Raw genomic sequence first — 72,089 nt, forward strand, 5'->3', positions numbered from 1 at the left:
TATAGAAAAAGAGTTATTTTCTAAAGAACTAGCGGGCCCGGCCACGCATTGCTGTGGCTCAGTCTGGTGAAGTGGAAAAGAAAGAAAAGGGGAAACAAATGGTTCGAACATGGGTCATTGCACAATGCTTGCAAGGGAGGGGAGGGGCAAGGGGCCCCTCACTTCCCTCCCTCTGTCCCGTTCCCTTGTATGGCACCCTGCCCTGTCCCTCCCTAACGTTCCCCTTCCTCTGCTAGGGTGGATGGGCCATGTACAGGTGGCGGACCCTGTCTCTTTCACTCCCTTCCCTTGCAGGCGAATTACCTAGCTTAAAACATGCTGGGAGGCATGAGCTACGTTGCTAGTTCATAAATTTCCAGAGCGTTTGCCATCCAGCGAAAACCCTGACCCTCCCTCACGCTTCCCCCCTTCCTCACGGGCTTAGGGTGGGTGGGCCATGTCCAGATGGCGGGCTCCATCTTTTTCACTCCAGATGGCAGAGGTTTTCAAGGAAGGCATGGTTGTTTCCCTTGTATCAGAGGGTGTTGCTTTGACGGCCAGCAGATGGCGCTGTTGTGGAACAGAACTGTGGTCCTAACTGTCACAGGTGTGGCATGTACACAATAACTGGCACAGTTGTGACATTTACACAACAGGAGGTGTGGAAACAGTATGGAAACCTGACCGCACGCGAATGCGATGTTGTGTGAAAAGTTCAAAGCAATCGGTCCAGTAGTTTGGGAGATTACCTGTCAGCAGAAAAACGCACTGATAGATTTTTATATATATAGAAGATGGAACTTAACTTCTGGGAATTCACTAGAAAATTAAAAACTTACATGCTTGATCAGACCAATGGCATATGTAGTCAAGCATCTTATTTCCAAAAGGGGTCAAGTTCTTTGCTCACCAGCCCACTGATGGCCAACAGAAGAAATCTTTACAGTATTGTGTTGGTAGAACAACATCACTTTCAGCGAATATCTGAACGTGACATCACATTACTGAAGTGACATCAGTGTAACGCTTTAGGATCAATGTGACATAACATCAGTGATGTGACATCACTTCCAGTATTTGCTGAAAATGACATTGAGCCACCCACATGGCACCATTTCCTTAGCCTTGCATCTCTTTCTGCTGGCAACCGTATCTGTAAGTGACATCATGTCATCCAAATCTTCACCTGGAAGTGATATCTGCCCCCTGAAACTCCACCCTCCTCAGACACCACCCCCCAATTCTCCCAGCATTTGAAAGGATAAGGCTGGCAACTGTAGCTGATGAACTCAAAGATGCCACCTGGACTTTCCTCCACCTCAGTGAAGCATCAGATGGTTCTCAAGAAGCAGCAGTTTATGTCTTCAGGAGCACCAGTTCAGAAACAAATACCTTCATCATAGCAGCAAGCTTGGTTTGCAACCTCTTCGTAACATATTTTAATTAACACCAGCACCTGATGACAGCCATTTTGTGATTGGCTCCAGGACCAATGGCAGCCATTTTGCAGTTACTTTCATTCCTCGTTCTCAGAAGTGCCTGAAGGTCAGTGGTTTTCAAAGTTGATTTTACTGCCCCCCAGGGGGCGATAAGATTATCGGGAAGGGGCACTAAGAGGCAGGGTTGGCAGGAAGTGGAAGTGGCCCTTTCAATTGTGCTGTTCTCTTATTTACAATAGATCAAGCTATGGAATCATGCTGGCAAATCTGGTGGAAACTCAGATTTTTTTTCTGGCTTTGCTAGTATTACTGGGTGAAATTCATCAATTTTGTTGAATAAATTAAACTAAGAAGTTTTAATTGGATTTTGAATAATGTGCAATTAATTGTTACGGTTTTTAATTTCATTGTTGTTATCCTCCTTAGTGAGTCATGCAAACCACTATTTTGAATAATGCTTTTTATAGGGTAGGGGGCACTAGGAATGAGTTTATGGAACCAAGGGGGCAGCAGTTTAGGAACCACTGCTCTAGGCTCAACAAGGTTAGGAGCATCTGCCCTCAACTCTATCTGTTTCATTGTTTTATTGTTCGGGGCAATCCCACCAACCACACCCTGAATTCTAGGCTTCCAACTTGATCAGTCAGAGTTTGCGGCTGCTTCAGGCTTGGTTTTATCTCCACCAGTCACTCTTAGACTGTACATGCAAGGCCAATAATTTATCTGATTTTACTGTCACTGCCAACACAGTCCAGCCACGGAGGTACTTAGTGTGGTTTTGTTTGTCTCAAAACTTCTTTTTAAAGAACAATATTAAGGGCAAACATGCCCCCAAAACGTTGGCACATAAACAGTGTGGAGCAAATGACATAAAAACAAGGGCCCAGCTGTAAAATATATTTGCAGTTTGGAATGAAGCTGCTTGAGAGAAGTCTCGTTCTTGTCACCTCGAAACTAATCCAAGTTTCCACAACATTTATTTTTGGGGCAGAAGCCACTCCACCAAGCGGGGGAAACCCTTTTTGTTCCCCTTTGTTTTCGGATGGATGGAAAATGCGGGCTCAGAACTGCACCGTTTGCAACGCCCTGTGTTTCATGCTTCTAGCCAGAGCCACGGGAGCGCCTCGTGATCAGAGACGATTGGGGCTTCTCAGTTGAATCAGAAAAGCATACACGCACGTACCCAACTTCGGTAAAAGTATTTATATACTTATATATATATGATTTTTTTTGTCCTGACTGTGTCAAAAGCTGACCCAAAATCAATAAAGAGTCCCTCGTCGCTGGATCCTTCCATGTGCGCGCGCGTGTGTACTTTTATGGTTGCTGCGGCCAAGCAGTTTCCAAAAAGCGGGGGAGGCAGTTGGGATAGCCCAAGCGCGTCCTTCGCCTGTGCGTTCACCCTACCCTGCTGCTGCTCACAGTATCTTGGGGATGTGCCTAGAGACCCACCCGCTCTCTTCTCCAAGCCGGCAGCGTGCAGAACAAACCGCTGGCGCCCAGCCAGCCGAGCAAGTCCCAGTTACCTCCCACTCGGCAGCAGCTCTTAAAAAAAACAAAACAGGATCTTCCTCCTTCGGATCCTTTAAATTATAATTCAGAGAACCCCTCTGCAGAGCCTCCAGTGAACCCAGGGCACCATGTCTGGGAGCAAATACGTAGACTCAGAGGTAGGAGGACTTTGCTTTGCAGTTTTTTTTTCTTCTTCAAACTGCCTTGCGTTCCTGGCATTGCGTACCTGCCCCAGCCATCTCAGGGAGCACTCTTGGCTCGTCCCTTATCTTGTTCTCAGCGAAAAGGCTTTTTTGCAGAGTTGGAGACAGACTGTTTCTACAGGGCAATCGGGGGTGATTGGTCTGTTGTTGCGAGTAATCTGATCTTCTGGCTTGGGCACTTGTTTGCTCCCTCACCCCCCCCCCCCCCCCCCCCCCCGCGCACTCCACTTCACGCCGTTCAGAGGCTGCAGTGGAGTCTACGCGGACTTCAGCCGGACCTTCGGTGAAATTACGCTTAGAGTAAGTGGTTGGGAGGATCGCTTTGAAGATGTTTTCCCGCTACCCGTGCAAAAGCATATAAGCAAGTTGCCCAAAGGGAGATAATTTAATTCTTATAAAAGCAAATGAAAGTGTTCCTCAAGTCAAAATTCGGCTGTATTAGGAGGAGCTCCAGGAAGTTGGGATTTTTTTCAGATGAAGTATTCTGTCAACTCCCAGTCGAATTAGATCAAAGTCTTTAGGTCCTGTAAAGGGAGTTATTTGCCTCCCGCGGGCAAAAGCCGGTTAGTTCGGTTTCAGTGGATGGTAATTCAGGGCTAGGGGCAAAATATTTTGCATCGCCTTTCGGGAGGGCTTCTGCAAGAAAAAGAAGGCGCTGCTGGCAGTTTCGTGAATTGGTGGCCCTTTGAATAAATGCCCCTTTCATCGCCCCTGGGCATTTAACAGAGGGCTTGAAAAGGGAAGCTTTTCCAGCCTTTCGCTCCATACATGTATTTGGGTGGTCGGGATCCCTAACCGGAGGATGGTAGTGATTCCGCACAGGGAACGAATTAGTATCCAAGGACTGGTTCAAAGCGACGTCTTAGGAGTCAGATCATATGACCCTCCTTTCCCAAGGAGCGTGTCTTGTTTTTGAAACTTTGGAAAAGTCTATTTAATTCCGTAAAAGTCATTCTCTCCTTTGCCTTTTTTGGGAGGATAGCCATAGAGATACCCTGCCGTCGCCACCAGGAGCTGCCTGGCTAAACCAGGTGTCCAGGCCTGCCGCTGAAGAAGGGACAGAGAGGTGAGCACTAAGGGTGCCAGGGAACTGTCTCTCAAATAAGGTCGCGATCCTCAAACGGCGCGAGTTTGCAAGGGACCTGAACTTAACGGGGCCCGCTGCTTCCCAAGAAACAGGCAGCGAATCGGGGCGATGCGTCGGCGCGCTTGCCCGGGCCAAGCCGAGGCGCACGGAAAGAAGACGGGAGGGGTCATGTAGGATCCCGTGGGTTTGTCGCTGGAGAAGGGCCCTGGAGGGTAGGGGAGCCCGATAAACGAGGCGATTTGGGGGATGGTGTGATGCCAAGGTGCCCGCGCCCTGCCCGCTGGGGAGTTCCCTGGGTGTTGCGCGCACCCGGAGAGGACCCCTGGCGGCTGGCGTGGGAGTCGCGGCTCCGGCTGGTCCCGAGGGGTGTGGTGTAGGTATTTTGTGTCTATTTAAAAAGCCAGCCTTGGGGCATTCCCTGGACGAACCTTCTCTTGCCTCCTGCCCGCTCCAGCTGCTCCGCGGACGTCCGATGAGACGGTGAAACTTTGGGACGCGCCCCTTTCCGCGCCGTCTATAGTGCGGCGGGCTGATCGCTGCCCCCTCCTTTTCCAGGGCTTTTTGTACACAGCGCCCATCAGGGAGCACGGCAATATCTACAAGCCCAACAACAAGGCCATGGCAGATGAAATGAACGAGAAGGAGTTCCACGACGTGCATACGAAAGAAATCGACCTGGTCAATCGGGACCCCAAGCATCTCAACGACGACGTGGTCAAGGTAGGAAGTCGCATCCTCCTCCCACCCCCAAGCAAATAATCCCTAATAGCCTCCAAAAATGAGTCTGTGAGCGAAGGGGGAAGGGAGGAGGAGGATGCCAGGGTGTAGCGCGTGGCTCGCGAGGAGGGGGGGGGGAGGGGAAGTATTGGTTCAGTTTGGAAAATCAAGGGAGAAAGCACAGGGACACTCCCAGGAGACTGTGGGATCACAGTGGTAGCTGGTTCTTTAACCATGAGTAATCACACTCTGCAAAAATGTTTGTTGCCTGTACCGTGCCCTTTTGAAAGAGATGGGTGGAGTATTGTAATGCAGAAGATGCATCAACTTGCATATGAGTATTAATGGCATTAGTGGCATAGGATTGTGTACGTTTATCTGTGTTTTAAGCTTCCAACAAATAAGCAGCATGTTCAAGAAAGTTCCCACAAAGGAAGTATATCCTGTTACAGGAATAAAATTTCTTCCTATTTATTTTCTGCTTGAAGCTGTTTGACCTAAAGTTATCTATTGATATCTGCCCACTGGATAATTATTTATTTGGAAGAATATGTCTCTTACCTCTATAATCCCTTGGAACAGCTAGTATTTCTTAACCAAAGGTGCTCCTCTGTGAATGAGAGTGACCCAGCCTCACAGGTTGTTGTGAACAGGAACATTTTTAAAAATTATAACTGGCTCATTCCGCATGGGCCAAAAACAGCGGTGTGAAAACAGTGTGAAAATGGTGTAAAAGGGTCTAAAATGGTGTGAAAGGGTTTATACCATTTTCACACCACTGTTTTTGGCCCATGCGGAATCAGCCACACACATTCACAAATGAAATAAAGTAGCTGTTCTAGCACAAAGGCACCTTATTTGTGGCCTCCATCAGGGAATGCTGTTTTAAGCAATTCTGTGTTGGCTTCTGAGGATGGCAGTTAACATTAATGCATATTAAAAGCATTTCACTCTTGCCAAACAGCCAATAGAAGCATGTCCCAATAACTGGAACAATATTTGCCAATTCACTGTCTTTAAATAAAACTTTGTCTAACTAAATAGAAAAAAATGCATTGCATGAAGAAAAATACAAGATATCAAGATGTTCTCAGAAGCCATGACTAGATGGTTTCTTTTTTTGAAAGTGAGACTGTAATTCTCTTTGGAATATGAAAGAAAATGAGAAAAGCATATAGTTGCAGTGCTTTTGATTAGTAGAAAGATGCCAGCAGTAGATTTTATAAAGTTTGCTGCCCAGTTAGTCGGCTGGCACTTGTCTACTAATCAAAAGCTAACCTAACATTACATTCAGAGGTATTAAGTAGCATCTTAAAATCTTTTCCCGGGAGGGAATGCCCCTTCTAGTGTGGTGCTTGTTAGAACATGTTTAAAAACTAGACTTTTTATTTTCTGAAGGACAATTGTTTACTCCTGTGCACATTCTGGACAGTTTTAATCAAATTAAAACTGGTGGAATTAAACTGGCATGACTACAATTTTATGGGCATGCTTGGGAGGGAGACGTTTCTTATAAGTAAATGTGCATAAGATCAGTTCACATGATTTCTTTAATTGTATGACAGACTTAGGAAAACAGAGAAGGCTTAACTGAATACAATAATTTGCTGCTCATGAACTGGGAAGAAATCCTGCACAAATTTCATTATGTGAACCTAGTTTTATTCACAGAGCTGGATACACACAGATACTCTGCCTGAGCCAAATGAAGACAAAGGTAGTGGTGGTGTGTGTGTGTCTTTTTTTCCAACCTAAAAATGCTAAAAGAAGGGGAAAAGAAACCATTAACTGGCTTGGCATAAGGCCCTTCTGGATCTCTTGATGGTGCAAATGTTGAACTTTGGCCATTCCAAATCTGGGTCAGTGGAAATTGTTATCAGGGCCCATCTGGATCAGAAAAATAATCTGTTCTTGGCAGAACCTGCATCCGATTGCAAATTTGACAGCCAGAGATGGTTATAAAGCAGTGCAACCCTGTGCAGAGCTGCTCCATTTCAATAGACCTAGATTGGAGTTAGGTTTCCTAAGATTGCACTATTAAGCAGCAGGATGATACAGTTCCCAGTTCTGTTGTTGTACTTTGGGGAAAATCCATTCGTTCTGTTGGCATAGAACGATGAAGCATGGGTGGTAGGGGATGTTTGTTTGGGCAGGATTTCTGCAAATGAATGAATAGCAGGATGTTTGCCATATCTGGTTGTCCAAGATTATAAAGTACCATGGCTGAATTTGATGATTGTGGGATCAGTTCTAGAAATTATTTTTGTTATCAATTTTTAAAACCAGTCAGACAGTTAGGAATAAAGAGGAGAGTGTGTCCAAATCTGTGTAGAGAATAACTCCATTACTACTGAGTAATCAAAAGTTGCCCCTGCATATCTTGGATTAGGGAGAACATGCCTTTCGGGCTGGTTTGAAATCTGGCTGTCTACTTGGAGTGACTTGCACTGATATTTGAGTGTACAGGATCTTGGATCTTAAAAACCTTTGGTTCTGTCATTGCAAAGAAGGTTCATCATGCCTATTATTTTCTGACATTTAGGTTCTAGTTGAAGGTAAATCTTTTCCAAAGTACTTCTGAGGCCTAGAGAATCTTCAGATACGTGTTGCTGCTGGTTATGTTTCCAAGCCTATCTTAGTTTTAAAATAGCTTTGTATAAAACTGTGATTTTTATATTGCTTTTGCTTTGTTGTGAATTTAGTATTGATGTAAAAAGTAAAAACACAGGCAGATTATAACTGAATGTTTTCCCCTATCAAATAGTGCCTGCTTTTTGAAGGCTAGCACATCAGGATTAATTCTAGAACCCTTTTTCCTAAAGTGCTAGTGTGGAGATTTTGATAGGCAGAAACAATCCAAACGGCCACACCAGCATTCTAAAATGGAACTACTCTCCCTGAACCTTAGTTCCTAAGGAAAGATGGGCATAGAGAAGAGCATATTTTCAAGCTCATTATTTAGCAGTTCCCAAAGCAACAAAATCATCTGAGGATTAATCATATGTCCAAAGCTCAGTGGAATCCAGATAACTCCAGACAACATTACTCAACAGAGAAAGATAGATTCTACTAGGGAAAGGAGGCCTTTTGCCATGGTGGCGGGGGAGGAACCTCTCCCAAGGGAAATATTAAAAAAATGGCAATACATCATTGTGTTCCAAAGGAAATGGGACAATTAAGAATGACTTCAAACAGTGTTCCAAAACTCTCAGGACATTACTTTTGACATATATGTATGTATAAAGTGCCATGGAAGTTACCACTAAAGGAACATTTTATCATCCTGAATGTTGTTTTGGAATTGTTTTTATAATTATGTGTAGCATTTTCTTCTGCAGATCTGCATTCAGAGTGTTTCTGTAAGGAAAGCAACAATAGGTTGTCCAACTTCAAGAAGGCAAATAAGTGTTTTTGCCTGCTGCCCTTTTTGTTTGAGTCAAGGCCAAACGGCAGGCATTAGGTGGGAATACCACTGAAGTGTGACATTCAACAGGAACTTCTTTAAAATTCTTGTGATTATGGAATCATTCTGAAATTCTGTGCTGGCTTCTAATATAAACTGAAGACCCATCTGCACAAACAGCGTAGAAGATGGTACTCCTGTACTGTGCCACTTCCAAATGCAAGTGAAAAGACCATGTCTGCCCCCTGCTTGGGAAAAAAAAGCACTGAACATATAGAACAGGGGTAGGGAACCTGCGGCTCTCCAGATGTTCAGGAACTACAATTCCCATCAGCCTCTGTCAGCATGGCCAATTGGCCATGCTGGTAGGGGCTGATGGGAATTGTAGTTCCTGAACATCTGGAGAGCCGCAGGTTCCCTACCCCTGATATAGAACAACATATAGAAGAATAATTCTATATAGTAATCTAATATAGTAATATAGTACCTCTATATAGTATATAGTCTAAAACATTCCTAATAGATTGCTGTACATACTGTGCTTGAAAACCTCCACTAAGACTCAGTCTTCTCTCACCAGTGTCAAAATCATTTGGGAGTTCTCAAATTCAGCTGAGATACCTTATTGAAGACCATTAGATCTTGACACTCCGGAACATCAGAAAACAAGTCTGCCTTTTATTTGTCAGCCTCTCAGGTATTTGAAGAGCAGAGTTATCTCTAGACATTCCCAGCTCATTCAAACTTTCCATCTAGGACTTGTTTTCAGGCCACCACCATCACCACTATTCTTCCACATCCTTTGACTACATCCTTCTTATAGCCTGTGACCCAGAACTGTGTATGATACTCCAGATGAGATCCGATTAGTGCAGAGCGGAATAGAACATGGAAAACTAGAAAGCCAGGATGCAGGATAGGCTAGAATTTACCTGACAGGATTGTTGTCGGGATAAGTGCAGTAGAAAATAACAACGTAAACTGCCCTGAGATTCATGGAGAAGAAGGCAGAATAGAAAATGATACGATGGATACATGGGATTTTTTTAGCTTCATAGGCCCATCGGTTTTTTGGAATTGTGAGAAATATCCACATTTAACAAACACATGACTCATTCTTTGTGCCTGTGGTACTTCATGGAGAGCTGCTTCAGGCTACAGTTTCCTCATTCGGCTGGAGACAACTGTTTATGTATGTCTAATGAGTAAAATCTCTATTCTCATACCAGAAAGTACGGAAGGTAGTTTTAGTAATGTTTCTGGATTGATTAAATACATGGTGCAGCTCAAGGCCATAAAATGAAAGCTTGTTAGATGCTAGAGGGTTGCATGTGTTGCAGTTCTGCTGACTGTTGAATATTTGAGGCTCACCTCCAGTTCCAGAGTTCTGAGCATTTTACCTATTTGCTCAGCAGTTTTGCATTCCTTGTTGCTTACTCCATGGCAAAACCTGTACAGTCACATAAAAGCCTAAACCAGAAGACAAATTATCTGGCAAAAGACTTCATAATTTTTTAAAAAATTCTCATAACTTAGGAAAAGCCAGGAATGTTCTTCCCCCATGAACAACAGAAGTTGCTACACAGTTTTCCAGAACCCCAGATAAATAAACTTTTGAGTTTCAGCAAGCAGTGCATAAGATGCCAACAAGCAGAAGCCTTACAAACCTTGGTAATTTTTGCCTCTTGGGTTGTGTCGTCAAAACCTGGTTGAGCTTTACTGGCCTACAAAACTCTTTTCCCTTTCCACAATTAAAAGAAGTGGAATGTAATATCAATCAGTCAGTGTTTATTGCTGTAACCAAAGGCCAAGGCAAAACAGGTTGAAATCACTAGTAAGTATCAAGAACTTCCCATACAGACAAGTTAAACTCACAAATAAAATGGAGAAATTGTGTTGAAGGAGTTTGCTTTTCTTTGTTCACAAGTTTTGTTTGCCTTCCAGTGCAAGATCTGCACCTATTAGAGTATTGCTTGCAGTGCTACATATATATTAAATGCTTACCTCGGGGTTTTCCACTGCACAGTGCGCTTGTAGTGGATTTCTTCACATTTCTCTGTTTACACACAAGAAGGCACGCACTTCTGCCATGCAGTTTTTGTACACAGAACTCCTCCAGGCCTGCTGAGAACTCTTCTGGCCCTGCTTTTCCTGGTTCTCAACTCTGCCCATCTAGTCGTTTCTTAAGGCACAGATCTCATCACACCCACTAGCCTCAAGATTTCTGGCTTTGACAATTGCTATTCTATTGGTACCATAGCCTTTTCCAAAAATAATCTCTCCCCTAAATGAAAGAGGCAAAGCAGCTCCCTGAACCACATACTACTGAAAAGGAGATAATGTATAGAGCTGATATTCCCTCTCCCTTGTCTCCCCTCCACACTCACACACATACACTTCTGTTGCCGCAGGAGAAGAAAGAGGCTTATTTTAAAATAAAGCCATGTTGGAATATTTTTTTTTCAAGCCCCCTCGATCATCAGGGAGGGCAGAAGTAGAGTGGGGGAAGTGGGGTAGAGCCAAAAAGAGATCCTGCTCCTACTGTTCCTTAGAAAACCCAACTCTCTGTTGTTATTATATTGAGATATCAATAGAGAAGCAGGAAAAAAGCTGGCAAAATGGAAGTGGGGGAGGACATAGATACAGTGCAAGGGAGTGGGAAGGGTGAAGCTAGGTAGGTTGACTGGGGGTGGAGGGAACATGTCCTGGGCAAAGTTGTGCTCACTGGCAAATCTGCTTGCTCTGGCAGTGAAGCAAATTAAAAGACACACTAGAAGTGGTCTTGTTTGTCGCAGAGAGGATGGAAAGTAAAAGCAGGGTTTGAGAAAATACGTCCATACAAGAAATCTTCCCATGACAGACATTCACTCCCATAGTATACCAGATGCCTTGTGCATAATTGGCCCATTACGGTTCAAGTACAGATCAACAGTGCAGCAAGATCTCATAGAGATGTGTATTTAAAACTACAAAATAGCTGAAGCATTATGAGGTTTTTGAGTTGCATAGAACACTTCATCTGAGCATGTTATATATGGTTGCACACTTTGGAGCCAGGTTTTTTAAGACATCAAGTTTATCAAAATTTGGGAGGGAGAGAAAAGTGGTTAGGTAAAGGAAGGAGTAGCAGAAGACGGAAAGAGACTTACAGTTCAGTCCTTTACACAGTTTTACCATTCTCACAGTGTAATCCTGAGTTATGCCAGCAAAGAAGGCAACTGGGAGTGGCTAAACCCAGAAGAGAGCTGGATTTCCAGACCTGTGTTGGTATCCTCCTGGACACCAGTGTGGCTGGGGGCATTCTGGAGACATTCTTGGGGTTGAAGCTGACATTAGTCAGCTTCCATAAGAGTTTCACACCGGAATGGTTCTGGCATGGCTGTTAAAAACAGTGGCATAAGTCTGTTTCTTCCATGGGTCTCTATGGGCGATAAGAGGGATTTTGAATTTCCCTCCTGCCTGCACTGCCTGGAGTGCCTTTGGAGACAACACAGTGCCACATTTGCCACACTGCATCCAGTTGCTGCAGCTCTCTCCCCACATCTGGATTGCATTATAAGCCCATTGAAAATAGGCCAAAAAGGATATAACTGCTTATGATTGTTCATTCAAGGACTCACTGTTTCTCCATTGAGAGCCATCCCCTCATGAAGCTGCTTTTTCCTAAGAAATTATCATTGGGATTTTGTTAAACATGTGTCTCAAAATTATTTTTTTTAAATCATCGAACATATGTCTGTGAACATATATGACCTCTAATAGCTGAATGAAATATCCAGATCCATGTGCTTAACCTCTGAAATCAGAATGTTGAGGATGGCTGGCCTCTGTTATTATCAGTATGCTGAATGAGATGCAACATTGGTCCCAACCTATCAGGGAGCTCCTTACGTTCCTAACCTACACCCAACTCTGGACATGACTCACATAGGGAGTAGATTGATTTATGTGTTGCCTGCTCCTACATTCTGCTCTTCTCTGTAGTCACTTTTCTTACCCAAAGCAACTTTACTGTGATTCCTTTCTACCCCTCTCTGATCACAGCATGACTGGAGAAAAGTTAGTGGAAGAGGTGGAGAGGAATGAAGCACTGTCCTAAGAGAATCTTGTTGCTGAAAGAATCTGGCTTTGAAGCATAAACATGAACAAAAAGTCTACTGACATCTCTGGAGTTTATACAGAAATGTATACATCAGTGTTTTAGACCTTTCAATGCTTTTAGCATTTGTTCCAGTGCAGTGCAATGCAGCCTCTCCCTACTCCCACACATGGCCTTTCAAAATCAAGAAATATTGCCAGGGACGCAGCTAACTGGTCTTTGCCTTTTGGTACCCCTGATTGTAGCCAGTCAGACTATGCTTGCATTCTAAGAGGGTGGGGCAGAGAGAAAGAGACCCTTGTATCTGTTCTCTTTGGCAACTCCCACACAGGGTAGCCCATAATTTTGTGCTGAGCTTTGTTTCTGTTTCTTTTAAAAACAAAAACAAAGGCTGCAATTCTGTGCAAGGGAGTAAATCTCTGTTGGAATCAGAGGCTTTTACTTCCTGAGCCAATATTGTGCTGCAAAATTCAGATAGGCCTTTACAATTCTGTCTGATTACAGAAGCCAGCCTTTCCACCAGTGCAGTTAGTAATTGAAATCATCCACTTAAGCAGTTCTGTCAGCTGGCTGGAGTTCAGCTAGCATCAGAATTAAACATATTCCAGATTCTTGGCATGAAGATTAACAAACTCTTACCCACCCACCAGGTATACTAGTTTCTGAGTGTCTTATTTACACACCTGCGTCAATCTGAAATTTCTGTTTATGGTTTTTTTTAAATTACCACTGGGCAGTTTTAAAAACAGAGGGTGCCCAAACCAAAATAATACTTAGAGTATGCATGCAAATAATGAATATAATGAACCATTTAAAATACTTTAAGAAGTGATTTTGTACTGATAGTTGAGTACCAGATTATCATCATTATTACTACTGTGATCTTGGAACTACTTCTGGTTGTTCCTCTGCAGTTTTTTACTTGAATCACTTGTTTTTGGTTTTGTTGAATAACTGCTACGGAATTCAGTAGCAGTTCACTTTAATTTCTTCAGGCATGGTTGAGAACTACAGTCAAAATGACTCAAGTTCAGAGCACAAGTAGCTTTTCAGAATATACAGTCTAAATAAGTCAGAAACAAAACTTCAGAACTCAACTTCAATATCTTTATTTTAAAGAATCTAACTTTTTAAAAAAGGGAAAAACCTTTAGAAAAGGTTGCCGGTATTCCAGTGTCTTGGATCATTTCTGCACTGCGGTAGAAGCAGAGCCACGGGACCATCCACACAGTCCTGTGCGGGTGGCCCTGAAGCTGCTGCAAACCGCAAAGGTGGCTCGCATGTAGCTGCCTCAGGTCTGCGTGGTTTGTTTACCTTTTCTTCCCGCCAGAGCGGGGAAGTGACACGCCCACACTGCCCTCTGCCCCACAGGGATTGGAGGGCAGCGTGGGTGTGTCCCTTCTACCTCCAGAGCCTTGGAGGGAAGACAAGATAAACAAACCATGCAGACCCAGGCAGTACCTGAAAGTGGCGCCCTCACACCAGTGCCCTTCAGACGGCGCCGGCGGGAAGATGCGGCTTTCCAAAAAACTTTCTCATTGAGCAAGTTTTGAAAGCATAGTTTTCCCATTGTTTGGGGGTGGGTGGGCGTGGTGCTGCTGCACTGCAGCAACGGCAGCTGTGCAAACAGCACCCCAGGGACCATCCCTAGGGCTCTGTTTTTGGCCCATGCAGAAACGGCCTTGATGTTGCTGTTTCACAATTCAGTGAGGACAGGAAAGAGGGGAGAAAGTGACAGAAACATTGTCCAACTTACAGAATGTAATCATCTGCACCACAATAGAAAGTTAGGAGCAAATAAGAGACTGCATGAGCTTATTATTTCTGCAGATGGTACAAAAGTGAAGTTCTTTACCCGTGAATTTAATGTAGGATATAAACAACAGTCTTGTGAGTGTTTGCCATCTTTCTTGATTTGTGGACAAGAATCTGAGTCTGAGCTCAGCTGTCATTTCCCCCAATGTTTAACTCTCAGCAATTGATCAAGCGTGAAGGGCTGATTCAAAATTGACTCCTTAAGGCCAACCTTGTGGGTGGGCAGGGTGTGTGTGAGTGGATGGCTGTGTAATGTTACCTTTTTTTAAAAGGTATTTTTTCAGGAGTTAGAAGGAAGAAGCAGGTAGAGGCAATGCTGCTCTCAATCGAGGCCACTTTTCTGTTTCAAAATGTCTCCTACACTTGAAGTTCCTTTTGCTCTGTTAAAAAGATTGTTGGGTACACTATCTATGTATACATTTTAGTTTGACCCATAGAAGAAGTAAGAGAGAGATTGGCAAAACTTTTCATGTTGCTGGAGTCTTGTATGAAAAGGGAAGTTTGTGCCATGGAGAAATGCATGTCCTCCCAACATGCTACAGGTTCTTCATATCCCACCTCACCCACCCATAGGGGAGAGACATGAGTTTCCTTTTCACACTTATACCAAAAAGCATGGGAAGATGATGCCTATTTGTGTATTCTTTGTTAGTGTTTCTGCATCACACTCAAACTTATGACTGATCTGCAGATTGTTTTTAGCTTGTACTGATATTGGTTTTCCTGGATTGAATTCACATGTTGTAAAGTGACAGCATGAGCACTGTGCCCTGAGCCAGTTCCCAACTTTTAGGCTATTCAAATAGGAAGAGTGCTCCCAGAAACTAACAAATCCAGACAGCCTTTCAAATACATCCATACTGGCTGCGAGTAAACAGTTTCTTTTCCTGGACATCCTATGTTAGCCATGCCTTATTGATGGTCAAACATTTATTCTGGCTACAAAGGCCAAGATGTCCTTGGTAGCCACTGTTATACACTGTGAGGGACTTCTTACAAGCCTGACTGAAGACTTTGCCTTTTTGAAAGTTCTGCTCTATAAAAATGTTTTTGCCTGTCTCAGGAAAGTCTTAAAAATACAGATTTAGTGATGTGTTCACTTAGAATAGTTCTGGAGGCCACCTTTGACAGCACAGTGGGGTTTATTGCTTTTTTTTGTCTTTAGCCCTCTTGTATGTAATGAATCTCAAAGGTTAACTAGGCAGATTGTGATGAGCAAATTGCTTCAGAGGCCAATCAGATTCTACTTTGCAGTCTGCTTGTTTACGCTGGTACACTTGGATCTAAAAATACCAATTTTTGTCTCAGTTGGGCTTCAAAAATTCTTCTATAGAGTGTGTAGGAAGTAGGCATTCACTAGCTTTCTTCCTGTTACAGAAAGCATTTTGAACACTTGTGAGAATCTCAGTGGTTAACCCGTAATTGAGTTTATTCAGATCTAAGGTTCATTTTGTTTACACTTCAGAGTTTTTTCCCCAGCATAATTGAACCCTTATGTACTGGTTTTCACTTTAATGCCAGTGCCCATGATTCATAATCCCACAGGAAAATGTTTGCTTTTTGTATGACAGGGTGCCTGTGCACAATCCATGTGCATATAGATCAAAACAGCAGTTCCTAAACAAGATTGATGGCCCATACAAGCCAGTATCTGGGCTTGAAAATGGCCTTGTGGATGGCAGCTATCTCAGCAAATGGGAATCAAGCGGAATTATGGAAGCAACTACTGAGGGTGATGATGAGGTACTCCTTGATGGAGGCTGGACAACCATCTGGTGGAAATGCTCAAGCTTTGGATTTTCTGCTTTGAGCAGAGGAATTGGTCTAGATAACCTATAAGATCCTTCCAACCCTTTTATTAATAATATGCACAATTCCTTGGGATGTCACATCAGAATCAATGAGTTTAGGGTGGAGGAACTCTGCATAGAATTGCACCAAAAATCACTTGGCTCTTCTGCTTTTCCTGCTTCAGCCTGCCATCTACATCTTCCCTCAGCAGAAATTAGAAATCAACCGTTTGGACTATGCCTTTAATTCCAGTAGCAACCCCCTTATTGACAGTAGCAGTAAAATTGAGACAACCCTCTTCCTTTAACCTTGTACTCGTTAACTTTGTACTGTAAGCATGTATGAGAGAACAGATCAAATGCAGAAAATATACCAAATTAATGAGCTGATTGTACTTTGAGACAGCTGGGAAGGTAAAAAACATTGCCTGGAGAAGTTATAATTCTCCTAAAAAAGATCACAGTCTGGTACATTTAAAACAGAATTTTCTACTTATGTAGGCGTACCAGCTCTCTGTCTTTCCACTTCATAAATGTTTCCTGAATGAAACAGACATGCAAATAATATACACATTGAAGGAAGCAGACATGGTGTGCGTCCAAAAATACTTGGACTTCACATGTTCATTGTTATACAAGAACTCATAATCACCAGGTTTGTCTCAGTTCAGGAATAGGTCTGCTAACTTGAACATGTCAGACCTCTTATTCTTAGCCATAGTTTCAGTTCCTTGTACCTTCATGTGCTTTTCTGCTAATAACTTTGAAGTCTCAAGTGGAGGTCAAATTTATCTAGGATGTAGAGTTCATTTGGTTTGGGAAGAATTACATGAGGGACAAATGTAGTATTTTGCTTTGTTTGTATCTGGTATTTTTGCTGCGTTTTGAACTATGCGATTACTGATAGGTTTAGCTCTTCAAATAGGAAAGGAAAAAGATTCCATCACAGCTGAAGGTGAAAGTGCTGCATTCCTTCAGTCAGCCTGTTGCTGATAAGTACTTACGTTGAAGTTTTTAAAGGACAGTTAAGGATGATCTAAATTCAGGGGCATAGCTCTAGAAAATGGTACCTGGGGCAAGCAGTTGCCCCCTCTAAAAACTCCATCAGGGTTTTTCCAATGCTGAACTAAATATTGCTACTTGTCCACCCAACCCTCTTCTCTCTATCTAGTCAGTTAAACTTCCTGGATGCCTTTAGGTTTTAAAAGTTGTCAGGATGAGACCTGCACTGGGTCCCAGCTGGATTCTGCTATCTCTGGTGCAAATTGTGAGGAGACAGAGAAGGGGGGAGGACAAACAAATGTGACCTAGCTTGTGTCAGTAGCAAAAACAAACACACAAACACCCCCAGTGTAGGTGATACTAAATATCTCTAAAGCAGGAAAGAATAAGAACAGGCAGAAGTGGTACAGACACCAACGTTTTCAGCTGGTTAGTATATGAAAGGAAGAAGGGGAGAAAGACACCACCCTGCTTTCAAAATCAGTCAGTGAGCAGTTTGGGCTACAGTTCCACTCAAAATTGGGACAGATATTTGGGAGTCAAACCATCAAACTCAGAGGGGCTTACTTCAGAGTAAACTTGCATGGGCTGTACAGCTGGAAACTGATGCACAGCTGGAAACCAAGTGCTTGTCAGTCAGTATAGATAAGACTGACCTTGATGCACACACAGTCTCACTCTGGCAAAGGTAGCTTCATGTGGGGCTGTCAAGGGCTTTGTAGACAGTCCTCAAAGTGACATAATAATCATATGCAAAAGTCACAACTGTAAAATCCCAAGTCCACTCTGTTATTCGAAGTGATGGGGGACTCTCCCTTTTAGAGTGGGGAATTAACAAGAGCAGATCTTTGGCTTATTGAGCTGTCGGGCAAGCTCAAGAACTTTGTTGCCTATATATAAAATGCGCCCCCTGCAGCCCAAAAACCGAAAAAGCACTTTAAAATACAAAAAAAAAACACAAACGGGGGGCGGAGCTTCGGACATGCAATGTGGGGGTTTGAACCCAAGAACACCCCCCCCCCATTACCTACATCCTTGATATATACCAAGATCAGCTTTTGCGTGAAGTTCCCAGGAAACAAAATAAAGGCTAACAAAGTTATTTAGAGATAACGGGTGCACACAATAATCAAAGCAGCAGAACACACACACAGTCCTAGAATATAAGTAGTGTTGAGGGGAGAGGTTTGGAATAGATGAAGGGAATTGGGAAATAGGGGTTGGAGCAAAACAGTCTGATGAACAGAAACTGTAGCTCTGTTAGAAGAAGGAACAATGCATTGGGGACAATTATCAACAGACAAAGAGGTGTCCAGCAATATTGAACATTGACTACTGGGAGAAGAGACTACTTAAAGGGGAAAGGGACCCTCAGGGCTATACAGAATCACCCTTAGTCTCCTAGGACAAACGAGAGTCCTGCCTTTCCAGGAAAAGACTAGAGGCAGACATCAAATTAAGTGCTGAGTTGTTAATCTAATGGTTTCAGTACTAGCCTGATGCACTAAGTTGGGAGTGCCTGGAGGTGGGCAGAGAGCTGAATCAATCACAGCTGTAAAACTAGGGCAATGTAAATAAGGTGATCTTTAGAGAGAGATTAGCCAGAGAAAGAAGTTTTGAATTAGTGCAATATCGACAGAACCACTTGGGGCAAATACGTTAACAAGTCTTTTGTCTTCGCAGGGCGAATAGTCCAGGGCTGGAGTTGGGAAGTGAAAACTTCCAAAGCAGAGGCATTGTTTTTTCTTAACCCCTTTAGGAAGGGTGTGATGCAGGTATTTTGCCAGGTAGAGAGCAAGTTCAGACAAGCTTTTACAGTCTTTGTGGGTACACTAGCCAATGCAGAGAATGGGCTGCTCATCTTGGCAAGGCACTGCTAGGCACCCCAAAGGTTGGCAGGATGGGTAGAGACACTGTTGTCCTAAAATAGAGGGCACCCACCCACCCTCCATGGGTCAGTCTGGTAACAACTGCTGTTTCTTTAAATATATACTCATAGACATCAAGGTTATTTAAACAATTTATGCTTCAGAGTTCAAGGTATTTAGAATTCATAGTATGGCTTTGAAGGAAGATAGAACTGGGAAAAAATCCCAAACCAGTTGCCAAATGTCTAAAATTACCTTCTACCAGGGCAAAGAATTATCCTGTTCCACCCCATAGTAAGTATTTAAAAGTTTTGATCTCGGTATCCAGGAATTTGCGCTATTTTCCTGCTGCAAGAGTGAGCTAGTCTACAATGGAGAGCAGTATTATTTTTCTTGGTGGAAAGCTGTGGACAGGTGGGGCGTGGTGGTGGTGGAAAATAACCAAATGAGTCTGCCTGGTTTCCAAACAAGCTCTTGTTTACAAGCCTAAATGCTGGCATACATCCTGGTCTCTGTTCCCTGATGCCAGAGGGTAAGGACTTCCCAGTCCCTTGAATTCCTGCATGCTGTAGGAAGGTTCAGCCTGTTTCTGTCAGTCATGGGCTTTCCAATAAGCATCATCATCATCATGGAGTAATTCTGAACACCCAAGAGAAAGATCTAGTCCTGCTCTGGTTGTTTAATTCTACAGGTCTTCCATGTGTAATTATATTTTTCACCAAAAAAAGAGCATTTGCATCACCATAATTGTTTCTTTCATTCTTTCATTTGTTTATACTTTTATATTTTTGTTTTTTCATTCTTCCATTTTTTCAACCTTTTGTTCCTTTATACTTTTGCACTCTCTTTTGTTCTTTTATGTGTTCGTTCCTTTCTATTTTTGTTCTTTTTTCATTCTTTTGTTCCTTGGTACTTTCTTTCATAAGTTCATTCTTTCTTTAGTCCTTTTTCTCCCTTCTTCCCAATGTTCCTAAATGCTTGCCTTCTCTGGGATGCTAGCCACCCTTTCAGTCACTGAAAAAGGGTGTCTTGCCAGGGAGTCCTAAAGTTTCAGCAAAGCAATATCCAGGTTGGGGAGGAGGAGAAGTGTAGATGACAAGCATGACCCATTTTCCATATCCTCTCATTCTGTTTCCCTGCATTCATGGCACATCTGTCTGTCCCAGGGCCTGTTGGTACCACTGGAATCTATTCCAGAGGTGACCATGGTAGGCTGGGTGGGCACTTCAGGGAGCAGTGCTAGGTGGTCCCCCACCAGCCCTGCAGCTGCAGTGTGACTTCTTGAGACTGGCTGGCACCAGACTCATGACACTGCCTGGAGGTGGCCTAGGTCTTCCTGCCTACACCTCGGGCTGCCAACCACCACCAAAGTGCCCCCTAGTACACCTGCCTGCCTTCTTGCACAGCGAGCTGAGCAGGTAGCTCTGGGAGCTGTGCTGGGTGTCCTGAACCAGAAGACTTGCTCCCTTGGCAGCCCTACAGTGTGGCTTCTTGGGATAGGCCAGCACTGGGCTTGAGCTGGCCATTTCACAAAGGGGTGATCTGCCCACTTGCACAGAGGTGCTCCACTACTTTCGCCTTTTGACCTGGGGCAAGCTGCAGCCTAGTGGCAGCCGCCCCAACTTCTCACTCTTGGGGAGGCAAGGGGACAGGTGGCATTAAGCGTCTGCTTAATGCCTCTAATTAAAGTGATCTAAACATCTCTAGCAAGTCAATATAAAATGATACAATGAAAACCAAACAGGTATGTAGACTCATTAGTCAGATGATACACACATGCACACACTCCTCCACAAGATTACAAGATCTTTATTTTCAAAAGAAAACAAGTAAATAAAATCTCAGCTGTCTAGCTCTCTCCATCAGGCAGCATGGTAGAGTGTCAGTCATGGAATTAACTCCAGTTAATGTGCTACAGATCTGGGCTAATATAGGGCGTTTACTGATAATTCAATTATGAAGTGGTTACAGCCATGTTCCATGTGACTGTCATTGACATAGCAGTACCTGGTGACAGCAGGGTTGTTGAAAAAGAACATGAGAAAGTCACTAAATACTACAATTTGGAAATCGAGATTCAGCAACTATGGCACAAACCAGCTGAGGTCATCCCAGTGGTAATCGACACCCTGGGCACCATTTTGAAAACACTAGGGCGGCACTTGAAATATCTCCAAATCGACAAAATCAACATCAGTCAGATTCAGAAGACAGCCCTGCTGGGATCTGCATGAAAACGACGTCAATTCATTACAACATCCTAGGCCTCTGGGTTGGGCTCGAATTGTAATGAAAGGCCAACAACCAGCTAAAAAACTGGCAGCTGTGAAATTAAATAAAATTTAATAGTAAGAAGCAGAAGGAGATAAAGAAGAAGGCATCTCAAGCCAGATTACATAACATAAATCAAGTATAATCAACAGGATGGGACATCCAATGAACAGTACAATAGGGTTTAGACTACGGAAATGTGAAAGCAAACATCTCAAACAGAGCTGAAACAAAGCGTGAGCTTTGTATATGATAGTCAGTACCTTGAATTGAGTCCGGAAATTGATGGGCAGCTGCATTAACTTGCTCCTCCACCAGTAATGTTGGATCCACTATAACCCTAAGGCTTCTAACTGAGTCAACAAGTATTAGCTGATCCCCATCAGAAGTGGAAAGCATAATGTCCTTCAAAACATCCACCTTCCTGATCAGCATCCATCTTGTCTGGGTTTAGTTTCAATTTATTTGCCTTCAGTCATTTAACCAGAAAAATCAGGCACCTCTGCTGCATCACCACTTGATAGGGAGATGTAAAGCTGAGTGTCATCCAAATATCTATAACATCTGCTTCCAACCCTATGAATTATTTATCCTAAAGGCTTTACATAGAGGTTGAATAACATGGGGATAATAATTTTTACACTTTGTGAAATTCCACAACATAACTCCCAAACTGAACATTGCAGGTCTCCAATGACAACGGTTTTAGTCCAATGCATTAGGAAACCAGTCCAAGGGACATCCCAGTACCTACTACTTCTGCTTCCAGCCACCTCAATAGGGCAGTATGTTCTACAGCATCAAAGGCTTCATATGGATCCAGAAGGAGCAAAAGAGAAATATGACCTTTGTGTACATTCAGGTGGAGGCAATCAACTACAGCAATCTCTGTCCTGAAACCGACTGGAATGGGTATAGATTTTGTGAGCTATTCAGGAAGGCCTGTAGTTGATCCAGTACTGTTCTCACAATCACTTTGCCTTAAAATTAAAGACTGGGTAATAACTAGCAACATCATTTTTGTATATGGATAGTTTTTTTGAAGTGGATGCATGACCACCTATTTGAGTCCTTGAGGGAAAATGACCAACATTTATTTGTAATAGTCATCAAAATGTTGTTGATGTGGTTCTTACATGATTTTAGCAGCCAGGATGTGCAAGGGTCCAGTGTATACGTGGTGGCCTTTACTGGTCATAGGATCTCATCAATATCCATCACAGTAACTGGGTTAAAATGGTTAGACCAGATGACATATTAAGCAGTTCTTCTGCCAGATATCTTACTAGTGACATCCAGATCAGAGTGTATTTGTGTAATTTTATCAGCAAATAATCTTGCGAAAGTGTCATAGCTAATTGTCAGTTCCTGAGACAGTAAAGGTTCAGTTTTAGTAGTCAGCAACTGACAGGACACCTGAAATGGTTGGGAAGGTTGTGAACTAGCTGATGGAACAGTTGTAGAGAAATAGCATTCCTTTGCTGGTATCAAGGCCTTTTTTGTGGGCTGTCAGTGCTAAATTCAACCTTGATTTCGGTAGATGATGGTCAGACCACGAACTGAATATCCAACCCTGAAATCAGACCTTCCCTCAAGAGTAGGGTAGCCAGCTCTTGATTGGGAAATACTTGGAATTGGGGGGGGGGGGGAAACCTGGGTAGGGGAGCAACCTCAGGTGGGTATACTACCATAGAGTACATACTCCAAAGCAGCTGTTTTTTCCAGAGGATCTGATCTCCGTAACCTGGGAAATCTCCAACTACTACCTCAAAACAGGGAACCCTACTTCAGAGGCTCAGTACAAAAATTAAGACCAAGGCGTGGCCTGTTCCATATGTTGGGCCCATCACAATTTGAGAGAGGCCCATGAAGTCAAAGAGGCTATAAAGTCTTGGGCCTGCTGGAAAATGACACAGGGCTGCTTTCCAAACTTTGTGCTCTGTGGTTCTGATTCATATCAGGTGCCCAGACACCAGAGAAGCATGGAGCTCCTGGAACATATCTATGATCCAGCGTGGGGACCTGCCCAAGAAAACTATAACATGTTAAAACCAGATTCAGTTCTGAAAAATATATAAATCAAAAATACATAATTCAAATAGAGCCTTGACTCTGTTTCACCATTGGTGAACCCCTACTTTTCAAGGCTAGTCTAAGCATCTGGATTTTGTCTACAGCCTTATAAAGGGGAAAAAATCTATTAAAAGATGCAAGGATAGAAGAGGTTTTGAAGGAGGATTTCCACCATTAAAATCCATCTTCTAAACTAGATCTCTGGCTATGTGGTCACTATAGACATTTGATGTCCCAAATCAGGCCGTCAGTCTTCTCCTGTACTTTATATCTTGCTACAATAAGCATCAAGCCCTATTGTGATGTTTTTCCTCAGACATCAATGTTTCTTTGATAAGTTGGCACAAAAACACAAAAGTCTGTTGGTTGCGTGTTTATTCCAAAGGAAATGGGAAAGTGCTGATTTAAAAAAAAACAACTTCCCTGTTCCAGGACTTTCTCCACAGTTCATTTGTAGTTTTGGTGAAAACTACTGCAAACATTTTCGCTAGTTAAGGCTAATTGGCAGTATTCTTCAGATGGTTGCTGATTGCCAAATAATAGCCAAAGGGATGTTCAGAGCCTGAAAACAAAATACACTGGTCCACCCATATAAGTAGCCTGCCTGTCACAGCAAAGCTATGATCTAGTTTTATGAAGGCTCTGCTTCCCCCAACTGAGATTTCTGTGAGTCATAGCTGTGGATATTTTATGAGCAATGCACATTTGCTCCAAGTGAATTGTTTCAAAAAGGAAACTGAGCTGTATGGGAACATTGGTGTGATAAAATCTCTCCCCCACTGAGCTAATCTTATCTGTTTTCTGCTGTACGTATTGGGTCATTCAGCATGGAAAGACATACTATTCACTTTGGAAAATGACAGATTTTTGTGATTTGCAAAAACTCCGCCTTGACTGTTCTTTTGATAATTAAAATAATGACAATGGTAGTAGTGTCAACTTCGAGCCAATTGTGTATTGATGCTTTTTGGATCCTGGGGCAAGGAACAGTATTTAGCTCATATACACTCTCCTACTCATTCTTTGAGCACATGTCAAGCAAATAAAGGCTTTTGAAATTATATCCATATTTAACTGCATCCTGAATCAAAAACATTACAAGTACCAAAAGCTCGGCTGACTTCTCCACCACATAGTTTACTTACTATACACTACCTAGAACAGGGGTCTGCAACCCGCAGCTCAGGAGCCGCATGTGACTCTTTCAGCCCTATACTGCGGCTCCGCGTGGCCTGGAGGTCAGAGGGTAGCATGGGCGTGTCCCTCCAGGAAAGGTGAGTGGAGGGGCTAAACTGGAGATGGCACCGTGTGGAGCCGCCTTTCCAGCTCGGTAGATCTTCAGGGCCGTGGAAAACGGGTCCAAATGGCTCTTTGGGTGGTAAAGGTTGCTGACCCCTGACCTAGAACAAATTATACTTTACAACACTGCTACTGTGGCGAAAGATTTCCACAATCCATTTGATAAACAGAATGAAAAAATTGAATAGCCCATTTGCCAGGCAGCTGTGTCCTTCCTGCTGCTCATACTTGACCTGGAAATAGACTCTTTTGATAGGCTACAGCCTTGTGTCCGACAGCTGTCCAGGTCAGTCTACGTGTCAGGAGTTCAGATTTGGTTCAAGACCCTGGACCCCAGGCAAGAGGAGGCCAAGCAAGCTGTCTAAGGGCAAATGCAAGAACTGCAATTTGAGATCGACAGACCATCTAGTTCTAAGAAGTCAGGCTTGTTTAAGCTGAAGATGCTCAAACACCTTCCAGTTTGGCTCAAGTTTATTTTGCTAGTGGTGAACAGGGAGCTGATGTGTTTGATAATTAGATCAACAGTTCATTGACCTGTTTGTGACTGTTTGATAGACTGATTTTTACTGCCTTCCTTCTTAACTACCATATATACTTGCATATAAGTTGAATTTTTAGCACATTTTTGTGTTGAAAAAGCCCCCCTTGACTTATACGCGAGTGAGGTGTATTTTAAAAAATATTTTAGGGTTTTTACTTTGTTGGCCACCAGGGGGTGCAGTTTTTAGGCTAGCAGCACCAACATTTCAGGAATTTTTCAAGAGACTCTCCTGATGATACCACCCAAATATGGCAAAGTTTGGTTCAGGGGGTCCAAAGTTATGGACCCCCCAAGCGGGTGCCCCCATCCCCCATTGTTTCCAATGGGAGCTAATAGTAGATGGGGCTACATTTTGAGGGTCAATAACTTTGGACCCCTTGAACCAAACTTCACTAAACCTGGGTGGTGCCATCAGGATAATCTCTTGCTGATACCAGCCAGGTTTGGTGATGTTTGGTTTAGGGGGTCCAAAGTTATGGATTTCCAAAGTGAGTGCTCCCATCACCCATTGTTTCCAATGGAAGCTAATAGTAGATGGGGCTACCCTTTTGAGGGTCCATAACTTTGGACCCCCTATACCAAACTTCACCAAACCTGGGTGGTATCATCAGGAGGGTCTCCTAAAGATACTCTGAAATGTTGGTACTGCTAACATAAACATTCCTCCCCTGACCAAAAATCCAGTTTTGAAGGATTTTATCTCCTGTGTTTCAGCTGATTGAGCTAAGGTTTTTGCACTTTTAAAGTTATTGTTGAGACCATATTGTTTTTGTTGACCTTCTTTTCCACTTACAGAGCTAGTTTACTGTTTTTCTTTGAAATAAATATTCAAAAACATTTAACCTACTGATGCCTTAATTAATGTAATTTTATTTGTATCTATTTTTATTTTTGACATTTACCAGTAGCTGCTGCATTTCCCACCCTCGACTTATATGTGAGTCAATAAGTTTTCCCATTTTTTTGTGGTAAAATTAGGTACCTAGGCTTATATGCGGGTCGACTTATACACAAGTATATACGGGTATATGAGTACAGTGAAGTCGGCTTTTTGTGCATAAATATTGTCACACAACCTGTTTGAGTTCTACGATCACCACTCTGGCTCTCATAATGAGAGCCAGTGTGGTAAAGTGGTGGACTCTTATCTAGAGTACCAGTTTGATTCCCTACTCCTCCACATGAGCAGCAGAGTCTTATCTGGTGAAGGTGATTTGTTTTTATGCTCTTACACATGAAGCCTGCTGGGTGACCTTGGGCTCTCTGTCAGCCCCACCTATCTTACAATGGTCTGTTGTGGCTCACACTTGCTGCCAAATTGTCCAGACTGAGAAGGCAGCTGGCAAGCTTTATGATTGCCTCCTTAAATCATGTAAGATCTGAGCCACATAAATAGCTTCTGAATGTGTAGTTTTCATTTCCAAGATTAAAGCTTTCTATATGTATAGCCTTTTAAACAAATGCCAAAATGCTGTCTTTGGAACTGATAATAGGAGGCTCTATTTAGTCTTCCCAACCTGCTGTATGACAAAAAAGGGCTATCCCAACCAACTGCATCCCAAAAACCTGTGCAGACATTTCAACCACAGTTACCGTGTTCAGCATCTTGCTGGCTAATGCTCATATTTATGTTCACACAGTTTCACTTTACTGGAGAATAAGTATTGGAATGCAGGCCTTAATGACAAAAACTTTTGGAGGAATTGTCCAAGCATTATTTCTTTGGGACCATCCCAAATCTGTACCACCTGACCCCATTTCATACAGACAAATACAGAAACCATTAATCTGTGGTGCAAGGCTGCTGATTCTGAGTTGGAAAAATTCTGGAAATTTGAAGGTTGAACCTGTGGAGGACAGAGTTTGGAGAAGGTAAGGACCTCAGCAGGAATGCGATGCCATAGAGTTCACCCTGCTGCCATTTTCTCCAGGAGAACTGATACCTAGTTTGTAGATCAGTTGTAATTCCAGGAAATCTCCAAATCAGGCATCTGGAGGGTTTGCAAGTATGGACTTGAAGTCCAGGCCGAGCCCCTGAATTCCTGGCTCTTTTAAATATAACTTTCCTCCAGTTTGGGGCCTCCTGCTTGTTCTCATGATGGATCTCTCAGTTGTCCTTTTGTAGGAATTGATTGTAGACATATACAGCCAAATGACACACTTCTACAAAGTCTCTGCAGCAACAGTCATATTTCCTGATCCCCCTAATGGATAAGTTGCAGTCTTTTGGATTAAACCTTTCCTATCCAAAGATTAAATAGATATAGTATTTAAAGCATGATTGTAAATCCTGTGGGCTTGAGATGTGCTGTCTAAAATATTATAGGAAGCAGTTATCTTATATGAAGTGCTAGTTCACACTTTAAGTTTCAAAGAGTCACTGCCCAACTGCGGGGAACGTATCACACCAAAGTTACTTTTCATGTGAGCAACCAGTTCTTTGAAAGCCACATTGTATCCTACATGTTTTGGTTCCTAGACCAAGATGCTCCTTGCATAGGGGTGCCAACCTCCTAGCGAAGCCTAGAGATCTCCTGCAATGATTAACAGTTTATATCAATAAGCTCCCTTGAAGAAAATGACAGCTTTGGATGGGGGTCTCTACGGTTGAGGATTCCCCAGAATCCATTCTTAATAATCCAGGAATTTCCCAATGGAGTTGGTAACTCTGAACTTTCAGCTGCCTGCCTTAGGAATCATATTTGTAGATAGGCCTCAAGTAACTTATTATTGGTAGAGCATATATCTTATTCCAAATCAATCCTGTAAAATGTGGAAATATTTTTGGTTAGCACTATGGCATTTACCTAGCAAATATAACTATGTCCAAGAGCTACCTTCTGAATGAGAATCCTTCCTACTCCTATTAAGGGGTATTCCTTATTTATATTGACAAGGCCCCAATCCTGCACGTTTTACACCATTGCCTAAATTCAGAAGATTACCACTGACCAAGGTAGTACTGAGTACAACCATATTAAAATGTGAAATATCTTAAATATTAGTGCTTAGTAGCAGTATTTCTTCATACGTATAACTGTGGATGTAGCTGTGCCTTTGTATCATCAATCAGTTTCTTCCTAAAACAGCCCTCAAAAGAAAATATAGATTCTTCATAAATGTTTCCAACCTACTCATAAGTCTCCCTTCTAAATACAGAAGATTTACTGAAAGTTATTAAAAACAACAACAGTTCAATAAATAGAGGCAAATGTTTTAACCTCTCAGAACAACATGGAGCCAAAGCCACTACAAAAGCAAACTTACCAAACTATAGAGAAAAACAAAGCACTGCTGAAATCAGGAAATGAGGTTTTGATGAAAAAGAGGAATTGATGCTCTTTAAAATGTTTAGCCCGAACAGAAGGCCTTTACAAAGCTTACTGGCACTGGTCAAAGGCAAAGCTGATTTCCTTTCCTTGCTATAATTTATAGTGTTGTTAACATTTCAGATAAGTTACAGTTATTTCATGACATGGCCTGGAGGCTGCAGAATAACAAGTTCCACTGTGTACATGGCCTGTGAAGGAGTGACTGGCCCCTTCTGCACATGCAGAATAATACACTTTCAATACACTTTCACAATTGTTTGCAGGTGAATTTTGCTGTTCCGCACAGCTGCAAAGTGCACTGAAAGTGAATTGAAAGTTCATTATTCAGCATCCTGACTGGGCCCTATTCCCTGTTATTGACTGCCCAGAGTGACTGGTTGCCAACAGTATGAGATAGGATGCTGAATTAGGTGGACCACAGTTCTGATCCAGCAGAGTTCTTGTGCATTTGTGCATGACCTTCATAGAACCAAAATACAATTTTAATAGATTTCAAGCAAATCTTTTAGGGGTAAAACCTCCCCCCCACATACACACACACAGAAACCATACCTTGTAAACTATGTCCCATTTCAATATTTGGTTCCAGATATTTTGGAAATTCTACTGCTTCTTTGCTATGGAATCTAATCCACTGTCTCCTGCACCTTCTATTCTCTATCACTTCTTTTCTCTTATCCGTATAGCAGCATTGCCATAGCAAACAACTGTCAACCAAAATATGGAGAGGATACACCAGGTTGTTTTGGATGTCCCCGAAGTTGGAGATGGACCATAGATAAAAATAGTTTGTAGAAAGAAAGAAAGAAAGAAAGAAAGAAAGAAAGAAAGAAAGAAAGAAAGAAAGAAAGAAAGAAAGAAAGAAAGAAAGAAAGAATACTTTTCGACACAAAAGAATTAAGTCTGTGTTGAATTCATGTTGCCTTTAATTTTCTTTAAATTACTGTTGGTTTCCCGCTTTGGATATAAAGAGATGTTTCCATTTACTTTGTAAACTTCATAAACCACTAGAACAATGTTTCCTACATATGGGATATATCAGAGATATTAGTTTACAATGCCATTTTCTTTACTCAGCAAGGTTAGGCAGTCATTTACTTTTTGAGCACCATTAAAGGAAGCGTACAGAACTTACCCATGGTGTACAATCCAGCAGGAAGTTCTCCTGTGCAACTACCATAAGGCTTGAATAATAGAATTTCCTGGTGTACAAATTATGAAATGGTAAAAGGGTGCCATTTTAATTTTCACGTCAGGCACCAAAATATTATAGTTTGGTTGTGCCTTCCCAACCTGTTCTGATACATTATCTTTGCATATAACATTGACGAAAACTTGATGAATCCTTATTCACCTTTTGGAATATAACTGAGCATTATGGCTTTACACATGTACATTATTTTACCACAAAGTTTTGACTTCTGGTTTGGGATATAGCAGATATATCACATCAAATAATTGTAAAAGTTGTCCATGTAACAAGTAGGAATACAGTTGAAGAATGGTTGTAATATGTGATTTTCTATGTATTATGCAAAATCTGTGCTTACTCTCTTGGCATTAACATTCCTTCAGTCTGACGTTTTCTTGCTGGCACAAACTTCTAAAAAAATATAGGTTCTGGCTTAATGTCTGCTTTAGACAATTTGTGTATAAATTTTTATTTAGAAAACACAGCGTCCTGACAGTCAATTTGTAGAAAATGACAAAAACATTTACTTAGAAAAGAATTTTGCCTGGGCATGTTTAATCTTTCTGTGTTTGCTAATAATGCAAATAGTGGTACTCTTTGTTATCATTCTCATGACTATTATCTCTTCTGTCTGGCCCTTTCGGTGCGGGAGTGCATCGGCGTAAACAACGCCGACACACACACCCCGTCCTGGGAGGGCAGCAGGCAGCGGCGCAGCCTTCGCACAAGCTTACCTCATCCCCTGGGTCCTCGGCAAATCGCGGAGTGCTTTCAGGGGACATGCCCTCACATGGCTGGAGCCGACATCTCTGGAGTCGCATGGGCAGGGCGAGTGTCCTGGCCTCATCTGGTGACGAGTCAGGAAGCTTTCAGGAGACAAGGTAAGCTTGCAGGGATGGTGCAGGGGACATGGCGCCTTCCAGCTGCTGATGTTCGCATGGCAGCGGTTGGAAACAACTGCTTTCAGAAAACCTCACTCGGGGAGCAAGGTTGGGAACAGCAGCTTCACGCCGCTGGGGAGGGAACAAGAGCGGCACTGCTGCAATGCAGCAACACCCCCCATGCGAACAGCTCCCTAGGGACGGCGTTTTTGCCGTCCCTAGGGCGCTGTTTTTGGCCCGTGCGGAAAGGGCCTCTGTTTCGTTTGTTCTGCTCTTTTTCTTCTCTATACTGTTTGGACAGTATAGAGAAACGAAGTGGATCATTACTTACAGCTTACCACCACCTACATGAAATAGCTTCAAGACTCTGAACCACCACATGGTTTGACGACAGGTTCTCTCATCTGGAATTCATCAAAAATGTAATAACAAACTGATTCAAATGTGGGGGGAGGTATGGACCTGAGAAAGGCCTTGGCCAGCCTTCCTCCTTTTCTCTCCAGATGAGTTATGATGTCATGATGATACAAGTAATGTATTTTAAAGTGTCAGATAAACCCTCCCTCAAATGCCTTGAATTAACATTGGCCCTTTCTACACAGGCCAAAAACACCAGTGTGGGCCCAGTAAAAACACCAGTTGGGGGGGAGAACTTTGTATGGCTGCTGCCTCCTAAACAAGGCAGCACCGTGCTTTCGCCCCAAGCTGGTGTGGAAATGGTGTTTTTGAAACTTGCTAAATGACCAAGTTTTTCTAAAAACACCATTGTGCACCTGGTGCTGAACAAACGGCACCCATTGGGAGGCACTGCTTTTAGGTGCGTCCTTTTTTCTTTTCAACTTACCTTCTCTCCCCGTGCAGGGTCGAGGGGACACGCCTCCTGCCCTCCAACCCCCAAGGTATTCCATGGCCACAGGGCATGTCCCCTCGTCCCTGCGGAGTTGCACAGGGAAGAGAAGGTACGTTTAGAAACACAAAGAACGCGCCTCTTCGCAAAGGTGCATCCGCAAGCCACAGCAGCTCTGGGGCTGCGTGCACAGAAGCGGCTTCACTGTACAGCCGCTTCACTGGCCCATGCAGAAAGGGTAATTGAATGGCACCTTCTCAGGATCTCCTTATAATGATGGTAGCAATTATTGAGTTCAGTGCATGGACTTGGAATGATGCCCAGCTTGATGTTCCTGAATCCTTAACTCTGAGATCCTCAACACTTGAATATGTTGTGGTCATCACATTTTGGACACTCATTTTCTGCAGTGGGAATGTCACAAACACTCTCTCATATTGTCTCTCACATTCTTTCTCTCTCTCTCTCTCTCTCTCTCTCTCACACACACACACACACACACACACACACACACACACACACACATTCTCTCGCATTCTCTATCTTTTGCCATACACTAGATAGAGCCTAACTTAGCATAACAATACCTTCACTTTCTGTGTTTGTCATTGCTGCTATTTATAAGTAGCATTTATAGCTACAGTTTTCAAACAGGACAATAGCTGCACAATAACACTGCATTTCTAATACTACCCAATGCTGGCATCATCTAGGTTTGTACAGTCTTTCAATGATAAATGGTATATAGTAATAATAATTGGACTGTAATAAAAGGATGCTTTGTTTTAACTGTTGAGTCGCATGTATCTGACAGGCATCCCAGTGCTTGGTATCCACAATAATCACCTGAATCCTCCACTTCTTCATCTAACCCTGGATATCTTTGTCTAGAATTCTCCAGTACAAGATGGAGAATAACAGCTTACATATAGTAGCTAAATAGGCCTTGTCTTTGTTAAATGTTAAGAGTATGGTTTCCCAGTTGCAGCAGCATCCTGTGCAATATACTTGGAACAATCCCATAATACTGATTTGCTATAAAATATGCCATGTTAAGAACAATGTTAAATCTCTCACACTGCAGAGTTGCCTTTCACAATGAGAAAATGTGGGGAAGGGGTTAGATTGTATTTAGTTCATTTGTAATAACACATCTCCAAATGACATTTTGACAAGTTCTTTTAAACCAAGCAGTGTCAAAGGATTGTTCTACTTGAGAAATAATTCTAGATTCTAATTTAACTTTGACATTAATCAGGGTGTTTTATGAGTGTGGCTACATGAAAGTATTTCATATCATTTTTCGAAAAACGATCTCACTGTAGAAACCTCTCAGCTCATAATTTGCCAGCAGCACAAACTACTTCCACAAGCCCTTTATGGAGCTCCAGTTTGGATAGGCATGGCATCCAAGCGCCTTGAGTATATTCAATCATTGGTTCTTCAATGCATGCTTGGGGTGCCTAACTGTGTCACTTATTGCGTGTGGAAATGGACTCAATACAACTTTTATTAACAGCTTTAGTTAGATAATTGCATAGATTACTTATAATGTATAATATATAGTATGATAAGATTGACACTTATGCACAAATATATGTGTGTCTTCATTTCAAAGCCAGGCCTGGTAGTTTGACCTGGCAAATGTTTTCCGATACTTTTCGCTCAAAGTGGGACACACAAATTGTAGATAAGATTCAGTCCATTGATATTTCCTTGGAGTCTCTCCAAAATTCAGATAAACTGGAAAGGCGCATGCCTGTCCTCTGCTATCTGAGACAAGGCAGTATTTTTAGATGTCAGATCTAACTAAGATTTACAGAAGGGTTCATTTTAAATTTTTCCATTTCACAAACTAAGCCCTAAATATAGATGTGGAAAAGCAATTATGGCTTATGTTTCTTAGCTATTTATCTCTTTTTTTGTGCCACAGCTGACTTCTGGCAACCCTGTAGGGTTTTCAAAGCAGGAGCAGTTCACAAATGGTTTGCCATTGCCTGTCTCTGTGTCATGACCTTGCTGTTCTTTGGAGGCTGCCCATCCAAATACTAACCACAGCCAACCCTGCTTAGCTTCTGAGATCTGATGAGATCAGGCTAGCCTGGGACCATTCAGATCAATATGTTATCTGGCACTATACTCCACTAGAGATGGCCATCTCCTTGTGGAATCTGGGGCTCCCTTGGGATTACAGTTCATCTCCAGAGTAAAAAGATCAGTTCTCCTAGGGAAAATGTACATGTTTTCCCCAGAGGGGCAAATAGCAGTTCTTCAGTGTTCAATAAATTACCCAAAAGGAAACTAGTAGCCAAATGGTGGCCAGAACAAAGAAGCTGGTTTACAGCATGGCCAGGAAACGGAGTTTGCCTGAGAACCCAGGGGAGGGAACAAAGGACATTCTAATCCAAGCTGGGCAGGAGGGAGCACCTCCTGACCCCAGGTCTGAAACAAAGCCTGCCAGGAATCGTGCTGTTAGCTGAGAAAAATCTGTATCAGAATGTTTTCTTGTTTTCTGTTTTTAAAAATAAATTCTTTGAGAATTCAGTGGTTTTTGAGTATCTGGAAAAAAGAACCCAGGTTTTATAAGACAGGCATGGTCCCCACAGGCCGGGTCTTGTGACATGGTGGCAGCGGTTAAAAGTTACTCTGGGTTGAGCCCGTTCCTGGTTTTGAGGCAGTCATTGATGGCTGAGCATACTGACTTGTGACAGTCTGCCAGGACAAGGCAGGGAGAAAAGCAGGCTGGTGCATCCGCCAAGGTGGATGTCACTCTGCCTGAGACGCCTACCCTTCTCTGTTAATGGAAGTGCTATTGGGCCATCAGAAATGTTAAACTTGCAGAATAGCTCTTTAGAGCCATTTCTACACATCCCAAAAACAGCACCCTAGGGATGGTAAAAAGAGCATCCCTGGGGCACTGTTCGCATAGCTGCCGCTGCTGCAGCACAGCAGCACCATGCTCTCGCACACCCCGAAATGGCGTGAAAACACTGCTTTCAAAACACACTCCACGAGCATGTTTTTTGGAAAGCAGCATCTTCCCGCCAGCACCGTGCGAAGGCCACCGGTATGAGGGCACAGCTTTCAGGCATTGTGTTTTGTTTACCTTGTCTTTTCTCCAAGGCTCCAGAGGGACAAGGGACATACCCACGCTGCCCTCCGACTCCTGTGGGACAGAGGGCAGCGTGGGCGTGTCACTTCCTCCCTCTGGAGCCTCTGAGGGAAGACAAGGTAAACAAAACACGCAGACCAGAGGCGGCTACATGTGGAGCTGCCTCGGCGGTTTGCAGCAGTTTCGGGGCCACCCGCACAAGGCCGTGTGAACGGTCCCATGGCTCCACTGGCATTAATTATGCCGATGGACAGCCGCTTCCACCATGCAGAAATGGCCTAGGATTCAACCCATTGTGAGAGTGTAGTGTGAGGAAGTGTGACTAATTTCCTATGGGAAATTAAAAAGTAGGGTGTATCCATACACTCCTCACCTTGTGTAGGCAATATGACATGTGGTATTGTCTGATCATCTTGATCCTTTCCTCTCAGAAACCCGGTAGAAAGATCCTTAGTTTAGATAGTCATGCTTACAGAAGCAAGCACAAATTTACCACATCACATTTTACATTATGCAAGTGATTCTGGTTCAGTGCCCCAGTATGCAGATTGGGTTTCCCACTGATAATTGTGGTAGACAGGCCTTTCTTCTTTGCTCTTTATGTCAAAGTCCTAAAGATATTTAGAAATAATATGTAATAATGTTTTTAACATGTCAGGCACTGGAATTACTGGCTTAGCACCAAAGTTCTAATGTGCCAGTGGAGAGCCCTTTGATTAATACTTAGGGAGGTCACCCCCTGTATAACTATGTTACCTGCCTCAGGAGCAGTTCTTTAGAAGGGACACAAGGTCTTGAAGCAGGAAATGGTCAGGAAACCCTTATTCCTGTATAGAATCGCAGAAGCTGTCTTTGGCCTCCATCCACTGTGTTTTCTTTTTCTTATTGATCTGAAATACCTACACTGTTTAGTTATTTTGGCTGTAATGAAATGTCCTGTGCTATGGATTATATCAAAGACATGCTCATGTGACATGTGGATGAGTTATTTCATCTAAACATGTCTGTTACTTTTCTCGTGGAAATGTTATGACAGAGTTCTTGGAACTTTTGGCATTTCATTGTAAAACCATGAAATGCATATTTTCTCAGATAACATTTTTTGTTTGAACTAAAGATCTGCACACACCCTATAACAGAGAAGGGGCAACTGCTTCTTAAAGGATATGTAAAATGCAAGCAGATTTCTGTATGTTACAACATATGAGAACTACGAAGACCACTGGCATTTCATGAGTGAACACCCTACAATTTCCACAGTGAGTGAGTTTATATCAGGTGGACTTAAAATTGGAGAATTTCATTTACAAGACATCCGCAAGCTATTTAGATTAGAACCAGTTCAGTAAAAGCATTACATTTCTGCAGACATTGGCTGTGAAATGCAGCAAAGGTTCTATTTTTTTTTTTAAGTGTGTGTAGTCAAAACATTTGGTGAAGGAATTTTGAGAGTGCAATACAAATTGCAGATTCTCCTTCTCCCAAGAGCTGCCATCAGAATTGTTTATCCTGCATGGATTTTAAGATGCAAGCATTGCAGTGGTACACATTCACCTGGGTAATGGGAAGCATGCACATTATGCATCACAGGCTTTCATGGCTGGAATCAACAGGGTGTTGTGGGTTTTCTAGGCTGTATGGCCATGGTCTGGTAGTTTTTACTCCTAACGTTTCACTTACAGGGAAAACATTAGAAGCAAAAACTACCAGACCATGGCCACACAGCCCAGAAAACCCACAACACCCAATTATGTATCACTTTTCAAATCAATATCTGCCAGCATTCAAAGTGTACGATTTGCTACAAAGAGTTTATTTTTCAGATTGGTGGCTTGAGAATGACTATTTTTGGATTTCCTTTTGACTTTGTATCACCTTTTGTTTGCAGATTGACTTTGAAGATGTGATTGCAGAACCCGAGGGAACTCACAGCTTTGATGGGGTCTGGAAAGCCAGCTTCACCACCTTTACTGTGACAAAATACTGGTTTTATCGCTTACTGTCTGCACTCTTTGGCATTCCTATGGCTCTCATCTGGGGCATTTACTTTGCCATTTTGTCATTCCTCCACATCTGGGCAGTGGTGCCCTGTATCAGGAGCTATCTGATTGAGATCCAGTGTATTGGCCGAGTTTATTCCATCTGCATCCACACTTTCTGTGACCCACTATATGAGGCTATTGGCAAAATGTTTGGTTCTATCAAAGCAACGGTACTAAAGGAAGCGTAAATGACATTTCAAGCAGTCTGAAGAAAAGGTCTTTTCCTCTCATGTCTTTTTGTGCTGGTTTCATGGCTGACATCGATGAACAAAGTGACTAGCACACAACAACTGCAAACGAAGCAACCAAAATTCAGCAAAGAATCACTTGTTCAAAATTTCTTTACTACTTAACTATTCCTCCTGGATTGGTATCTTTGCAGGAGAGAAATCAATCACTTTTTAAAAAAGAAGCCCTACTAAAATTGCTGTTCTCTCATTCCTCTCTGCCAGTCATTTTGCTGACCCTTTAACAAACTGACTCATGTTCTGCTTACCCTTTCCATTCATTTGTTGCAAGATAAATTCACAACGATATAATAAAAAGCAACCAGTATGCTTTCTAGTTCTGTAACGTGGCTCATCGTTTTACAGTGAGCAAAAAAATAAAAGGATCTAAAGCTAGTTCAGAATAAAGGACATGATAAGTTGGCAGATTTTAAACGAATGTTCTTTTTTCAGATGTTTTGTCAGATGGCTGTAGCTCTTGTACTTGGACCATATATGACCGCTGCACACAGAGAGATCAAAGTAAATATTTCAGCTGCTTCCAAAAAATGATAGTATATTTAGAAGAATTGCGTTTTCAATTTGGACTTCTTTTCACGTCCACAGAAAAGCTACAGCCATTGCTATTGGTTGTTATCCTTCAGGAAAGATTATTTGCAAGTCTTTATCATATGTCTCTAAAAGGTACATAAGGAGATACCTTTTTTATTTATGCCAAGTTTGCCCAACAGTTCCTCTAAACCTGTAGCATCCGTCTCTTACTGATGGCCCTGGCATGGGGGCCTCTAGTTATCTGTTCCTGTTTCCTGAGATTCCTGTGTGCAAATGAAACACGCTTGTTTCATCATTGAACTATGACTCCAACAGATTTCAATATTCAGGATCCAAATCAAAGCCAGAAATGTGTTATGAATATATTTTCTGGACTTCGACTCCACATAGTAGAAGCATTTTCATCAGCCAGTTCCCTCTTTTCCTGCCCATGTTGAATGAGGTTGAATCCCTAACCTGATGGATACCAAAGTACTCTTTCAAGTGACATACAAACATGTGCTCAGAGTGAATGAGCAAATATTACTGCATATGGACTGTCTTGATTTTTTTTCTGCAGGTGGGAGTATCACAGTGTATTCAACTAATGCAGAGTCATGCCAACTACAAACTGGGTTTGTAGGAGTGTTTTGGTTTGGTGGGGTATTGTGTGAGGAGCCAGCTTTAAAATCCCCCAGTCAGCCAAGGTCAGCATAGGATGCTGCTGGTACATTCACGCTTTGCTTACTTTACACTAATCCGCCACAAGAGTTGCTTTAGCAACACAACATTGTAATTGACTTTTTCCCCTACCACTCCTAAGCTGAGCTATACACATCAATCAGGAAGTCTTCCTGGAGGTGATTTCCATGAGGCTTTGCAATTGAAAAATGCAAAAATAAAGCATTTGAAACATTTCATGCTGTGATCTGACTGAAGAATGTACCCTCACCATAATGTAACTACTCTGGTGAGAGAATACCCTCATTGGCTTTGCATGGATCTGTGTTTTTGTTTTTAAATAGCTGTGAGGTTAAATTGGCTGAGATAAGCTTCCTTATGAAGTCACACTGAGAAATTTCAAGAGATGAACCTTTTTTTGTTGTGGGGGCATCCCCAATGAGGCCTTGTTTGGATCTTAGCACGAAACCTATAGTTACTTCAAGGTACAACTCAAACATTATTAATGATAACATTTTCTATAGCTCTTTACGTAATAGGAGTGCCTGAATCCCTTTTTAAACTGTATACTTAGGATTGGATTTCACACCACATGCAATCCTATAGTAGGTAGGTTCTAGAGCTGTTCTCAGACTTCCAGCTGAATCCCTAGATTAGATAAGAAAAAGGTCTTTGGATTTAGCTTTTCTTCTGTAATATTTGGGCATGTCCTTCTGTAAACAGAAGTTGCTTTCTGCATGTAGAAATTCACCTTTGGATCCAGTCCATAGTGGACCATCAGCCATCTCCAGCTTGTAACACAGGCAACCTGTGATGCAAAACCCAAGCCTTCTGTTACACCAGCTTCTATTTCCATATTCAGTTAGTGTTCTGCTGTCATCACAGGATGCATTTATAAATTACCTTGATGACTAAGGTCAAGATGGCCTGGGCTACAGCTACGTATGCTGATTTTTCAGGGTAACAACAAATTCCTAGGACACATGACCCCACTAATGTCTCAGCTCAATATTTTGATGTTAGATGATCAGAGCCTGTTTTGACAGGGAAGAGCGGGTTAGATATCTAATAAATAAATGAAAATAAAATATTATACACCACTGACTGCTTAATCACAAAATAAACACTGCAGAAAGTTCTGGTTGTGTAGGATTTGCTACTTTGACAAAACCATGTTTTCTTAACAATTGGATAGCAAATATTCTGTTCTAGAAAAATGCAGTTCTTCCTCCAGCATTAACTTTATTGCAACTTGGAGTGCCATGTGGAATATTAAATTACCTGCTGCCACACTCACCTTCACACTACCAGTCAATTCAACAGTGGGAGGAAAAAAATAGAGAGTGGTGTTACTGATGCCATAGCATCAATTCTAGGTAAAAATATATATCACGTCACTAGAAATGATATCATGGTATGGGCAATGCAATTCTCCCAGTGCTCCACTTGTAGAAAGCTTTCTGAGGTTGCCAGTGATTGGCTGGTAATCTCATAGAATAAATTTGCTTTAGTATCATAGCAGCCAAGCAATACCCTACTTCTTCATCCATTTTTTTAAAAGCTTTGTTTAATTTTGGTTTGATAGGGTTTTTTAAAAACTAATTTAGAAGCTGAGCTTTTGGCCACTACACTAATCAAGCAAGGGAATGCTTCTTAGGCCTTTGTAAGAAAAATTGTAATTCTACTGTTTCTCTCCAGGATGTCCTGTCATTTCATGACCATGTTACCTTTTCCGTCATTTTATGCATCTTTGACAGTTCTTTCAAGACTGCACGAACTACAGCAAGGCTTCTGAAAGCCTTATGTATGAACAATTTGTTGCTGTTGCTGGATCAGGGCTTGCATTGGTAAAATGCTAAAAAGAGCCATGCATGTCGCCATCTGGAGAATGACCCTGTAGTTGTGACTGAATAAACTGCAGCCCAGTCCAACTTTACCCTGGTTGCCAGGGTGCTCTGTGGAAAGTACATAAAGCTGCCTTGTACTGAGCCAGACCCTTGGTTTACCAAGCTTACCATTGTGTGCTTTGGTTGCCAGTGAGATCTTCTCCAGAGACAGATAAAAGTATTGACAAACTTTTTGAGATTCTTCTAAAGGAGGCACAAGAAATTGAAACTTGGGACCGTCTGCATGTAAACCAAATGCTCTTGTTGCAGAGTAAAAGTATTTATAGATATTTCTCATGTATTTATAGACATTTTGCCATGACCTGGATGGCCCAGGTTAGCCTTATTTTGCCAGATTTTGAAAGCTAAGCAAGGTCATCCCTAGTTGATACACAGATGGGAGACCAACATGGAAGTTCGGGGTTGCAATGCAGAGACAGGTAATGGCAAAACTCTTTGTCTCTAGCCTCGAAACCCCCATGAGGGGTCATGTTGGCACCTTGTGATTTCATGGCACCTTACACGCACAGACATTTTGGTTCTCAAGGCCCAGGCTACACTTGTCAGATGGGCAGAGAAAAGAAAGCAGAGTGTTCCCCACAAAAATGGTTTTACTCAGGATGCAAGTAAGTTGAAGTCAGTTCCAGTTAAGTTGCAGTAATTCTAAATTGTGCCTTCCTTGTTGCAACAGGATCTTTGGATTAGAGAGGAGGTTTTCTATATTTTTGGCACATAAAATTGCAACACTAGTCTTTTTTACCTTTTTGCATTTAAAACAAACACTGGTCTTGCTATGGTTTTACATTTTTACTATGTACAATGTATGGAGTGTACTATTAGATATATATTTTGCAGAATGGCAACACATCTTTGGTGAGGATGTTAGCGAGATATGTTTTATCTTTATAGAAGAAAAAAAATCACTTTTGAAAGCTACTGCATAAAGCATGTATCCTGAAAGCTCCCAAAGGCAAATAAACTGCTGATCCAGAATATTTACATAGCTATTGTATGCTTACAAAGTATAATAACTGACACTTTTTGAAATTCTGCATGTTCCACAACCAAGGCTACAATCTGCTCAATAAAAACTGTTTTAATAGATGCTTCTGTCTGAATATGTATTTTTATTTAAAAGATCTGATTACAAACATATGCAACTAATTGTCCATAAGGAGTTGACCAGTTCCTTACACCATTTGCGATTCCACTAATGCCCCACTGGGCTGACCTGAGTTCCAGTGGCCAGAGGTGGGAAGCGTCTTTACCCTGTTTCCCCTAATATAAGACATCCCCGAAAAATAAGACATAGTAGAGGTTTTGCTGAAGTGCGAAATATAAGGCATCCCCCAAAAGTAAGACATAGCAAAGTTTTTGTTTGGAAGCATGCCCGACGAACACAACACAGAAAAATAAGCCATCTCCTGAAAATAAGACATAGCGCATCTTTGGGAGCAAAAATTAATATAAGACACTGTCTTATATTCGGGGAAACACGGTAGTGCTTTGCATTTGAATATAGTTCATGATGGGTATTCCAGAAGGCCAGTTCTTCCAGTGAATTGCCTGGGTCACTTCCCCTAAATCTGGCCCTAATTAGGGCCTTAATACATTGGCCTATAAATGTGTGGAGAAAGACTATTCACCTTACTGATACACCTTACTGAACAGCAATAGCTCCATAGTCTCAGGCAGAGATGATTCCCAGCTTTCAAACTTAAGATTGACTTTAGAACAATATGCCAACAAACCATTTTCTCTGTCACTGAGCTGTGGCTCATCCTCATGTTTAGGATCAGAAAGTTTCCCAAAGAATGGTAATCTAATTTGTATGGTGTGGGGATTGTTTGCTAATTATGCAAACCAAGCTCATCAATTGTTATCTAACAGCAGCTTTGCATATCCTCTTGTTAACTGTGACAAAAAAGTTGGGGAATATTATAAAAAACATTTTTTTGATCACGTCAGGGTTGTTCAGGCTCTTTTCTGAGATAAAAGTTTATGAGAGAGAAATATGGTGTAGTATTTAGTCTCAGTAAAAATGGAAAATTCTCCATCTACCCAAATAAGATTTGCACTGCTTTTGTGTGCACATGTACATTCTCTTAATTTCAGGGACTTTTATTGGTTTCCTTTAAACATTGTCAGTGAAGTATGCCTACAACTACAATCTTAAAATCTTAACCTTAATTACTCAGAAATAAATCATATCCATTTAAATGGGATTGACTAACAAGTATTACAGTGTTCAACATTTCAAATAACTTTTTCTACAATGCACAGTAATAGTCTTACATGATTGTCTTCACAAACCATATTTTAAAAAAAATGAAAGCAGGATACAGACCAGCTAAGGGGTCAAAGAGACACTAAATGGCATGCCCAGATTTCAATTACAATATGGGCAATAGGATGATCCTAATATAATGCAAAAATCCCGGGAAAATAGTTCTACAGAACAAGTGTAGCAGTTGCAGCAGAATCATTAGCTTATACTACATTCAGGATCTTGTTGACAATATGCAAGGCAAAGTAGGGCAATTTATCTTCGCTTGCCTCTTAAAACAAAATTCACAGTGCCACTTCCTTGTTAGTACAAAGGTGCACAAGTTGGGCTTCGACTCTGGGGTGTAGTGCAAAATATCTAGTTCCCACCCAATGAAACCTCTGTCCCTATCTCTCACGCTATCTGGTAATACAACAATGGCAACTACTACAGACTATAGTTTTCAAACTGGGATCCATATGTCTCCTGGGATTCTATAAAAATGTCCTGGTGATTAGTAGAACAGGAGGTGAGGTAAGCCCCTTGACTTCAGGGTGCCATTTCTCCTGTTGTAATAGATGATTGAGCAGAACTACTGAAACTGCTGCCATGGCCTCTGACTTGATGAGAATCACAGATCTGGCAAGAGGGCTGAGGCCTCCATGGGAATTGCATAGCTTACTGTCCACCACAAGTCAAGTAGTTTGTTGGTTTCCTTTGTGTGGGGTTTTTTTCTTCTGCTACTGCTTCTCACTGCTGTTAGGACAGGAACATTCTAATTTTTTATTGTCTAGAATTACAAAAAATTCCTTTTTAAAAAAAAAATTGACATTTACCTTTATTGGTATAACAACCAAAATAGCACATATCCCCACAGCCCTCCCCACATCAGGGAATGGCTGAACTTCTATGGCAGTCGAGGAATGCACTGAAGATATCATTGGGGCACTTTTAACTTCATCTGCCTTCGGCAATTCCACTATCTGAGATTCAAGTGGCTTTCCAGTGTCCATGACCACTGGGGCACTTTTTCTTCTTCTCACAGAATTAAGACTGTTCTATCTGTGTCGCTTGCTCTGGACTCTAGTTGTTCATGATATAGGAGTATTTCCAGCGGTAGGACCCAATAACACCAGGGATAACTGTTTATAATAAATAATAACAAAATAAAAATGTGGGTTGTACATTAATTTCTAACTAAGAAGTATCTATAAAACCTTTCATGAACCCAATTTTTTGCACCAAGTAAACATCTGTAGGCCTGGGAGTTAACAAAAATATGAAATCAAAATGGCCACCCTTAGTCTTGCTAAAGACTGCTGCAGTAGGACATGGTTAAAGCAAGAGAGAGTCAGGGAAGTAAAACCTGGTGAGGGTAGAATGGACTGCACCAGATTACAAGTAAAGAAGTTCCCCTTGAATTTTCCCTTGTTAAACTCTCACAAGTGAAAACTAGCAAGACTGAGTGACAGTCTCTCTCTCTCTCTCTCTCTCTCTCTCTCTCCCTCCCCCTCTCTGATGTGCTAGGTTTTTTTAAAAAAATATGCATTTATGACGCTTTTTTCACAGATGGGAGCAGTGTCAAATGGCAACATCCATTCACAATCTGAAGCAGCACAGTCCACTTTCACATCTTATTCCACTTCATTCCATAGATAGATAGATAGATAGATAGATAGATAGATAGATAGATAGATAGATAGATAGATAGATAGATAGATAGATAGATAGATAGATAGATAGATAGATAGATAGATAGATAGATAGATAGATAGATAGATAGATAGATAGATAGATAGATAGATAGAAGGAAATGCTCTGATCCAAAAAAGGTCAAATCCTATTGAAACTGAATGGGACAAAGTTCCACAGGGCTAATTTAAGCCCTATTGATTACAATAAGACCTAAGTACAGCTAGTTGTATTTAAATCAGGGCCAAAGTATTTCTGGAAAATAATTAGTTTTATTTTTAAAAAGGTTAGAAAATTTCCCATAATGTTAAACATAAATCCACCAAATTAATTGTAATAATGTTATAACCCAATATTACTACTTTGTGTTTTACTTATCAACTGTACCATTGCAAGTGAAGCCAAATTTTCTCTAAGTCCATTCATTGATTTATTTGGCCAGTTGAGATAAATAGTCTCCTTTATGTAGGGTGAAGGGTGCGAGGATGTAATTTTTTAAAATTACCTGACTCTCATTGAGAGGTGACAGAATGATAGAAGATGCAACCTATTCACTTGCAATATTTTTAGAAACCCATTATGGATGATAGTGCTGATTAAAAGAAATGATATTATTTATCCAAAGTTATTACAGCAGAAACTATATGAACTATATGAGTCAGTAATGAGATTTCACTGAATCTGGGACACTTACTTACATATCATAGTCATGAAAGTAGATTATAGGACCTAGCCAATAAAACTTAGTCCAAAGTAAAATAAATGGGACTCAAGTAAATTATAAAAGGCTCACCCTTACTGCTTTCATGGGGAGTTAGTCATTAATATTTGGCAATTTTCACCCCCACATGTTTTCCTCTATCTTCCATAATCCTACGTTTAGCGATCAATGTGGGGAAATGTTTGGCAATATTTTTTCCAGAACTCTTCACCTATGCAGTCCTGTACAATTTCCTTATTGCATACTATTCATACCTGGCATTCTAGGAGAGGAGTCTTGACAAACTTCAGAAACTGCAGTTTCTAGAACAGTAATAATGCAGATGGTGCCATCTACTGGCTACTTGCAGCAATGACCCCCCTGAAGCACATCACAGCACAAAATAAAGAAAATGCCTTTTTTTTCTATCCAGAATGCTTATTCACTTAGGTAGGTGGCCTGCAAACCTGTTATTTCAGAAATGAAGTTGAAATTTGTTACTCATGATTCATAAGATTTCATGCTTCTATGTTTGTCTATATTACAGGCCCAGAGAAATTATGTTGGGGACCTGCATCTAAGATCACCGTAAGTCTTCTACCTTGTAAAAAAAAACCCTACTAAAATGCATGCTTCATCACTCCTAGCCCAACACTGTAAATATAACACCACACTGGTGTTTAGATATATTATGTGGGGGTGAGCTACTTGTGGGTGTTTTTAAAAGCCTCTTAGATATTAAAGTGTTTCAGTAATGATCACATTCCCTTGCCACTATTGCTTTGTAAAGTGAACTAAGATGTCGACTCAAAATACCACCAGTAGTAAACAGGTGCAAAGGCATTGTAAGGGGAGGGGCAGAGAGGGCTCAAGTCCCAGGCGCAACTTTGGTGAGTCACGTGGGGGCACATTCAGCTGGCAGCCCCACACCCTTCCCATCCCAAGGGCAAGGAGCTAGAGTGCGCTCCCTCCCACCTCCTTTTCATCTTGCACACACACCCCTCGCCCCCCCAGCATACCAGCCTCTGCTTCCACCACCAGCTGCCCTCCTTCTGCTTGGACTTTTGCTGCCCACAGTGGCCTTTCCCTGGGTTGGTGCCCCAAGGTGAGGGTGGAGGATGCAGCAGCAAGGTGGGCTGCTGCTGCAGGGCTCAGCCACTGGGTGGGGGTACACCATGCTCGCTTGCTGGCTTCCTTCTGCTGTCACCTGTCTACCTCTGGAACTGCCACAAGAATTCAGGCTGAGCCTCCACACAGCCTGGCTCCAGCGTACAGTTCCAGCCTACTGCCTACAGAGCCAGTGTGGTGTAGTGGTTAAGAGAAGGTGGATTCTAATATGGAGAACCAGGTTCGATTCTCCACTCCTCCACCTGAGTGGCAGAGGCTTATCTGGTGAACCAGATGTGTTTCCACACTCCTACATTCCTACTGGGTAACCTTGGGCTGGTCACAGTTCCTTTGAGCTCTATCAGCCCCACCGACCTCACAAGGTGTCTGCTTTGGGGAGAGGAAGGAAAAAGAGCTTGTAAGCCACCTCGAGTCTCCTTGCAGGAGAGAAGGTGGGGTATCAATCCAAACTCCTGCTCCTCCTCTTCTTCTTCTTCCTGCAAAGGTGCCCAGCTGACTCACAGAAACCAGAGAGGTAATTTGTGTCTCAGGGCAAAGCTCTTAAAGAGCAGCAGTGTCTCGGCAATTTGTGTCTCAGGGCAAAGCTCTTAAGGAGCAGCAGTGGCGTAGTGGTTAACAGCAGGTGCATTCTAATCTGGAGGAACTGGGTTTGATTCCCAGCTCTGCCGCCTGAGCTGTGGCGGCTTATCTGGGGGGTTCAGATTAGCCTGTGCACTCCCACACACGCCAGCTGGGTGACCTTGGGCTAGTCACAGCTTTTCGGAGCTCTCTCAGCCCCACCTACCTCACAGGGTGTTTGTTGTGAGGGAGCAAGGGCAAGGAGACTGTAAGCCCCTTTGAGTCTCCAACAGAAAAGAAAGGGGGGATATAAATCCAAACTGTTCTTCTTCTTCTTAACTTGCTGCTCTTTGGGCATCCATTCAAGACCCATGAGTGGGGCTTCAGACAAGGATGGCCACCCAGTGGTCCTGCACATTTACTTGTGAAGAAGTCCCATTAATTGAATGGGAGCACTTGTGAGTCAGCACAGCTGCCCAGGCCATTTCCACTTGCCCTACTGCAGAATCTGGGACCAGCCTCCCATGGCTGGTTGTGCAAGGCCCACTTAGGGCAGCCGGAGCAAGGCCCACTTAGGGATACAGGCCTCTGGAGCAAAGATTTGCCCAGCTAGCAGCGGGCCACAGTGCATACTCATGCAGCGCTGCCAGCCTGGGGCTGAGCGCAGCTCTCCTCTATTTGCTGTGGTTCAAAGGCGCTCTTGAGGCCAGCTAAAGGCACATGAGAGTGGCTGGGTTGCAGCTGTCGAGGGTTCTCCACAGGTCAACACAGAGCCAACCTCATGGGAGGGGGCCTCACATTACAGGGGGTGTCTGTGGAAGGGCCAGGGGGGCTGCCCCGGGGGTGGCAGCAGCAGGGTTCTGGAAGGGCAGGTGGAGACTTCTTCCTGTTGCTTGGAGATCTCCTCAGGCCATGCCCACCACCAGGGAGAGATGTATCTCTGGGCTCGATTCCTCACAGCTGGTGCCTGCTCTCTCTCTTGCGCTCCCTGGGTGCACACAGGTGTTGGACCAGGCAGCTGCAGGACAAGTGAGTGTGCTCTTGCAAGCTGGGAGGGGGGAGGCACAACCATGGGAAGCTGACTAACCAGGGATGGCAGACCAAATAGTGCCCCCCTCAGTTGCTTATTGTCAATGCCAGGCCAAAAGGTATGGGGAGTCAGGAGGGGAGCCAAGCTGTCTGGGAAACAGCTCAAGGAGCAGAACTTCCTCATAAAGGTGGTTGAACAAATGGAAGTGCTGCAGCTGGGTGGAAATGTTCAAGTAGTTTTGGGCAGCTATTTCATTTTGGGGGTTTTTAGGAGGAAGCAAGATCAGAGGTTCCCAAGCAGCCCAGTGTTGGCAGCCAGGAGTGGTCTCCTCATATGCCACTTTCACAGGCAGGCTTAATGATGAACAGTGGAAGAGGATAGCAGTGGTGTAGCTGCCACAGGGACATCTGGGGACAAACACCCTGGACGCCCCATGGGAGGCTCGTGGGGGATGGAAAAATCGCCCCCACACTTCCAGGAAGGAGGAGGGGTGTGGCTGAGCCTTGGTGCAACATGCGCACACTGCCCAAGCCAAGGCCTGCCCAGGCAGCCTGCGCACGTCATGCTGAGGCCCAGCCATGCCCCTCCTCCTTCCCAGAAGTGGCTGGACCTCACCCCCTGCGGTGCTCACCCGCCCCCCGCCCCCCCCCACTTACCTGTGAGCAACCAGCTGTAAAAAGCAGCCAGCTGAAAAAGTAGCCTGGTGGGAACTACACTTCCCAGGAGACTTTGTGAGCCCCCCTCCCCCAGGAGGCCTCTGCAGGAATTGGGGCTCGCAAGGTCTCCTTGGAAGTGTAGTTTCCACCACGCTACTTTTTTAGCTCAGGTAAGTGGGGGGTGCCATTTTGCCCCGGGCTCCATTCCACACACCCCTATGCCACTGGGGGATAGCCTTTTTTGTTGCTAAAAGCAGAAACAGGTGGGGGTGTGAAGGATTGGGGAGAAGAGCACAAGAAGTCGTTTCTGGGTTCCCAAATGGCAACATGCAGCTATCTTCCTCTGCGTGTGGTTGTACAGTTCCAAAATTGGGGCATAAGGGAAGCTTTAGCCCTCCTTCAAATGTCGGAGGTCTTGTAAAGAATTCCACATTGCTCTGTTTGGTGTTGGCTGACCAAGAAACATGCCATAAACTTCACAAAGATTATAGGGGGTGGGGTGAGGGGGTATATGGACTTTACACAAAGCCCTGCTACTGGTAACCAGAAGGCTTGTTTTTTTTAAAAAAAAAAAAGCAGGCAGAGACAGTTGGGTGGGAAGGAGCTAGGGTTGCCAACTTCAAGTAAGGAGATTCCTCGAGACTTGAGGGTGGAATCTGGGGATGGTGTGGTTTGAGAAGGGGAGGGATCTCACAGGGGTATGATGTCACAGATTCCATCCTCCCAAGCAGCCATTTCTCCCAGGGGAACTAGGGTTGCCAGCTTCCAGGTTACCCAGAATTACTGCTCTCCAGATAACAGATATCCACTCTGGAAAAGCAGCCCTCTCTCCCTGTGAATTTTCCCTAAAGATATCCTTCCCTTTTCTGACTGCCAGAGTAATGATACAAAAGAAAAACTGGGAACTCTGTGTCTCCTTCATAACGTACGGTTTGGAAGGTGGGCTCCTTTAATAGTTTAAATTGGTGTTAGTTTCATTGCTGCACAACAGAGGAATAGATGCCCTGCTTCCTTGTGTGGAGAAATATAAAATATACAATAGGTCAGTGATCAATTATGTAACTGATGTAACTGACCTGATGTAACTGACCTCCTATATGTATCCATTGCCATCTGGGCATTCTTTCCTTGATCTTTATGGTTTCACACACTTGTAGACAACTAGGCTTCCCCTGGTACTCTTGTCCCATGAGAATTGTTACATCTGTAATCTTGTAGGGCAGGAAGCCAGGTGGCTGTCTCTTGCTATCTGCCACCGACCTTGGGGCACTTTAGCTCCAAAAGCTGTTTTTCACAAACACTTGGAAAAAACATGAGGGGGGTCTCTACAGGGGATAAAGGGGACTGTGAATACCAGCTTAGTCAGAACTAACTTTACCAGTGAGTGTGGTGCTTTAATGCCTATTCAATAAACGCTACTGATCAATACCTCAGAGTCCATTTATTAGCTTAAGTTTCCAAGACCTAACAGCCTGTTATGAATGGATGCTGAAGCAAACCAGTTATATTTAGTTGCCTGAAATGATTTTTAAAATACTCTGAGTGTTTCTGAGGTAATGTCAAATTATTTGCAGTTGCTTTAAATAAGTATACATTTGCTAGGCCCAGAAAAAGAAGAATTATGGATAGGTGCTTTGGAGAAAGTGATGGATAGTCTGCTCAGGATAAAAACAGCACAGCAGTAAACTTTAGCTCATCAATAATAAAGACCTTTAATTCTAAGTTTCCTCTTGAGTCGATCAATATTGGTTACAAATGTTCATAATAAGGCAATATATTCTAGACTATGTTTATATTTGAAATGCCAAAGGAATTGGCGCCAAACCAGGTTTAATAAAAATAAGAGGAAATGGCTTTATTGAGAATAAATCAGCTGACATTATAAACACTTGAAGGGGCATATTTGCTACTGTGCTGTTCCAGTTTGGAATCCATTTAACTTCTGTAGAATTAATGGACAGCCCAAGGCATCAATATGTCTAGAAAGAGAAGGAATAGAAGCATACATGATATGGATTTCTTCAGGATTGATTTAGTTGCTCACAACTGTAAAGGAATGAAGGCCAGTTTACTTGACTGTGTGAATGTGCAGTTTTGAGCTTATTTGAATCCTGAAAATGTTGGCACACAGTCAGGTATTTATATGATTGACTCAAATACATGTTGTGAGGGCAAGGATACATTTGGAAAACCATAGGGTAGAGAGTAACTATGGGGCGATTTGAAACAAAGTGGCAGTCAAGTTATCCTCTAAATCTTTGTCTTTATTCCCTCTAAATTTCCTCAACCAAAGTTGCTTTTTGCTTTAAAAGTTGGCTTTGGAGCTTTGTTGGGTGGATTTGCAGGAAATATGTAGTTATCAGTGCATTCAACCAGTGAAGTAACAGAAACAACTTGTCTATCTGATTTAATACTGCTAAGCCAACTAACTTACAAGAGTATTCTCTGTCTGTAGTAGTAGCAATTGAAACCCTTTTTGTTGCCCACATCTGGTGTAAGATTTACCAGTAGTCTTGATGATTTCATTGTACTATACCTTAGAACCCCACTGCTAAAGTTCTAACCTCTGAACAATTCACGTTCATTGGTGTTTGCTATGTGTGGAATTGCAAGCTTTAATTAACACATTTATTTACCTCATAAAACAGGACTGTTTTTTTAACAGTTGCAGCCATGTGCTTGTAGATCTATAAAGACTCCAATAAATTGTCCAGCTCTATACAAAGAAGTCTCTAGGAGCGGGAAGGATCTTGAAACAGGATTAAATAATCTTTTTAGCTTCTGCTAAAACAAAAACAGACAAAAAACTCATCAAAAACTTGCAAGTAAGTAATTGGGTACAAATTCAGAGAACAATGTGACAGTGAACCAGGAAAAGGAATATATACATTTGTATACAGATCATACAAATTGCACTACATGACCCTTTCATCACAACACAAATAAAACAACCTGAGGATGGGGGGGAAGCGTTTTGGGCAGGAAGTCCACACAGCTTTCTCCCCAAGATACCTTCAGGATGTTTTATTTTTGCTCAACCTGTTTTGTTTTTTTGTGAAAATGCTAAATTGGTGATTCTTTTTTGCTTGTCGTCTCCTGCTAGCTGTGTGGAGCTCAGAAGACAACTTATTTCTCCGGCCCAATCACAAAAACTCTGACTTTCATTTTGTCCCACTGGCCATTTTCTGCTGCTTGAAACTTCCATTGCTCCAGCCATTTTCTAAAGTTGTCCAGAATGTCTCCTCTGCATGCATCATGCCCATGCTTCTTTTTAGCTCAAGAAGTACATGGTTCAACTCAGCTCTTCCTGCTAATTTTGGTGATACATAGTTTTCCCTTTTTAAATTTTTTAAATTTTTTTTTTAAATTAAATCATTATCATCTTGTGTGTTGTTGTGTCTTCAAAGACAGCTCATCAAAAAGGAAAAAGGGGAAGACTATATATTGTGGAGGGGAAAAGTGATTGTTGTAAGCTGCATTGAAACTTCTTACTGTAGAAAAACATGGGGTATAAAACCCACTTTTCTTCTTCTGCCCTAATCAATAAACAGATGCAGACCCAGGCCAGAGAAAACCATAGTTCTGCCTCACAGTAGTAAAGTCTTGGTAATGTTGCAGGATTTATTGCAGAGGTCATTCATTTCTGGGCTGGCAAAAAGTCAAGAAATAATAAAGCCAAAACCTTTGTCAGAGAGGAATTCCTTAGCTTTCAGCATAAATCAACTGTTGATGAACTACTACTATCCTTCAGTGCTCAGAGAAGTCACCATTTTGGTATTAGTATTATGCATTAACAATTTAGCCAATGGGAAAAGAGAAATGGCCACGATTTCAGAGGACGTCTTATATGTTAGAAGTCTGTGCATTTCTGTCAAAAGTGCCTATTGTCTCTTCCACTGTATACTGAGGTAAGCTGCCTGGTTAGAAACAGAACTCTGAATCAAACTTAAGACTAATGTATTGTCGAAGGCTTTCATGGCCAGATTCAACTGGTTCTGGTGGGTTTTCCGGGCTGTGTGGCCAGGTCTGGTGGATTTTGTCCCTAACGTTTCGCCTGCATCTGTGGCTGACATCTTCAGAGGTGTATCACAGAGAAAAGTCTGTTTCACACTGTGTCTAAGTGAGAAGGGAAAGTTTAGAGTGGTATATTGTCCATGTCCCAGGGTGGGGAGCCAATCGTTAAGTGTTTGGGTGGAACTTGCTATGCAAAGGTGTGGTTGAGTGCATTGTATTGCAGGTGGGAAAATGGACTTTAAAAATAGACTGATAGCCCCACCCGCAATACAATGTCGGCTTAACCATCCTGAAAAATCTGCAGTTGCAGAACATGTGTTAAACAAAACTGGACATAACATTTTATTTGAGAACACTGAAATTTTGGACAATTCAGAAGCCTACTATGTCAGACTGCACAGGGAGGCCATTGAAATTCACAAACACCAGGACAACTTCAATAAGAAAGAAGAGACTTTGAAGATTAGCAGGGCCTGGCTCCCAGTACTTAAAAAATGGACTGATAACCCCACCCACAATACAATGCACTCAGCCACACCTATCTCTGTGATACACCTCTGAAGATGCCAGCCACAGATGCAGGCGAAACGTTAGGAACAAAATCCACCAGACCATGGCCACACAGCCTAGAAAACCCTCCAGAACCAGTTGAATCCGGCCATGAAAGCCTTCGACAATACATCAAACTTAAGACTATGTTTTCAGAAATTCAGAGATTGTTCCCAGCTCTGAAAACAACTCTTTCCCTTCCTATGAGAGTTAAGAATTTCCTAGAAGTACCTTTGTATGACAAGTTGAACAATTTTTATCTTTCATTGAAAGGGAGGGAGCATAATCTGCTTCTCAAGCAAGGAAGGTAAAACAAGAGAATTGGCAGAGCAATGGTTACAGCATCAAACTAGGGCTAGGAAGGTCAGCAAAGAAGTTCACTGGGTGTGCCAACCTAACCTATCTCTGATGTTTGAAGTGAGGACCAAATGGAATAAGAAAGAAATATGTATCCCTGCCCTAAACTTCTTTGTCAAATAGTAGATTAAAAATGTAGATACAAAGACATGTATTCTTCCTAGCTAAAAGAGGAACACAGTAATCTGGACTTTTGATATATCATTTTACAATAATTATCTGCATAAATATGCACATCTATATGTTATATATTTGTGATAAAGGTTAGATTTGGCAATCGAAGCATTTACTAGTCAAAACAAAGGAAGCAGGGGAAAAATGGTGGAATGACCAAAGAGTCTTGCTAAACAAAAAGTTCTGTTGAAGAGAGAATTCTGTTCTATTGAGTTTATGTTTCTTCATGTGCCTGAAATCATATCAAAGAATGTAAGGAAAAGCAAATAAAGAAGATGTTATCAAAGAGGGTAGGACTATTAAAACACCAAAATGTGTAAAAGCTATTCAAAACTGGGAGCATTAACTCTCTGAAAACTCTTTATATTTCAGCCCCAAGATCCACATGACTCGAAATACCAAGATAATTCTTTGAGGAAAAATTGGATCCCCCTCCCTTTCCTTCAGAAAATAGGCCACCTGAGTGTTTGGTTTCATGCTTACCCAGCTAGAATGTGCACTGAAAAGTATTTCTTCGTAATTTTCTTTTGCTCAAAAAGACATTCCTTTGAGGTGAATTGTGTTAAAGCTGAGGCCATTGTCAAACGAAGCATACTTATTTCCCACTGATTTATAAAAAAACCACCACATAATAAGCACCAGAGTGTAAAAAATTGTTATGAATTATTTCCAGATTTCCTTTTTGCATACCTTTAAACTTGCAGGTGACTGCACCTGCAGGGAATCATTAGTTAAATTGAACTAAAATGCTTCTAATCTAGTTAAAATATGTAGGGAGACAGTTAGTGTAGTAGGGCATTGACTTAGAACATTAAATTCTTACATTGATGTTTTAATAGAAATCAGAAACTGGATAGTTGTATATTTGCTGATATAAATAAAACAAACATTCACATAGCAACATAGGGTGAGATACAAAAGTCAATGGTTGTTTCTGTGTGTGACAGTCAAAAGGTCCAGAGAGGCCTGTAAAGAACACAGTGGCACTCCTTTGATGGAACTCATCACACTTAGCACCCAGCTAGTCAGTTATTAAAAGCAGTTGAATTGCTTATCTCTTAGAGCCTCAGTAATATGTCGACATCAATTATAGAACCATGGCATTGGAATTTTAATTCTACAAAGATTATGTCTTATATAATGCAAACTTACAACAAAGAATGTTTTAAAAGGGCCAAGAGTTGTAACAACGTATAACAGACTGCAGTGACTAACAGCCCTATCCAAAAGGGAGGGGTATGAATCCACCACTTATCCCCATGGAGAGGTGAAACCACCACCGTTCAGCTGCCACTTGTCTCCCCCAGTGGTGGGACCAGGGACGTAGGTATAGATTTTTATGGGGGGTTCGGGGGTGGGGCCACACCGCCACCCGCCCATAGGGCATGGCCACGCCTACCTAAGCCCCGCCCCTGGCCTAGCGCTTATAAAAGCAGCTCTCCGAGGCCAGGGATGACAGACTCCCCTGCCCTGCCCTCCCCTGCCCCTCCCCTCTGGGCAGAGGCATAGAGGGAAAATGGAGCCTGGTGCAAAATCTGAGTTTTGCGTGTCCCCCCCACAGGGAATCCACCCCCAAACAGCATCACTTTCAATGGTGTTTAAACTAGAGACCCCAAATTCTCCTTTTAAATCCACCTTAAAGGGATAATCTGGGGTCCCTAGTTAAACAGCATTGAAAGTGATGCTGTTTTGGGGTGGATTATCCCCCACCCTGAAACAGCATCACTTCCAATGTGGCATAGTGGTTAAGAGCAGGTGTATTCTAATCTGGGGGAACCGGGTTTGATTCCCTGCTCTGCCACTTGAGCTGTGGAGGCTTATCTGGGGAATTCAGATTAGCCTGTGCACTCCCACACTCGCCAGCTGGGTGACCTTGGGCTAGTCACAGCTTTTCGGAGCTCTCTCAGCCCCACCCACCTCACAGGGTATTTGTTGTGAGGGAGCAAGGGCAAGGAGATTGTAAACCCCTTTGAGTCTCCTAAAGGAGAGAAAGGGAGGATATAAATCCAAACTCTTCTTCTTCTAAACTGAGGACCTCAGATTCTCCCTTTAAATCCATGCTGAAGGGGGTGGATTTAAAAGGAAAATCTGGGGAAATTTGGGAGGTGCCTGCTGTCAGGGGCGCAATTGTTAAGCTAGAAGCACCAAACTTTCAGGTTTGGTGAAGTTTGGTTCAGGGGGTCCAAAGTTATGGACCCTCAAAGGTGTAGCCCCCATCTTCTATTAGCTCCCATTGGAAACAATGGAGAATGGGGGCACCCCCTTTGGGAATCCATAACTTTGGACCCCCTGAACCAAATCTCACCAAACCTGGGTGGTATCATCAGGAGAGTCCCCCAAACAATCCCTGAAAGTTTGGTGCTGCTAGCCCAAACAATGCGCCAAAAACCGAAAAAGCACTAAAAATGTTTTAAAAACCCACAAACGGAGGGGCGCAGCTTCGGACATGAATGGGGGGGTTAAACCCGAGAACCCCCCCTTACCTAGGTCCATGGGTGGGACACAGTGCAGGATGCTGCACCAGCCTCCCCACACCTCTGCCACCACCTGCATAGTGGGCACAGACCAAGGGGCCTCCCAGCCTTTGCCGGCATTGCACTGGCGGGCCCGGCATTGTACTGATACTGTGATAGCATTTCTGGCATGGACCCAAAAGTAATATCACCATTCCTGTGCAACACTTTAGAATTAATTTGAAACTATATAGTTTTACCATTGGGTTTTGGTGTAACTCTAGAAAACCATGCCAACAGTATGCCTTCATGTCCAGGTTCGTACCCAAAGTGACATTGCTGTATTAGTCCATTGCTGATTCCCCTCCTCACTTTTCCCTACAGCTCTAGTGAGTGGTGATGGACAATTGGGTGGCAGGGCAGGAGATCTGTCAAATGATTGGTTGATGGATGTTCTGCTGTCTACTGACATGTAGAACTAAGCTGAATCAGTATAGAAACTTCTTCTTAGCTGACCGGAGTCCTGATGCGGCATGAAACAATAGTTTGGTCTTGATGTGTTTTCCATGGAGGGCAATTTGAGCCTGAGAAGCTCACATACTGTTCCAAATAGTGGTTTTGTAGAGCCAACGTGTTTTGGAACTCTTTATGTGAAATATGAATATGTAAAACAGTGGCCTTTAGATGTATGCAAACATGTATAAGTCATAAGTGTAAATTTATACAAAATGGGGGTTTGTGGAAATCATACAAATGCCTACGTGACTGCTTCCAAGATTTGCCCACACATAAAATAAATTGGCATACTTTTTTTAAAAAATGGGAAGAATATGGGTTCTAATTAAAGTAAACCTTTGTGAGAATAAAAGAAAGCCTAAATTGGAAGACTGTTCCTAACAACTGTTAGAAGAAAAGAACATGTCAACTGTTAGAAGAAAAGAACATGTCAACTGTTAGAAGAAAAGAGCATGTCAACCCGGTGGTACACAGGTATATATCTCCACCCACTACAAATTTTAGAAGCTTTCAGTATCAGCATCAAAACACAGTGATTTTAGTAATGTTAGTATATATAAATAATTGAGGTACATGATGCTTAAGAGGTGCAAGAGCATAAACTATGAAAGAAACTATGAAAATGAACAAAATTTGGCTACCAGTACTTAAAAACATTAGAATCAAGACAATGGTTAGTGAACACCACCCAGACACAGGATGTCTTTCTGTAGGAAGTAATTAAATGGATTAAATGCCAGGCAACTGCTATGCAGATATTCTCACTAATTGATTATGCAACTTCAGTGTTACGTACATATGCTAAAATGGGTGGATTCCACTTAACACATGCAAATTACACTTGCAAATTGCACCCTTAACACTTTGAACCAAATCAAATGGTTTTATCTCTGACCCTGGACAGAGTATATATACACAGGTATATATATTTCACTTGCTTTACTACCATCAAATGCTCTGAAGACACCAGCCACAGATGCAGGCGAAACGTCAGGAGAAAATGCTACTAGAACACGGCGATACACCCTACTGTTCTTTTATTCATTTATTTACACCTTATATGGCTCCTTCCAACTATATGATTCTATAATTGATGCACTATAAAAGTCAATTGCTACTGAAGTTTCCTATGCAGACAAGACAATCCAGTTTCAAATTATTGTTGTAGCATAAAGATAGCACAGTATTCCATGATGTTTGAATGAAGCCCGAGTGCTAATGGTTTCCCATGATCAAGGATTCTCTCATGTCTGTACGAAGACATATAAAGCAGCATTTAACAATTATTTGAGGTCTTAGATTAAAATGAGTACAGCTTTGCCACAGGATTAAAAACGGATATGCATTTTAGAGCTTACTATTCAGCATAGAGCACAAATAGAGCATAATGTTCAACAGATCATAATGTTGGGAGTCAGGGGTGGTATTTCAGATTGGCTATTAATTTATGGAAGAGCAAACCAGAATATCCTGAGTAGATTCTAAAGTTCAAAAACAAATGCCTTTCACTAAATCAGTGAGGAAGAATTGCTCATCATTTCAGATTTATTATCATCTGTACACTTTCAAAGCAAGTCTTTAAAAGGATGGACTTTACCTAAGGCACAAACAGCAACATCCTAATAAATTTCTTCTATCCTTAGAATCTTTGCTGAATGATTGCATTTTGTCACTTTAGGAAGCAGATCAACATGTAGCATACTATCTGTATCTTTAAAATAATGATGTTTCAATAAAAATAGCATTTTTAAAAAATTAGGGGTCTGTGACAGAATGGCTTTGTTCACCCATAAACCCCATTTGGTCCTCCAAAGTATCTAGGTGCCTTGCCACTGTCCTGACTCTTCTCCCGGTGACATGCCACTCTCCTGGCACACCCAGCCCTTAAAGGGGTGTCCTCTGTCACTTCTCCTTTGGTACACTGCCACCAATCAGTTTTTTCAGGAATTACTTGCCAAAAGCGGCAGCACTTCCAGCTTCTAAGACTCTGCCTAGTGCAGTGGTTCTCAACCTGGGGGTCGGGACCCCTTTGGGGGTCAAATGACCCTTTCACAGGGGTCGCCTAAGACTCTCTGCATCAGTGTTCTCCATCTGTAAAATGGATAAATGTTAGGGTTGGGGGTCACCACAACATGAGGAACTGTATTAAAGGATTGCGGCATTAGGAAGGTTGAGAACCACTGGCCTAGTGCCTGCATCTTTCACTACTCAGTAACTGGTTGCCACAGGAAAAGCTTACTGTACCTGCACATTCTTGGAGAAACAGCAATTTCCCAACCTTCTCCAGGAGCCCATTTACCAACCTGTCCCCTGGAGTCCATTTTAAATAGCATGTTCAGTGGTGTGAACAACTATCTGCATTTAAAATAGCAAATAATTGTATTATCGAAGGCTTTCACGGCGAGAATCACTGGGGTGCTTTGTGGTTTCCGGGCTGTATGGCCGTGTTCTAGCAGCATTCTCTCCTGACGTTTCGCCTGCATCTGCTGGCTGGCATGTTGTGAGGATAAAATGAAGTAGAAAAGAATGTTGTAAGCCACTTTGAGTTCACACTGGGGAGAAAAGTGAGGTATAAATGAAATAATTAACAGATGCTGTCCTCAAACACCAGGGAATGGATATTCCTTGTAGAAGCATTTGGCTCTCCCTTTTCAGAGGCAGATTGCTGAATAACATTTGACCTGTTCTCATGTTTACCAGCTTATTATTTTTATTTGAATTACTCTGTATTTGTTTTCAATAAAGTTTTCAACCTTTTCTACTGTGTTATTTGCTTCCATACCAGTGCTTTGGTGAGTCACCCTCAAACTGCTACCAACTGAGTTGCCAGCTACTTTCTCAGGGCTGGCAGTAGACTTTGTACCCAACTTTGCGGCAGAGTTAGAGCTTGGCAACCAAGAGTTTTCCTTGGCTTAAGGGAACTTATTGACATTCCCCATTGAAATTCCACCTGTCTCCAAACTATTCCCTCCTTAGCTCTAACCCCCTCCCCAGATCTCCAGGAATTTTCTAACCAGGAGCTGGCAACTTTAGAAGCTTTACTGGGCAAACCCAATCCTGGCCCTGCACATTTTCTAAAACCACTTGGGCACTAGGAAAGGAGTTGGTAGGCATTATGGCAGCTGTGGGCACCGTTTTGGGGACCTCTGCCCTACAGACTGTTTTCCAGTCCAGTCTGAGTTGACAGGTCTGATTTTGATTGACCAACAGTCTGATTCAGCATAAGGCCATGACAGAACAATCATTTGAAGTTTGAAGTTTTTTCACCCCCGATTTGTTTATACATCAAAGATGAAACCAGAGGTTGAGATGAATTGAAAGAATTTACTAACTCTAAGCAAGATAAGGACTTTTTGGTTTTCTTCTTTCATCCTCAGATATAAACAATGTAAACACTGTAAGTGCTGTGGGATGGAGTTCACATGTCTATACAATGCTATAGTTACCTATTAATGGTCAGCAAGGAAATGTGATTGAACCATCTAGAATTCCTTTCTTATTTAATGGAAAAGTTAGGTCATGGGGAATAATTTCATGCCTAGGGCCAAATTATAGCACATAGCTTCAACAAAGAAATAGAAATCTGCATGTTTAAAGCCCACCAGACTATTTTTGCCAAGAAAGTTGGGGGGCTCCAAGAATGTCACTCTTCTTTTTTTGTGGTAACTATGGAACCAAAACAAACCACCACAATCAAGCTTTTGTTGACAGTTATCTGCTGACTGACCACAGACTGAGTAGGCATGGGAACTGAACAGAAGCCACATCTTGAACAATGCTCCCTTCATCTCATGGATGAAGTACTTTGGCAAAGTTTTTCAGAGGTCCTCATGTTGCTCTTGCTTACTTTGCACCTGTTTGCACAAATGAAAATTCATTACAGATTCTGAGTTTCCTGAGATGGGAGAGGGTAAATATGATTTTGATGTCTCTTGAAAATCATTTATCCACAGAGGCCTTTCCCTTGAGCTTAAGTCCATCTCCTTTTCATCTAATTTACAGCATTCCCATTAGTCTTGTTTCATAACCTACAGGCTATCTCATAGATCGGAAGCCACACTTCCCCCAGCTACTGAAACTCAAAATCTAGAAAATAACACTGCAGAAAACTGTTAATCTGGGGCTTTAAGATATATACTGCACTGCACAAAGCTTTGCCACTGACTGTCAGCCAAGTTACTGGTGCTTCAGCCTGTCAGACCACCAGTGTCTGTCACCACCCTGCCAGTGAATATGCCTCATTCTATTGTTCTGCCAAAGGGGGGGGGGGCGGGGGAGGAAGGCAGCAACAGTAACCTCATCCCTATTCTTCAGCAAGGAAGGGGCAGTTTTCATGAGTTTGTGTTGCAGATGATAATTTCCTGTAAGTAGTAAAGCAATAATAACTGAATAATCCATTCCATGAAGGCAGCAAGAGATAGAGGGGATAAAATAACAGAAGCTATGATTGTGTGGCCAGGTGTTGCTGAACCCAAAGCTGAAGAATTGTGATCTTTTGTTCTGCATGCGTTGAAAGATTGCATGGAATGTAGAAAAACAGGGAGGGGCTGGCTTCCTCCTGCAAATAAAGTTAAGCTTTCTTCCTGAATTTTTACTATGATAGAATGTAACTATCTGGGATAACAACACAATGACAAGCAGTACTGCCAAATGCTGAAATTGCAATATCATTGGGCTGACTCTTCCTACACATTCAGGCTATGGAATCCCTCTCACTGGTTGTTCCCTCTGCCACTCAGCTGAGTAGTGAGAGAAAATGGAGGGGGGATTGAGGATGATTGGCAGCACCTGTGATAAAATTACATCACTTCTGGCTCAACCAGAGGTGGTGTCATCACATTGTTTCAAGGGGGGGGGGGTGGCAATTGGGAATGGGCACAATTTCAGTGTTTGCCCTGGGTGCCATTTTCTGCAGATATGCCCCTAAACAGATGGATACAAAAAAAGTTTGTGAGTCCAGGCCAGTTATAATCCTTCTTTTTATACAAGAAATATGCATGTGAATAAGCCGAAAATGAAACAATGTCACAGTTTAAGATTACTGGTGAAGGAAGTATAAAGTATGAGCAACTTCAGAAGTAACTCAAATACAAATATTCCTTACCATCACAATGGATGAGTGGAGTGCATTATACTGACACATAAATCACAGCTGTAGGTTGAATTACACATGATTCAATGTTTGACGATGATGTGAAATTTAAGTACTTTAATTCTAATTGTTAATTATCTCAAAGACCATTTTGTAGCTTTCTGGGTCAGGAGGAACAGCATGAATCACTGTCTAGTCTTAATATAAATTATAATGGAATTTATATCAAGGGGAGGCAACATGATCTATTTTTTCCACTCAGTTTTATAATGACAGACCTCTTGGCAGTTATTGATTTAGGTATTTTGACCTATAAGACTAAATGTGTGTGTGCGCATCTGTGTGTGTGTGTGTGTGTGTTTGTTTGTGTATATGTATATATATACATTTGGGTTTATTTTCTGTGATGGTGTTATATTGTCTTTAAGAGTACAGACATGTATACACACATGTGTGCGTATTGTTAAAGAGAATGCATTACTATCACAGAAAGAAATCCACTGCTGTTTTTAAACTATACATTTCACAGTACAACAACTATATAAGCCTTGTCCTTACTTATAAGGTCACATGTACTTTCTGGGATATGTGAATGGTATAGTATAGCAGATCTCAGAAGCTGAGCAGGGTCAGTGTTTGGATGGGAGAGTTTGCAGAGGAAGGCAATGGCAAACCACCTCTGCTTAACCACTTGCCATAAAAACATGGTCACCATAAATCAGCTGCGATTTGATAGTACACAGGCACTTTCTTTATAACAATTAGTCTTTGTCGGACAGCAATGGAGCTGAAACTCATTTTATAGTAACCTTGTTCACATGTTACAATGGCCACACATACATCGGTTTGTGATAAGGAGCTAATGATAAACTCTCTTTGCAACAGAAATTAGGGATTTAAATCACATGTTCAGCTGTACATGCATTTATTATAACATGAGAACTTCTGAACACGTCTGAAGAAAATTCAAGCATACACTGTACATGAATTTTACTGTCTGTTTACCGTAATCTGTGAAGAGGGGCAGAGTGTATCCTGTACTTAGGAGAGCACTGACCAGCTTTTTGCACCAGCATTCCCAACTTTATACTGAACTTCAGCAGCTTAACAAAGGACCTTTTAAAGATTAGTTTACATGAAGTTGGCTGTAGTAATGCACTGCTGACCCAGCAGCACCGTGGTAGAACGTTGGGACGCCAACGGACCTACGGCCTTCTGGTCGCACCGCACCCCCACTCCTCATCCCCCTATGAGTCACGGGTCATGAACTATCTGGCTCAATCACCGGGCGCAGGGACAATGGTCTTGCCCCCAGGTGAGGATTAGGCTCAAGGCAGCTTACGCTCCTCTCAGCCAGGTGAGATCATGCATCACATGATAATCTCCCGACCTCCCGCCTCCCGCTCTCCCGGAACTCCCCCCGGTCCTCCCTCCTACACGCCCCCGATAGAATAACAATAAAGGTGCCAGGAACCAGCACGCGGGAGACTCGCTAGGAACACGGACCTCCGGGCTCCCGCTGCTGGCGATCTCCACCAGATGTTATCTCCGCGTCTCGTCTCGTTCTTACGCTGACCACGTGGGTCGACTACATTGGCAGAAATGATCGTTTAATTAGGGCTGGACTATTTATTACACGGTTATGATTCTGATCTTGTCAGGCTTCATCATGCCTAAAGACGGAAGAAGAGAGCCTGTCTGAGCCATAATGATCTATAGTCTGGTAATGGGATTACGGCTAAATTTCTGTTTTAAGTCAGCAGTTTCATCAGATGACTATACAAAAATGTGCTGAGTCATGGGTCAAGAGACTCTTAAGCACGTCCATGTTACCTGTACAATTTCTTGTCTCTCTTCACTAAATCTCAGCATGGTCTCTTATCCATTCCTAAAAGCTCTGAAGGGAGGATCTAGGACGCAGCATTTTTTTCCTTCACTGTTGTAATCCAAAGGGCAATTAATCAGAGCATTGCATCACCAGCTCCTTCAAGCACACGCATTCCTCAGGAGTCCATTGCTTTTTCTCAAGCTCAGAATGGTGGCCTTGATTATCTAAAGAGCCACAGTGGTGTAGCGATTAGAATCTTGGACCAGGACTGGTGAGAATTCAAATCCCTAGTCAGTCATGATGCTCAATTGGACATCCCTTTCTCAGCCTATATCAAAGGACTGTGATAATGAAATAGAGGAAGGGAGAAGCTAGTAAGGACCTTGGAAGAAGAATAAGATACAAATTGGACAGATACATAGCTGTGAACAAAGGTCAATAGCCTTCAGAAAACTGTATATGTTAGGGATTATGTATTCAACCTTTTATGTATTATGTATTCAACCTTTTGCATTATTTTGCAACCTTTTGCATTATTTATAGTCCACCTCTCCTGCTGAGATTCCAGATGGATTACATAATATAACTCAAATACAATGAACAGATTGGGGCGTCCAATACAGTTTCTGTTGAACATTCTGGGTTGCTGAGTTTCTTTCAAAAACCTAGAGCAGAAGCTCACAAAGCTGCCTTATACAGAATGAGACCACTGGTCTAACAAGGTCAGTATTGTGTACTAAGACTAGCAGTGGCTCTCTCATCCAGGTAGAGATGTCTCCCATCAGCTATTCCCTGATTCTTTCAATCAGAGATGCCAGGGATTGAACCTGGGACATTCTGTAGGCACAACTGCTCTGTCACTGAGCCACAGCCCCTCCCCTAAACCAGTAGGTGATTCTTGGTGCAATTGAACAGTACAAGATCACTTGATATTGATTGAGTGCATTAGCACACACTCATGCTTTGTAAATATAAAAATATAAAAACAATTGTAAATCCAGATCTCCACCCTTCAGTCTACAACTACCAAATGTTGATTTTTCTGCCTCCTCCCATTTTTACATTCAGTGTTCGTGGGTTTATTCAATGAATGTCAAATTCTATAGCAATGTGCAACAGTGAGGGTAAGAATGCCATACATTCTTTTTCCAAAGACACCACTTGATAAGATAATAAGTTTTGCAAAGCTCAATAGCTTCAAAAGCTCTGTGGTCAAACAGATGTAGTTTAGCATCATAGAAATTACACAGAAATAATCCTTCTTTCTGACCAACATTTCTCCCATTATCTGCCATTCTTATGAGAATTTTTAAAATCTACACAGTTCTTGTTCTTGTCTCAGAGGTCTATTTTTTAAAATAATCTATAACTTGTTACAGCTTTATCACTGTCCATAAGAAATTGGTTTCTCTGTAGTGATGGCTGCCCTCTTAGTGAAAGGAATATCTAAACCCTCTAAGCTATTGATCCACGAGGACTGATGCACATATGTGGTGCACAAGGACTCTGAATCAGATGTGCTTCTGGAGTTCCATTACAGGACCTCACTTCATAGACGTGATCTGGATCAGGATCATGGGGTATGGGGAGAAGGGTGAATGCAACATGATACATAAACAAAGGTAAGACAAAGGATGCAGCTTGCAGTGCTGGTTCAATTCATAATTTTTAAAAAACCACATAAAACCATTTATACGAACCAACAAAAAATTAAGACCAGCTGTAAAAGAACTTTTGAGCCTTGAACCAGCATATAGCTATTTATTAACTCTGCAAGTACAAATGGGCAAAAGAAAGGATGGTAAGTTTCATGCACAGCATCATCAAAAGATTGAAGATGGAGTTATAGTTTGACAAGAATTTTGCACTGGCGGTTAAGCATTCATTCTTACACAGCTGGGCAATCAATCATAGCCAATAACTTGCTATTACAGAAAATCAGCCACCAGGTGGCAGTATCATGGTGCTCTTAGTCTAATTCCAAACACAATAAACCTGTTATCAGCCAAGAAAAATGTTATTGTATTATCCTTTCCACAAAGATTAGTTTTCTGAATGCTAGAGGAAATTTCCAAGGTTCCTGTACCTTTTGTGCTGCTTTTCAGCTATGTTCTTTTTTAAAAAGAGCAAAGTGATGTCTTGTTAGTGTATGTTAGAGATTCTTCGTTGTTGTCATGGGACCAATTCTAGAAGGCACTAAGGAGCCTTTTCAGAAAGCTACAGCTTTGCTTTCCCCATTATATTAATTGAACTGAAACCATAAAAAGGTAAAGGCCCAGTGGATACTGATAAAAATACATGGCATACCTTACACTGTTTCAAAACAACCCCAAAGGACAGAGAATGGGACCATGATCAGGTATCCTTGAAGACTTGTTTATCATAAGCAGGGGAGATGATGTTTGGATGTCTCCAAGGAATTCAAAGGTGTTCATTTTGCTATTTTTTCCCAGCATCTGGATGTTTTTTCCCTTTGTCCTGCGCCCGGGGCGGGGTCCCCTCTGGGACCCCTGTTGCCAACCCACCTTCCCCTGCCCAGCTGCTGGAACCACCAGCCTCACTCCCGTTCTCCGGGGAGTGGACTAACTGAGACAGCCGTCTCAGCCACAGGATGCCCCTGCCACCCACGGGTGGCCCAGGGCCCGCAGAATACTAGGCCAGGCAAGCAGGGAAGCCGCCCTGCCTGCCCCTGCCTTGGCAGCCTCTTCCTCCCCCCTGGCTTCGGGCCGCTCTGCCCTTCCGCCCCTCCTCCTCCTTACTCCGTCCCTTCCCTCCGGCCTCCACGCCTCGTTCCCCCTTAGAGAGCTCTCCTCCTTGGCTCCCCTCTGCCTTTCCACAACCCTCGCCGGCTCGTCCCGCACACCCCCCACTCCCACTCCTTTCCTCTTCCCCGTCCTTCCCTCCTGGCTTGCTCGCTTCCTCCCCCTTTATCCCCTCGCTCCTTGAATCGGGGGTTGAAAACCCCGCCTCCCTGCCTCCGGGCCGTAGGCCGCCGCCCCTCATTAGCCCGAGAGGGCTCAGCTGGCCCCACTCGCCCGGCGCGATCTGCGCCTCGCTGCCGCGGCAGCGGGGCTCTTCGTCGTCCGGCTTCTCCGCCGGCCGACCAACGCAGCGCCCTTTGCCTTGCCGGCGGAGCCTCCGTGCGCCCCGCCGGCCGCAGGGGAAGCGGGGCGATCCCCCGAGCTGTCATCGCGGCGGCGGGGCTGGTCTTGTCCCGCAGCCCCCTGCGCCGTCGGGGAGTCGTCTGGCGGCTGCGCGGCTGCTCCCAAGGCCGGGGAGGGGGTCGGGGCTACCTCCGCACCCGGACACCCAGCGACCACCAGTTGTCCGCTGCCACTTCTTATTTTAACTAAAAGCGAAAACACTTTTGGAATTGAGATTTACTATTGAAGTGAGATTTTCTGTGTCTTTGGTGTCTGCTCCTTATCATCACTAATCCATTGATTATGGATTGCTCCATAATTTTTGAATCCAGAGAAAATTTGCAATGTGCAACAGTAACTAATTTTCCAAGGGGAAAAAAGCCCTCACACATGCACACAGGTTTTATAGATTAAACAGTTCTGTCTTTGCATGTTTCAGTGAGTGTGACTTCTTATCAGGATACTTACAGCACAGCCAGTGATACCAGGAAAAGACAAAAATGGTGTCATGCAATGGTCAGTTCTCTGAGAGTGCTAGTCAGAATCCAAAGGCCAGAGGCAGCAAGCATACTAACAGGAATACAAATAGCACAGTTTTAGGCACATCCACTCAGAAGTCACATCCACTATATTTAGTGGTGCTTACTTCCAGTTACATGGATGTAGGAGCACATCCAAATGCAACATGTAAATCAAGTGGGCAGGTCAGGAATAACCAGGCAAATATACTCAGGATCATTCTTAGCCAGGTCTGTTCATAGTATAGCACGTGGACTGGACTGAGCAGAGAGTCGATGTTTATTCACCTCGATACATCACAATTTTTCATTTGCTCAGTTCTATACATAAATTAAAATTTTATGGTTTGGGAAAGGCAACACTGCATACAAATCTGATGATAATGCTAATGAAAGCAATGATAGAACTTGCTCACTGATCCTTCAGGAAAAATTAAAATTCCCCCTATGTAGTTCCCCTCTGCATTTACCAGTTATGGTAAATATTGCTCAAATATTGCTCATTGCCAGTGAACATCTACTGTAAGTTCTTTGGGGATGTGGACCTGCCACTTTTATTCATGAAAACACCATTGCATGTTGAGTGCATGGTACTAAAAGCAATTATCCTACACAAAGAGCTGAGCACATTCTTCCTTTGATACCTTTCCCTGGAAGTCTACTGATGTTCTGAGTGAGCTTTCTTATGTTAGCACAATCTTTCATTGTATCAATTAGAGCTATGAAGAAGGAACATGAAGATATTTTCATGACAGGTTATTTCCTCAATCATCTTAAGTCGGAACAAATGCCAGCTCCCAGATGCTCCTCAAGACTTCAAGTTGGCAGAAAAACAGTATTTGCATTTCTTTCATTCTAATAATACATAAGAATGAACACATAATGTTTGCAGGGCTTTGATGCACTGGTACCCAGAAGAAAACAAATGAAATATTAAAAAGGGAAAAACCATAAAATTGGCCTTTGGTATTGCTTGCATATAGCAAATTATCATCAACTCATCTGACTCTTAATGGACTTGTTTAGGCTCCAGAGCTCCCAGTGGTCTCTTTGCTCTCCAAAACTACTTCCATTAAGTTCTACTGGTTCTTTTTTGGGCATCAGTATACCCACTGCAGTCCCTACAGACACCTTAGTTGTCAGTCTTGCTATTCTACTTTTATTAAGCCAAGCAGTTAAGCATTTCATGGGTGCAGGTACACACAAGGAGTAACAATGCTAATCAAGAAATATGGAATAGTGCTTGAAGCTCAGCCATAATGTTACCCAAAATGCTGGGATCTGCCCTTTTTAGAGAGGGAAAATTAGTGAGGGCCGACCTTGCTTAACGAGAGGCTGGGTAAGTTCAAGATCATTGTTGCCAACTTTTATGGAGATGGGTTTTGCAAGAAATCCCCAGGAGAACAGAATAAAAGTTTAACAAGTTTTATTAAGAAAAGTAAAATAATAAAAATTCAAGCACACAAATGGTCAAAGAACACAGAGAAATGGGATATAGATAGTGCTGAGTGGACAGGTCTGGAACAGGGGGAAGGCTGTAATTACCAGTGCCTGCACTGGGATCCAAAGAAGTGAGGTAGAAAGCAGATGGCACACAGTCCAACTGATTTCAAGGTAGGCTCAGAAGTACTGGGCACTGACTGCCGGGTAGATGACTAATTTATAGAGAAGATCAGGCCCTCTAGCCATGCTAAGAGAGCTGAATCTTCCTGGACAAAGGCAGGTGGTCCTTGTCTTCCCCAGGAACACAAGGATGGGTACTTAAAATTAACATTGGACACTTGGCTTAATGTTCTAAGCCTGGGAGTATCCAGAGGTAGGGCAAAGTTGACTAAATCACAGTTTTGAGACAAAGTCAAGGTAAATAAAGGTGGTCTTTTGGTGAAATTAGAAACCAAAATATTGGATGAGTGTTTTGGAAAAATAGATGTCAAGAACTCCTTCATGGAATCATATTAGCATGTTCTTTATTTCACAGAAGCATATAGACAAGGGCTGGAGATGGGAACTGGATTTCCCAAGCTGGAATATTGTCTTCTAATCTCTTTAGAAAAAGAATTGGGGAGGTTGCTTGCAAGGCTGATGTTGTCAAGGGCTAATCCAGACAAGTTCTTGTCCCTATGGGTGACACTAAGCCAATGCAGAGAATTGCACCCCATCTTGGCACTGCACTGCTAGGCATCCCAAAGTTTGCCAGGATGGGCAGAGACACTGTTGCCCTAAAAACACAGCTCCCCCATCCTCTATCATTTGGACAGGTAATGTTAACACTAAATACACAAGATAACTCATCCCCTGGGCTTATTAAAATAGAATAACCACCAGCCCACCCTTCATTTTCTACTCACATTCTCTAAGAAATACCATTTCCCCCATACTAATTGAAGTGCTGTTTGACTGACATTTAGAATAGAGTAGTAAAATAAAGTAGTGCTCATAATTTCCCACTAAGTGGCCTTAAAGTGGTTTGGTCTTTATTCTCCCCAATAGAGAACTACAACATGGGATGTCCTGGGGTCTGTAATGGTTGAGTAGCCAACTTTTCTGAACTATTTTGAAGAATCTGTAAGAGCTCATCACCATTTTTACAGGATTTCCTTCTGAATTTACTATATACCTCTCTCTAAAAAAGGAGGAAAGAAAAATGGTCTTCTGATAAAGGTGGGGGGAATAACAAAATAGAGAGTCATTACTGGGACACAGCACTATCTCTTAAATGAATTCAGTAAGAGATCTTGGGGCAGAATGTGGAGGAACTGAGAAACAGTAACTCTTTCTATCCTGAAATAAACTGTAAAATTCAGGTTCACGGGTTTTGGAATGCTTGGTGATGTGAAATATTGATATTTATGGATGTTGTCATCTCTTGGCAAGCAATGGGAGAAATTGTCCTCTGAGACCATCTGTACCCCCATTCTCATCTGCATAGCCTTTGCCACCTAGTGGCAAGCAGGGGGTATAGTCTGTCTCTCTGATTATGTTTCCTTGCTTTTGCAAAAAAAAAAAAAACCCCACCTCCTTATCTGCATACTTATTTTTGGATACTAGTAATGATTCTCACTCTGTTGCAATCCAAAGTGTGGGAAATGATTGCAGAGCAATCTGAGGCAATTGCTGTGAGAAGACACGGCCCAGAACTACCCTTGTGTAAAAGCTCTTGATTAGGCAGAGATTCTTCGCTATAACTGAGGAAGGCAAAAGAATCCCCATATAGTGTAACATGACTGCTTATTTTGATTGGGAAAGTGAGTGAGTTGTAGTTGCTGAAAATATATGTTGATAGTGTAGAGCTTTACAACACCATTTGCTGGGGGAAGGGCTGTTTTTCCTTTGTACAGAAGCACTGCCTGAGCAAATCTTCCATCTATCCAAACTGGTTGTTCTGCTACAAGCATGCATAGCATAAGGTGTTGCACAAACTATTCAGTCTTTGCACAAAGAAACTAGTGTATTCATGAAACAACACTAATGTTCAAAACCTCATCTTCTAATAATCCATAGAATCCAATCTGATGATTTCTGTTAATGTCTAAAAAGATGTGCGCCAGCTGGATGTTCCATATACATTGGTATGCTATTATGTCTCCATAGCATACCTTGGCATGAACTTCTGTGATGATTTCCTAGAGATCCCTGAACAGTGTCCAGCTATTTACCGAACTGACAACTGACTTGTACTCAGCGATGGAGTTTTTGCATCTGGCTGTGGGTCCTAAAAGTTATGCCTACATTGGGAGACTGTCAGTGCCCTTACATTGTATCACAGTCCAGATCCAAAAGATAAGCAGATTCTCTTATGGACTCTTGCCAGAAAAAGCTGGATAATAGCCTTGCACAAACTCGTGGCCCTCCAGATGTTATGGACTACAGTTCCCATCATCTCCTGCCAGCATGATGGCAGGGGATGATGGGAACTGTAGTCCATAACATCTGGAGGGCCACGAGTTTGACACCTGTGCCTTAGGCAGTTTTCTGCTTGTATTGTTTCCTAATTTCTGTAATCCTAGTGCTATTACATTGTTACTAGACATTTTGTACTATCTGATTGAGTTGTTTCCTATACTTTGTAATCTGCTTTGAGGCCCTTTCCGCACGGGCGTTTTATGGCGGCCTGGGGAAGGCAAAAACACCGTCCCCAGGGAGCCATTTGCACAGGGGGCGCAGGTGCTGCGCAGCCGCGCCGCCCTCGCGCTGCCCGACCGGCACGAAGCCAGCATTTCCAAACCTCGCTTGGCAAGTAAGGTTTCCTGGAAATGCCCGCTTCCAGGCGCCTCCCCCCCCACTCCCACCCTGCACTTACCTTGTCTCCAGCCCTCCGGCGCATCGCCGAGGCCTGGGGACACGCCCCCCTGCCCTGCGACGCTGAAGCAGGCGCGCAGGGCCGGGGGGGGGGTGTCTCCAGGCCTCGGCGACATGCCGGAGGGCGAGGGACACACCGGGTCGGCCGGGCACCGGCGCTCCGCGGCGCCGTCTGCCCGGCTGTTTCTGGGACCGTTTGTGTGAATGGTCCCAGGGGGGTTGGGTCTGCATGGAATGCGCCGACCCAACCCCCATCGACGCCTTGCAGAAACGGCCTGAGTCTCAGTGAGAAAGTTAGGCTATGGAGTAAGTAAATCTTTTCCTGTATAATTTACTAATGTCCTGATGACAAACCCTCAACCAATGAGAGTGCAGGAGACTGTCCTGAGCATCCATTGGTAGAAGGTTCATCACCAAGTTAAAAAACCATGTCAAACAAACCGGCCCAGTGGGGCAGTGGTGCCTTGGACCTAATGCCAGCCTCAGCCTCCTGGTTTCCCCTTCCCACCACCCCAGTAGGGCAGCGGGGCCTAGTCGCCCGCTGCTCTGCCAGACCCACCAACAGCATCCCAATCTTCACCTCCCACCACCCACAAAAGCCAGCCAGGCAGGGCAGCAGAGCCTTGGCACCCGCTGCTCCACCAACCCCACCAGATATTTCCTGGTTTCCTGCTCCCATCTCCCTTAAAAGCCAAGCTGGGACAGCAGGGCAGCAACACCTTGGTGCCCACTGCTATGCTGGCCCCAGCAACAGCCTCTCCCTACCCCCAAGCCACCCCAGCCCAGTGGAGCAGTGGTGTGTTTTCACCTGCTGCTCTTTTGGGACCACCAACAGCATCCTGGTTCCCCCATCCCATCACCCTTAAAAGCTGGCCTGGCCTTGGCACTCACTGCTCCACCCAGCCCACTAACAGCCTCCCAGTTCCCCCTCCCTCTACCCTCAAAAGCTGGCCTAGCCTGGTGGGGCAACAACATCTTCCAGCCCACTGTTTCACCAGGCCCACCAATAGCCTCTCAGTTTCCCCCACAACTACTTTCAAAAACTGGCAGCGACATTGAGTACTTGGTGCTCACTGCTCTACTGACCCACCAACAACCTCCCAGTCCTCCCCTCCCATCACCCCCCAAACCCAAGCTGAGCCTCATAGGGTGACAAAAAAGAAGATGGAATCTTCCTATGACAGTACTGTGAGATGAGGAACTGTAAAGTCTAAGGGGCTTTCCGCACTGACAGAGTTGTACTGGTTTCTATCTAGATTCACCTCAGTGTATCCGCACTGCAACTGA

General features: G+C 42.8%; 1 protein-coding gene across 5 annotated transcripts; it reads left to right on the forward strand.

Annotated features, from left to right (window-relative positions):
- Positions 1-2,820: 2,820 nt before the first annotated feature.
- On the forward strand, positions 2,821-40,934 carry CAV1 (caveolin 1). 5 transcript variants are annotated; one of them, XM_048500715.1, is made up of 4 exons: positions 2,967-3,088; positions 4,116-4,199; positions 4,776-4,940; positions 36,351-40,934. In XM_048500715.1, the coding sequence occupies exons 3-4, from the start codon at positions 4,839-4,841 to the stop codon at positions 36,690-36,692; spliced, it is 444 nt and encodes a 147-aa protein (XP_048356672.1). In that variant the 5' UTR covers positions 2,967-3,088; positions 4,116-4,199; positions 4,776-4,838; the 3' UTR covers positions 36,693-40,934. The 5 variants fall into 5 exon arrangements, with proteins under 5 accessions (XP_048356671.1, XP_048356676.1, XP_048356672.1 ...); XM_048500716.1 differs by lacking the exon at positions 2,967-3,088 and adding an exon at positions 3,388-3,433; XM_048500714.1 differs by lacking the exon at positions 4,116-4,199 and having other exon boundaries at positions 2,821-3,088.
- The last annotated feature ends 31,155 nt before the right edge of the window (positions 40,935-72,089 follow it).

Source organism: Sphaerodactylus townsendi, linkage group LG06 (assembly GCF_021028975.2).
Source record: "Sphaerodactylus townsendi isolate TG3544 linkage group LG06, MPM_Stown_v2.3, whole genome shotgun sequence".
NCBI classification, from domain to species: domain Eukaryota; kingdom Metazoa; phylum Chordata; class Lepidosauria; order Squamata; family Sphaerodactylidae; genus Sphaerodactylus; species Sphaerodactylus townsendi.

Coding starts and splice junctions, on each gene's coding strand:
- CAV1 (XM_048500714.1), top strand. CDS start 3,059: ATGTCTGGGAGCAAATACGTAGACTCAGAG. Junction 3,089..4,775: donor GCAAATACGTAGACTCAGAG/GTAGGAGGACTT, acceptor CTCCTTTTCCAG/GGCTTTTTGTACACAGCGCC. Junction 4,941..36,350: donor TCAACGACGACGTGGTCAAG/GTAGGAAGTCGC, acceptor TTTTGTTTGCAG/ATTGACTTTGAAGATGTGAT.